Source organism: Taudactylus pleione, unplaced genomic scaffold (assembly GCF_031769625.1).
Source record: "Taudactylus pleione unplaced genomic scaffold, aTauple2 ptg000397bl, whole genome shotgun sequence".
In the NCBI taxonomy this organism is placed as follows: domain Eukaryota; kingdom Metazoa; phylum Chordata; class Amphibia; order Anura; family Myobatrachidae; genus Taudactylus; species Taudactylus pleione.
In genome coordinates this window covers 2738237-2810325 of record NW_028284799.1, presented here as the reverse complement: position 1 = coordinate 2810325, position 72089 = coordinate 2738237, and the positions used below count along the sequence as shown (strand labels likewise).

Sequence of the window (72089 nt, the reverse complement as noted above, 5' to 3'; positions counted from 1 at the left end):
GTGCAATTAAACTAGTCTCTCATGAGACCACATCAACCCCTTAAGCCTTAAAACCATGGAACAAGTTATTTCTGAGATGCCAAATGCAGAGATCTTCACAGCCATGGATGCCAAGTTTATGCAAATCCAAGATACCAATAAATTGGAGTACAGGCGCTGAATTGTTCTATTTTTCCAAGCAGCCACTAAAAACAGGGTTAGTCAGACCCTTCAAAACATATAAATAATAAAATATAGTGGCGCTGAAGATGACACAATTTAAAATAAAGAATAAATATTCCACTTTAATAAAAATATTACATACCTATAAAATAACATAAATGAGCAGTTTGCCTCACCCTAGTGATTGTCCATTTATAATATTGCCTGTCCCTGTACATACTTCCGGCTTTGGTAGAACTGGGTATGGAGATTGATATCCGTATGGAAATAGGACTGTCCAAATTAATGGATGTTAATCAAGGTTTTCACCGGTAGAGGGATGGTCCTTTAACATGTAGTCTTCATGTAATGCAGCTTGGAGCCCTCAAATGTCCACGGTGTACAATCCTGGTTCATTCCAGTGAACGGTATATATTGTCCAAAGTTATAGCAACACTTGTGATGTCCGGTAAGTTGGTTCAGGCTTTAGATGAACAGTAGGTCACTTAGTGGGTGATGGCAGGAGTTTGGCTTCTGTCAAATTACCCTTTATAAAGAGTCATCTATGCTAACAACATTCATGACACCTATTTCCAGGTATGCGTTCCTCAGGCTGCCACGTGGCATATGCCCTAGCATAAAGGTCTTTCAGCAGTGCATAGGGCATCTCTTCGAAGGGTACCTTTGCAAAATCAACATGAATGGTATACTGATTTTGGGTTGCCCTATGAAGGAACATGTTCAATACCTAAATGGAGTGCTACATGAATCCAGTCGCTGAACATGAGACTGAATACTGACAAGTGCCATTTTTGAGTCATCCCTAACATTCTCCTGAAATTTAAAGTCATCCAGGTCCATCAAGAGCACTCTGGGTGTAAAGCAACTAAGCATAGGGCTAAGGAAGCTCTCTCCTGGTCTTCCATGTCTGCTGACATTTATTGTGCTGTGGCTGCTTGTGTTTCTTGCAATGCACTATGGGCTTATCACTTCGAGGAACCTCTCTGCATGTTAAGTCTGACCTTCCCTGGTCTGTTGTTCCTGTGGACATTATTGATTGGAGGGGGTAAGAGCACCTGCTAGTGGTGGATTCGTTCTCTGGCTAGTTTAGAATGGACTATGTAACCAACATCACCAGCACCGTGCCAATTAACAAGCTTAAGAAGCACTTCTTAATGCATGTCATACTGCAACAGCTCCTCACAAACAATGCCATACACTTCATGAGCACTGAGTTTCAGACCTTCACCAAACAATAGGGCATTACTCACACCACCAACTGCGTTGATACACACATTCAATCGGGCTTGCTGAGAGAGCCCTTTGCTCTTCTAAACAGTTGCTTGAAAATTGCTCCAGAGATGGTTCTGATCTATTCATGGCACTTCCAAATCTGAGAAATACCGCAAGTGATGGGCTTCCCTCACTGGCACAGAGGCTTCTCTCAAGGCACATTCATACTGTTATGGCTATGTCCAAATTATAGCACACTCCTGTGAGATTTATAAATTGGGCACAGTGCAGAGTTGCTGTAACAGGTCAAACAGTTATGTCATCGAAGCTGAAAATGCCCAATATGAAGCACAACAGTTGCCACCTGTAAGGGGTGTCAAAATCATCTAGTCTACCCAATTCACTATCAATTGTACATGCAGGTGCACCTATTGCTGTGGATAGAGACTCTCATAAAGATCCACCCACAGTGGCTCAGTACACCCAAGCATCCATGTCAGATAGTGATGCATCATGAGAGAGACTTGCCCCTTTCTTCATTACCATGTCTGTCAGAATCTCCAGACCCAATTCTAGATGCCCTATGAATTCTGTGACATCAGGATCAGGACTGTAACTAGAGGTGTGCAAACGATACCGTCTCCTAGGGCCTGATTTAGAGCCAGACGCTCTGAAAGAGCGCTCGCTCAGATTCAGGGTGGTTTTTTTTGTGTGGCTTCCTGGCCGCTCGCTCAGCTGTGGGTGACCACCCACAGCTGTTGCGAGTGGCCAGGTGATGATCGCGACCAGCGGGACTGTCCCAGAAAAATGTGGCTTTCCTGCTAGATGCGGGACAGTTGGGAGGTATATATATATATATATATATATATATATATATATGAGGAAGGACAGTACACACATAGAAACTGTGAAGGAGGACTTTATATACACAGGGGGACAGGGAGGGAGAGCTGTATTTTATATACACAGGGGAACAGGGAGGGAGAACTGAGGACTGTATATACATAGGGGGACAGGGAGGAAGGACTGTATATACACAGGGGGACAGTGAGGGGAGATAGTGCAGCCATAGGGACAAGGAGAAGGGGATAGTATGTGCACAGTTAAAGATAGGCCTGGAATATACATATATATGTCACCTTTTTCCTCCTCCTGCTGTGACTGCTCCATCCACCGGCTGCCCTCCTCGGGGTCCTGGTCGAAGTCTTTGTGCTGCTCTAGGCGGGTCCAGTTCTGGGACATGGAGAGCGGCTGCATATAGGTCTGATCTGTCCAGTCCCACCTCCTGCTTCTCTGCACAGGACATGATGCTGAACTCACAAATGACCTTTGGACTGGCTGAGCCGCTGGCGCTGTGGGCGCTGCTGCTCAGCTGTCTCTGCCCGGCTGGGTCCAGAATTAGCTGAAGGGGAGCAGGGCTCAACCGGCAGGCATTGCACCCCATGTGGGCACTGGCAGCAAGCGATGTCACGCATCACAATGAGGGGGAGGAGCTGTAGGGGCAGAGATAAAATCACAGTGACACACCAAATGGCTCCTATCTCTGTGCCAAGCTCTGCTGTTGCAATCAAATGTTGGGAGGGGCGGGGCTTAATCGCGGGCCCCGGCAAGGGGCTCTGTTCATAGAAAACAAAAAGGTTGATCAGGGTGATGTGGCCAGGGCCCTGTTGCCCCGCCTATAATCCGGCCCTGCCTACCCTGTTCTACCTTGCGGGTTACCTGGAGAAGCACCCCATTGCAAAGAAAGCTGCAGAAGCACCTTGCAGCCACATTCCTGCTCCTCTTCTGCTCTCTCTGCACTTGCTGTGTGACCCCATGATGTCACATGCGCCAAGGATGGAGGGTGCAGGACCAAGGGCCCTGCTATATGGTAAAGAAGCTGGTCCAGGGGGCATTAGTGCCCCACTACGGCATTGAATATGATCACTAACCATAATACAGGGCTGATTCAGAGATGTATGCAATGCAAATGTTTACGCAGTTGAGCGATTAACGGTAATCTATGCATGCATTTGAGTTAGAGATGAGCTGGTCCGGTTCTCCAAGAACCAAACCCACCCAAACTTGCAGATCCGAGATGAAATCCAAGTCCAGCTCGAGTTTTCCCGCCTGACTCGGATCTCAAACCGAGGCAAAACGTCATCATCCCGCTGTGTCGGATTCTTGTGGGTTTTGGATCGTATAAAAGTCCCTCCCCCACGTTGATCGTGCCATTTGCTTGCTGAGTCCCGGGCTGTCAGGGCTGCTTTATCCAAGAGGGGCTGCTGTGTCCATTCAGGGGTTGCTGTGTCCAGGGGCTTCTGTGTCTATCCAGGGTCTGCTGTGTACATCTCTGCTGTGTCCATCCAGGGGTTGCTGTTACTGTGTCCATCCAGGGGCAGTGGCTGCTGTGTACATCCAGGGGCTGCTGTATCCATCTAGGGGTTGCTGTGTCCATCTAGAGCAGGGGCTACTGTGTCTATCCAGGGTCTGCTGTGACCATCTCTGCTGTGTCCATCCAGGGGTTGCTGTTGCTGTGTCCATCCAGGGGCAGGGGTGCTGTGTCCATCCAGGGGTTGTTGTGTCCATCCAGAGGCAGGGGCTGCCATGGTGTATTTGTAAAAAATATTGACACTGTAAGTTGAAAACGCAGTGTATTCGTAAAAAATATTGTGACACTGTAAGTGGTAGCGCAGTGTTATTCTTTTCTTATTCGTAAAAAATCTTGTGACACTGCAAATAGAAACTTCACAAATTTACAATTTAATAACACAAAGTTTCCTCAATCATGAATAAATGATTAGTCCACATGCCGACTACAAGACCACAACAAAGTGCTAAATAACATGCATAATATATTAAACATAATGACATCACAAACGCCTCAGCTGAGATTCACATAAACATATTTTCAAAAGGTGAAAATAGAGGATATGGTTTAAAAAATGGAATAAAGCAGGTAAAACTGCGTTCTCTGATTATAGTGTCCCTACTCCCTACCCATGGCCCCTCTACCTGAATTTCACCGAGTCAGAGGGGCAACTCCATGCAACTGTATTCCAGAGCGCAGCTGCTCCTCCTGTAGCCCAGGTCAGAAGACGTGTAGGGGGTTTGGTGATATGGACTAAAATGGAGCTCACATCCACTAAAGTGGACAATGAATCCCCAATCTAACAGGGAGCGCAGCTGTAATTTATACACAACACAGGATGGGATGATGATATAGACTTGGGTGACAGTATAATCTGGGGTGATGTATACATCATCTTCTTCACACAATATTAATTTGTCCCCGCTGGAATCCACCATTACAGGTGTCTCTGTAATTTTTGCATGTAATTGACGGTAAAGATCTTTCTCGTAGAATTTGTAGTTCATTTTGATGGATATCATCTTTTCCACATTTTGGGGAAGTAGTCTCATAGGCCGATCACTGACAAGATTCCCGGCTGTGATGAAAACTCTTTCTAAGTACACACTGGAGGGTGGCTGTCAGGAGTCGGGGTGCCGGATCACAGCTGAGGGTTCGGACAGCTGCGCTCCGTCTGACCGAGCTCTGGCACACTCTGCTGTGTACCCGCTCGCCCCACAGCTGTAAGCGGCATCCGCTGCACGGGACTTCCTAATGCTGCTGGAGGGATTGCCGTTAGCCCCGCTGCCTCTCTTTACTCCACTTACCTAAGGATGTCTTCAATACTTGGCACTGTTCCTCTGCATCCACACTGACTTCTCCTGTTCATGGGTGCAGCCATCTTGGATTGGTCACCTGATTCAGCATCTGCCAATCCTGTTCAACTCCGAGGTCAGCTGTGAGTAAATTGTCCAACCAGCAACAGACACTGAGTATTTAAACCCTTCCTGGACTCTCAGTCAGTGTCTGTGCAACGTCTCCTAAAGGTTTCCTTTTGGCTCCTGCTGGATCCATGTTTGTTCCTGACCCAGTATACCTTGTTGTCTATTTACTGAACCCAGTTCAGTACTCCTTAATCAGCTTTCAAGTCATCATTTTACTGAGCATTGCTCAGCACAATTGCTCTAAGAGCTTTGTTATCTTTAAACTAAGTCTGTCTCAGTAAGGACTCTGCCTTTTACCAGGGCTCAACCCAGTGTTCCAGTAAACAGTATTCAGTCTCTGGTACCATCCACAGATCCAAGGTCCCCAGCATCTTTCTTGTGGAATACTCCCAGTACTGCTACCACAGATCCCTGCTGATCTTGCCTGAGTATCACTCTATACCAGGACTGGTACTCCACCTTTACCACTTTGTCCAGTATTTGCAATCGTCCTGAGCATCTCGTGTCAAGTTCCATACAGCCTGCTTTTGCCTATTGTCCCTATAACCAGCTCTCCTAGGCCTGTGCTTTCCTATGTGGAAAACATATCTCAGATCTCCTCAGTTTGTGCTACTGGTATCTCAGTTAGCGAAGCCTGTCCCGTCATGAGAGGCAAATTTCCCTAGAGTCGTGGCAGCTCAAGTAAAGCAAAGCCAGTTTGTGCAAGGGCCTCCAAATGACCTTTTTTTCCTGCCAGTAGTCAAATGGACTGTCTGACATGCCTATTTGGATGCTATCATTAAAATTTTTTAAATAGTCCTCAACCATGCTTGAATGGTGACCGTATCAGATGGAGTCATGGTAGAGGTGTCATTAATTGTAGACAATTCTGACCCAACCAGATGTCAAAACTTGGTTGTGTTGACTCAACTGCATCACTAATGGGTGTTTTGAAAGTTTTGTCTCAGCAGATGCACTTGCTGGAGAAACTGAAGGAGAAGACATCGCAGCATCACGTGCCACTTGAGCTGACAATTTGCTTATCAACAGCTCTTTACATCTCTGCAGATCTGTGTCCATTGGGAAGAAGAAACAATGTCTTCATCCCTTCTGGGATGAAAATAAACTCCCAGCAGCAAACATGGCGCTCAAGGATTCTCAAGAAAGACACAACGTAAAAGTTAAACCTTAATTCTGAAATCTTGCATTTGCTCTGTTCCACTTGTCCATCTGTGCTGGTTAAGTCAATTGTTTTGGAACGCACTCTTCCTGGAACCCTTCTGGGATGAAAATCCAATCCTAGCAGCAAAAGCAGGATTCTCAAGAAAGACACAATATAAGACCTTAAATCTGAAATATTGTATTTGCTCTGTACCGCTTGTCCATCTGTGCTAGTTTAAGTGGACAGTGGGTACAACAGCAGTTTGGAAGCCATTGACTACCTATGTTTTTTAATGTTCCTGTACAGATTGGGAAATGCTTTTCAAGTGGAATCTTTGCAAAGGATTATTTAACAGTCAATTGTTTTGGAAAGCACTACTAAAACTGTTCCTGGTCCCCTTCTGGGATTAAAATCCACTCCGAGCAGCAGCAGGCATGGCGCTCAAGGAGTATTCTGGGGCAAGGACTGATGTGAATGAGTATAATAGTTTTGTAAATGCCTCCCCTCCTTCCCTCCCCTTCTCCCTCATAAACTTACTTCAGAATCAAAAAATGTAATTAAATTTACTACCAATCAACCCTTCCGGTCTCAGCGTTCAACTACAGTACATACATACTCTAACTCCCTCAGGCCTCTTGAATAATAAAAACATTTGTTTCCTTATGTGCCATGTTGGAAGTTGAACTGCCACGTGTTTGTGCCGCCCACTGCTGTCGCTTTGTTTAGTCAACCAGCTAGCTTGGTGCAACTTTTGGGTCTAAACTGGATGAAAACAATATTGTGAGCTGTGAGGTGGTCAGGCCCAAATTATGTGATTTTAGCTGTTTTTATGATTTTTTTTAAAAAAAACTACGGATCCAAAACAAATAACAAAACATGCAAGGGCAGTTTTGGCAAAACCAATCCATATCCAAAACAAGAGGTCATACAGATCCAAAACCAAAACATGGGGGTCGGCGCACATCTCGTTAGAGTCACACTACGCATGCATCAAGTTTCATTACCATTGTTGCTTACAGTGAGAATTTATTTGCAAAGTGATTGACAGGCAGGGACCATTTGTGGGTGGCAATAGGGGGGGTGGCAACTCAAACGCAGACGTGTCGCGACCATTTTTGGGGCATGTCTCAGCTTGCAACTGTGTTCCGTGAAGCAGTAAAAATGGCTCCAGTATCTACGTTCCCGCAACCATTCTGCAAAACAATAGGATTACTCAGGAGGCCAATTATCGACTGATCTGCATCCTTTGTTGCGTCTTTGTATGCAGTCGTTTGGAACTGCATAGCCACTGGAGGGCGTCTTAATACAAATCCAGCTGGCTCTGACATTTGCATATTCTCGCATAGGTGCTGCGTACAGAATCACAGTTGCAATGGCATTTGCGTCCATCTTTGAATCAAGCCTACAATCTCTGTTTGTGAGAGTCGGGTGCAACGTCTTGCAGAAGTGGTGGAACTCACCGCCCCACGTTGGTGCTTTTTCAATAAAGTGACAAAACAATGGGGCATGGTCACACAAAGTATTTCCAATTCAAATTATGCCCCACAGTAGCACAATCTTGATTCACATTACACCACATAGTAATGTCCCTTATTCATGTATGACACACAGCAGTGCCCCTTTTACACAATGCCCAAATATGTGCCACTTATACACAATGCCCACAGTAGTACTGCCCCTTATACAATGCCCACAGCAGTAGTGCCCCTCATGCAGTGGCCCCAGTAGTGGTAGTGCCCCTTATGCAGAGCCCACAAAAGTGGTAGTGCTCCTTATGCAGTGCCCCCAGGAGTGGTGCCCCTTATGCAGTGCCCCCAGTAGTGGTAGTACCCCTTATGCAGTGCCCACAGTGGTAGTGCCCCTTATGCAGAGCCCACAGTAGTGGTAGTGCTCCTTTTGCAGTGCCCCCAGGAGTGGTGCCTGTTATGCAGTGCCCCCATTAGTAATCCCCCTGTAATAGTGCCCCCAATAGTAGTGCCCCTTATGCAGAGCCCACAGTAGTGGTGCCCCTTATGCAGAACCCCCCTAATGCAGAGCCCCCAGGAGTGGTGCTGCTTATGCAGTGCCCCCTATGCAATGCCCCATTAGTAATCCTCCTGTAGTAGTGCCAGTAGTGGCTCCCAATAGTAGTGCTACCTGAGTAATGCCCCCCAGGAGTAGTGCCCCTTGAATAATGCCCCCAATAGTAATGTCCCCTGAGTAATGCCCCCAATAGTAATGCCCCAGTAGAAGTGCTCCCTGAGTAATGCCCCCTGAGTAATGTGCACAGTAGTACTGGCCCCTGAGTAGTGCCCCCAGTAGTAGTGCCCCCAATTGTAATGCTCACATTAGTAGTGCCCCTTGAGTAATACACCCAGTAGTAGTGTCCCCTGAGTAATGTCCCCTGATTAATGACCCCAGTAGTAGTGCCCCCAGTAGTAATACCCCTATAGTGAAGCCGCTTAAACAAACAAAAAAAAACCTAATACTTACCTTAAGCCCCGCTCCCACGTCCGCTGCCATCTGGTCCGCCTGGCTGCTCCTCTGAGCTATGGGATAGTGTACTGTGCGAAAGAAAACGGAGCTCAGGAGTGAGATCCAGCCTCCAGCTGCTGCTGGTGCTGCGGGGAGGGAGCCGGGTGCCCACTGGTAACAAAATCTCAGCGGGCACATGGCAAATGGAGCTTCCCTGCAGTGCGGGGCAAAGGTGGGTCGGAGGAGGTGGAACTGGTTCCGTCCCCAATTAGAAGTGACAGAACGCAGTTCTGCCCCGTTCCGGCCCACTTTAACCCCTGGTTGTGTATCACTAATAGACTATTCAAAATGATATCAATAATTACAATATTTGGAAAATATATCTTGCTGCATCAATAAATGCATCCAAGCACATTCTGATCAGATTGACTAGAACTATATTGATAAAGGTACAGACTATTTAAACAACAGACATTATTTACTGGTGTCATGTTTGCATATCTCCTTTTGATATGATTATCAGTTCTATGAGAGAGGCCAGCAATCCATTCCCCCTCTCCAGCCCTGGCACAAGTAGTAGCAGTGTGCTCTGTGGCGATTATGAATAATCCCCGTTTGTATGGACCATATGCCTGTTGTCCATCTAAGCACTGTGCAGCCAATGTAAAGTTTATATTTTTTTCTAGGAGTGTTTGGAAGAGATTAAAAGGTGACAGATGAGGGTAGGGGTGTATGGGGATCAGCAGTTCTAATTATTATTGTGTTTATCTTTGCATCTATCTCACTGATAGATGAAGGAAATGTGTAATGTCATGCTCGGTATCTGTCTTTTATCAACATTTTGACTTCACACTAGTATTACTAAGTAATTTCACCATTAAATATTGCATCATCTAATGGAAGCCCAGATAACTGCGTTTTTATTACTCCATACTCCCTGCATTTCATTAGCTGATATAAATCAGTCCAATATCTCTGTATAGTCAATCTAAGCTGGGTACACACTGAACAGATATATCTGCAGATGATGGTTGTCCATACACACTGTACAACCAGCATCTGTGCAGATACTGTATATTGGGCATCGGCTGTGCAGCACAGCCGACACGATATGTCTGTAAACGACGTTCACTGACATATCGCTGGTACACACTGGCCGACGGGCACCTGATATATTGGCTGATCAATTGATTAGCTAATATATCTGCCAGTGTGTACCCTACAGCTACCCATACCCAAACAATTTGACTGCTAGTCAAAACATAAATAAAATGCATATAACTTGCAGTATGTTATTCAGAAAGTTTAATATGCATTTTATATGCATTTACATGTGCTTACAAGGGTGTTCAATTTGGGTTTTATAAATGCATATCTGTATAAAGCAGGAAGTTATTTATTTCATGCAAATAAACCCCCAAGAAACACTTATTGTGTTTATATTGTAATTCCATAGGATTAAAGGAAGTTTTTAACTGCATTGACACATATCAGGTGTAATGATCGAACCATTATTAAAAAAAAAATACACATGCTGCAATGTAGTATAAGGTATACACATATGACAAAGCAAAACCATACAATGTCCTCTGGTACTATGATTTTTATTTTCACAGCCACTTACATGCGCTTAATGTAACGTGCAGTAGAAACATCTTAGAAGTAGAATTTTAATGGCACTTTCTACTAAATCTAACAAATACAGAATATTGTTTAACCTTTTTTGTTTCCGTTTTATTTTTTTTCAAGGAAACAATGTATACCATTTAATGGACTAATCGTAATGAAAGAGATACAAGTAATAGCATTTACAGTCAGGTGCATAAATATTGGGACATTGACAGAATTTTCATATTTTGGCCTCTATTCACCACCACAATGGCTTTGAAATGAAACAAACAAGATGTGCTTTAACTGCAGACTTTCAGATTTAATTTGAGGGTAATTACATCCAAATCAGGTGAACGGTGTAGGAATTACAACGGTTTCTATATGTGCCTCCCACTTTTTAAGGGGCCAAATGTAATGGGACAAACTAAACAATCCTAAATCTAACTTTCACATTTTAATACTAGGCTATTTCCTTGTTATTTCATTATCAATTAAGCAGGTAAAAGGTCTGGAGTTGATTCTAGGTGTGACATTTGCATTTGGAATCAGTTGCTGTCAACTCTCAATATGAGATCCAAAGAGCTGTCACTATCAGTGAAGCAAGCCATCATTAGGCTGAAAAATCAATATAAACCCATCAGTGAGAAAGCAAAAACATTAGGTGTGGCCAAATCAACTGTTTGGAACATTCTTAAGAAGAAAGAACGCACCGGAGAGCTCAGCAACACCAAAAGACTTGGAAGCCCACGGAAAACAACTGTGGTGGATGACAGAAGAATTATTTCCCTGGTGAAGAAAAACCCCTTCACAACAGTTGGCCAAATCAAGAACACTCTCCAGGAGTTAGGTGTATATGTGTCAAAGTCAACAATCAAGAGAAGACTTCACAAGAGTGAATATAGAGGGTTCACCACAAGATGTGAGCCTCAAAAACAGGAAGACCAGATTAGAGTTTGCCAAATAACATCTAAAAAAGCCATTACAGTTCTGGAACAACATCCTATGGACAGATGAGACAAAGATCAACTTGTACCAGATGATGGGAAGAGAAGAGTATGGAGAAGGAAAGGAACTGCTCATGATCCAAAACATACCACCTCATCAGTGAAGCATGGTGGTGGTAGTGTCATGGCATGGGCATGTATGGCTGCCAATGGAACTGGTTCCCTTGTATTTACTGATGATGTGACTGCTGACAAAAGCAGCAGAATGAATTCTGAAGTGTTTCGGGCAATATTATATGCTCATAATCAGTCAAATGCTTCAGAACTCATTGGACGGCGCTTCACAGTGCAGATGGACAATGACCCGAAGCATACTGCAAAAGCAACCAAAGAGTTTTTTAAGGCTAAAAAGTGGAATGTTATGCAATGGCCAAGTCAATCTCCTGACCTGAATCCGATTGAGCATGCATTTCACTTGATGAAGACAAAACTGAAGGGAAATTGCCCCAAGAACAAGCAGGAACTGAAAGACATTTGCAGTAAAGGCCTGGCAGAGCATCACCAGGGATGAAACCCAGCGTCTGGTGATGTCTATGCGTTCCAGACTTCAGGCTGTAATTGCCTGCAAAGGATTTGCAGCAAAGTATTAAAAAGTGAAAGTTAGATTTAGGATTGTTTAGTTTGTCCCATTACTTTTGGCCCCTTAAAAAGTGGGAGGCACATATAGAAACCGTTGTAATTCCTACACCGTTCACCTGATTTGGATGTAATTACCCTCAATTTAAATCTGAAAGTCTGCAGTTAAAGCACATCTTATTGTTTCATTTCAAAGCCATTGTGGTGGTGAATAGAGGACAAAATATGAAAATTCTGTCAATGTCCCAATATTTATGCACCTCACTGTAGCTTTTAAGTTGATAGTCCCATTACTTTTGGCCCCTTAAAAAGTGGGAGGCACATATAGAAACCGTTGTAATTCCTATACCGTTCACCTGATTTGGATGTAATTACCCTCAAATTAAATCTGAAAGTCTGCAGTTAAAGCACATCTTGTTTGTTTCATTTCAAAGCCATTGTGGTGGTGAATAGAGGACAAAATATGAAAATTCTGTCAATGTCCCAATATTAATGCACCTAACTGTATATTTATTTACACATCAGTTTTACAAACATCTCATTTCTGGCAGTACTGGGGTCTCTGAACATTATATAATTTTGCAATGCTTGTGTTACTTTTCCTTATGCACATTAAAACCACTTTAAAATGTAATAACTTTGTCTGCTATTAGGATTTGTTTGATCTCTTTCCAGACTTTTAGGTAATTTAAATATTTTGGATCTGAGCGCAGCTCGGCCGTAGATGCTCCTGCAGTGCGTGCAAGGGACAAAATGTGAATATGCAGTGGTGTGCAGAGTTGTACATATTGTTGTGAGTGAATCGCACCCAATCTGCACACTTGTTTTGATACCTGTCATCATCACTATCAGTTTGCATTTGCACAGCCTATACTTGGTGCAAATGATGCATAAGAAACAAATGTCCATCTCTGCACACTGTATGCTGCAGTTCCATCAACACGTCGCCACTGATCTCATTTACACGTGGAGCTGAGACTGATCTGCATATGACTCTGGGGCCTATTCAGCAACAATGACGATGTTGCCCAGAATATTAGCGGGCAACATCGTCACGAGTTTATTGAAATTTATGGAAACTATTCAGCAATATTGTGAGCAGGGACAGCGGTTGCGGTAACACGTTGTCCCTGCCCTGTTACAGAAGGAATTGTTATCGGTTTACGAAAACAATCACTACTGTTTCTGCTCCTGCGCATTCTCAGTCATATGCTCGGAACAGTCTCCGTTCCTAGTTTGAGGTGACCGCGGAGGGGTAAGTCCAAATACAGCCTGTCCAAATATATTGACAAGTGTACACAGGCTTTATATTAGCCTATATACATGTATATTTATGTGCTTTTATATTTAACATTTATAACATTTTAAACATAATAGCATATAAATGTATACAGGCTAATATAAAGCCTGTGTACACATCTCAATCATTTTAGGCAGCTTTGACAGGGTCTAGAGTGACTTACATGTCGGCGGTCACCGCAAAGCAGGGACGGAGGCTGGGCGGTGTTACAGGATGCTGCAGGGACTTATGGACTTATGGGAAAATTTCCCTCTGTCCCTGCAGTTTTCGGTGAACTTAATGTATTTTCTTCTTACAACACCATTCTGAGATGGCGTTATAGAAAGTAAAGATTTATCATTTGATTTAACACTTTTTGCTTTGCTGAATAGTAAAAAGCGTTAAAGCACTGTAGAGATCAATTATTATTATTATTATTATTATTATTATTATTACCAGTTATTTATATAGCACACACTCTGTACATCGCAGCGCTTTATAGAGAATATCTTACCAGTCACATCAGTCCCTGCCCCAGTGGAGCTTACACTCTATATTCCCTATCACATACTCTCACACATAAACACTAGGGTTAATTTTATGTTTTGGAGCCAATTAACCTACCAGTATATTTTTGGAGTGTGGGAGGAAACCGGAGTACCCGGAGGAAACCTACTCAAGCACAGGGAGAATATACAAACTTCACACAGTTAGGGCCGTAGTGGGAATCAAACCCATGACCTCAGTGCTGTGAGGCAGTAACGCTAATCATTACACCGCCTGTGCTGCCCATCAATGACTTGCGAGATGGGAATGGAGAAGTTAATTGCGTTATCTTCTCCATCATCCCATTGCTGAATAGGGGATTTACATAAAAAAAATAATTTCCGCATATTTTATGTAAAAAAACATTGCCGAATAGACCCCTACGTATCACTCGTACTCGCTTATGCAGAGCTCCAGAGCATTCACAGAGGCTGATTCCCTCTATGTTAATGCCGAGACCGATTCTGTGATATCTGCATGCGGCAATAACACTGTGTGCGAATCAGATCCACAGTGCTGAAACATGAAAGATATGCTCTATAGACTTACGTGTGCTCAACTCTGCATCAGGAACATAGTTATGATGTTTTCCCTTTTATCTAACAAGACACAACATGCTGATTTACAATACGTAGTTCCCCATGATTTAATATTCGCAACTCCAAATGAATAGGACAAGTTGCTAGGGGTAACTACTTTACCCTATTTGGCATCTAAAAGAAAATATGAGAAGGATATTACACCCTGAGCAAACTGTCGGCCACACGGTTGTCCCTGTTTTTCATTTCAAAAGGATAGAACCCCTACAACTGACATACAGGCACAGAGGACCCGTCACTGCAGTAACAACGTCCATGATTAGTAACTAATGACTCTTTACTTCTTGTATTTCTTCTAATGATAGCACTAACATGCATAGGTTATGTGGAGAACATTCAGGTTACAGTTCTGATTCTCTGCATATTACATTGAGTGCTAAATATGAGCAATCACTGTCATATTGCTTCATCAGAGGTCAGTAGAATACGTCTTTATAGATAAACAGCATTGGTATATACATAACCACATTTATTAAAAGAAAACCTAAAGGCCTCTACACACTAGACAATATTTTAAAAAATATAATAAAATATATATTTTTTTAAACAACACAGAAAAGCCTGGACAAAATAACTGAATTTCCATGTAAGGCTCCTTTACTAAGGTCTGCCATATGAAGGAGTATGGGGTCACAGCATGTTATTTCTCACCTTGGGAATTTCAGTCAGTGCCTCCACCTGAGTCTTGACACATCTCTTCTGGTGAGAGTCCAGAATCATGAACACTTGGGGAAGATTTGGAAAAACCCCTGCCCACTAAATAATGACCACAGACCTGAAATAAGCTTAAGACTAGGGATGGACATCGGAAGCCCATTATAGAATGGTGGGACGTGCTTCCGTCGTCGAATGTTGTGATGCGATGTAGCTAACTATCACATCAAAAGTATCCAATGGTTAATTAATCTCTATGGTTTACGCTTGTGCAGTTATCTGGATTCGTGCATACCGAATACCCTCGCAGTGCGGCCAACCGGAGCAGTGAAAGCAAAGACTCTGGCACTGTGCGCATGCACCATCTTCTCCTGTATGCATGCGTAATCTTCCCAAATATCACTGGGAAGATGGCGCCACGGAGGAGGAACCTGCTTGTCCTCACAAGGTAAGATTCAGGGCTTGGGGGTACCCTGCTGCCTTTTCAGCGGGCACAGATGTGCCATATCTCATGATCGTTGCCCTGTCCGAATTAAAACCTAGAGTGAACACTACTACCTCTTTCTTAAAAATCTAATTTAACTAAGGGTGAAATTCAGGAGCCAGAAGAGGCTCTAGTTAGTAGTCCCTGTTGCCAGCACTAATAGATCCACTGTAACAGTTAAGCAAATGTCCTAGATTTGTGGAGATCTGGCTAGTAGAGGTAGCCCTATTTCAGGTAATCTCTGCCCTTACCTAGCTTGTTGTCACTGATTAAATGTTTACATGTCACAGTTTGATGTCATTGGATTCCCCTCTCAAGAGTCATAGAGATTGGAAGGCATGAATTCTGCAATCATGAAGCCACATAATGAATTAATCCATTCCTGGCCACAAGACACGTCCCCAAGGATGTCATTGACAGCCATGGTGGCATGCTCAGCAGAGCGTGGACACCATCTTTAATGGCCATTTATAAACTGAAGGTGTGAAGTGACCATTCAGAGAACAGGCCATTGGTCAGAAGAGGTTAACTTACTTTTGTTATTTTTATATTAAAATGTTCTTATTTGTGACCATATTATTCACAGATTGGGGAAGTTACATAACTATGTCTTATGATACACTACACCATGTTGTGATTTTCTGTGATTAGTTGACATTTCTAAAATATATATATTAATGTACCTAATATGAAAAATTACAATAATTGAATTAATAAAGCATTGAGGCAAGCCAGAAAGCCAGTGAGCAACAGAATAATTACTCTGGGAATGGAGGAGTTTGGAAAATGACCAGGAATGTTTTATGGTTCTTATCTGCTTTCACTGTTTCTTCTGCACCACAATGGAAAGTGAGTTTCTAATTACAGTGAAAAGACAATAAATTCTTGGAAGAGTGCGCTATTCCTATAGTTGAGAGGCTTATATATGTCAATAAGATTGTGCCTTTGAAGAGCGATCAATCCAAGCAGTGTGGCAGTTTCACTTTTTAGATGATCTTACCGTGGCCTTATAATGTTCAGATTCATAAGATGTTGAATAATCACTTCTCTTATCAGTCAGTGAAGTCAAAGCTAATGAAAACCATACATAAAACTAAAAAAGTTTTAGCGACAGTGTATATAATAATCCCTGGCTTGATGTCCCATTTGGCTCTTTCTCCTTGTTCCAATAGCTGCAGAGAAATGCCAGTGGCTTCTTTATCATTGGTGCTGATAATAGTTACCTTACAACAGTCACATGAACCTTCATCACCAGCAACTACTGTTGTAAGACAGGAACAGCAATATGCAATATGTGCACGAGTGGCTGATGCATTGGGATTCAACGAGGGAGAGATCCAGCAAAACCTCTCCAGCTTCACTGGTCCCACATTGCCGGGTATGGGCATCTCAAGATGGCATTACCTATTTAGATAAAGCATTACTTTTCATTGCTTGTTACACTGAATTAAGTCACTGTCCTGATGTCTATGAGGGTGCTGGAAAGCAGTGATATATCTGTGGCATATCCATCTTGTTTAATAGAACAAAGAAATGATAACCCCGTTCTTCAGCAAAAAGTGAGTTATCACTGTTTGATTATGAGAACACAAACCTCACATTTACAGATCACTAATTTTAGAGGAAATATTGAAATAAATATGTAAACAATGCCAAGGATGTTGATCAATTCCCTGGGGTTTTGACAAAATTGCATAATTTTATGTTTAATATGGCTATATTTTGTATTCTTAAGTTAGAGGCCCACTGGAGGTTTGTATAGGACCCATATAATGTATCAAAGGCTTCCTATTGATTATTAAAATCAAAAGATTATGTTCACCTGCCATTTTTGGATTCAGTTATGTGGTGTTGGACACAGCTGTACATCCATTTGTCCACATTGCTTCTGGTCAGCAGCCACCAGGACACCACCAACTTCAGAAGAAGAGGAGGAAACAGGTAAGGGGTAAAGAGAGTAGAAGAATAATAATAAAATGGGGAACGCGGAACAAGGTGCATGGCAAAAAGAAAAGTGGTTTGCGAGACGCACAAGGGAAAAGTGGGCTTTGGGGCAAATTATAGAAAGATGGGGGACAAACAGATAGGGAAAGATAGGGGCAGGCGCACACAAAGATGAAAAAGATGCTCAGATACACAAAGGGGTGGGTCAGAGGCACACATGGGGAATGTAAGATACACATACAAAATTGAAGACAAGAAAGAGTAAAAAGGGGAAACAGTCAGGGGAGCGATAGAAATACACACAGATGAGGGACAGAATGCAGATACTGTAGTTGAACAATGCAGAAAGCAGGAGAAGGAGAAGTGCTCAAGAGCTGCACACCCAGAGGACCAGGAGTAGAGGTACTGTAGGGGTCCACTTGCACAGCTTTTGTACATACTGAAAAAAACCTTGCGCCCCTCGTGCCCAATTTTGGATTACCGTGGGTATGTGCGCTGCCGATACCCGCGGTATCCAATAAAAAAAAGTGGTCGCAGGGTTTTCCCCTCTATCTTCTCACTGGAGAGGGGGCTGCTGGGAGTCCCAGGAGCTGCTGGGAGGCTCCAGGGGCTGGTGGGGGGAGCAAGGGCTACTGGGAGATGTATTTCTCCCAGCGCCCATTACAGAGGGGGCACACAGACACTGGGGGGGGGGCAGACACACAGGGGCTCACACACACAACACTCATACACACACTCACTCATACACACTTACAAACACTAACAAACACTCACACACTGACATACTTACCCTGCTGCAGAAGACCCGGCTTCCGACGCTGAATGCAGAAGACAGCACTACAGAAGGTAAGTAATGAAAGATTAATTAAGCTAATTAGAAACTTCCAATTGCTTAATTAGTCCTCAGGGGGGGTGCCGCCGGGGTGCCAGAGCAAGTCCCGCTGATTTTCCATAAAATTAATGATATTAGGAAAAATCACACTTGCTGTGGAGGTGCGAGAAAAAAAAGCTCCCGGTACGCAAAAAAAAGGGAAAAAATGTGCACCTACTGGAATAGCAAAAATCCCGCACCTGCAGGAAAAACCTCCCAGGTGTAGGATTTTTGCTTTTCTTGCCCCCAATTGAATATGCCCCAGAGTGTCAGTATTCTGCCAATTGCGGTGGTCCCATTGGCAAATGCTCTGCAGAGAAATACTGGCATAATTTGGGCAGAGAGTGGACTGAAAGATAAAACATTTGCAGGACGTGCCAAAGCAGTGCGGCACTGGGCCCTCTGCTGGCCCAGCCCCCTGAACATGTGGTGCCATGACATCATACTGATGGGGGTGGGACCTGAAAAGTACAGCTGCTCTGGGCATCTCTGGGGCAGCGATACTGGCTGTAAGATGCTGTTCCATACACCCAACAAGTCAAATGCAGGGGCCATGGGGTAGTGACAGTGCCACCCCCAGGGCCCTGAGCAATGCCACTGCTCACACATCCCTAGTTATGGCTGTGCTTGTGGAAGAGAGAAATACATGCAAGAAAAGGACTGAGAGGGAGGAGAGGGACAGAGGGAGGAAGACACATGCAGGAGAGGGCCAGAGGGGAGACACATGCAGGAGAGGCACTGAGAGAGGAAGACACATGCAGGAGAGGGACAGAGGGGAGACACAGGCAGGAGAGGGACTGAGAGGGGCAGACACATGCAGGAGAGGGACAGAGGGGAGACACATGCAGGAGAGGGACAGAGGTGCAGACACATGCATGAGAGGGAATGAGAGAGGAAGACACATGCAGGAGAGGGACTGAGGGAGGAAGACACATGCAGGAGAGGGACTGAGAGAGGAAGACACATGCAGGAGAGGGACAGAGAGGAAGACACATGCAGGAGAGGGACAGAGGGGGAGACACATGCAGGAGAGGGACTGAGAGGGGCAGACACATGCATGAGAGGGAATGAGAGAGGAAGACACATGCAGGAGAGGGACTGAGAGGGGCAGACAGATGCAGGAGAGGGACAGAGGGGAGACACATGCAGGATAGGGACAGAGAGGAAGACACATGCAGGAGAGGGACAGAGGGGGAGACACATGCAGGAGAGGGACTGAGAGGGGCAGACACATGCATGAGAGGGAATGAGAGAGGAAGACATATGCAGGAGAGGGACTGAGAGGGGCAGACAGATGCAGGAGAGGGACAGAGGGGAGACATATGCAGGAGAGGGACAGAGGGGCAGACACATGCAGAAGAGGCACTGAGAGAGGAAGACACATGCAGGAGAGAGACAGAGGGGTAGACACATGCAGGAGAGGGACTGAGAGGGGGAGACACATGCAGGAGAGGAACAGAGCAGGAGACACATGCAGGAGAGGGACAGAGCGGAAGACACATGCAGGAGAGGGACAGAGCGGGAGACACATGCAGGAGAGGGACTGAGAGGGAGAGACAAATGCAGGTGCTGCGCAGGTACACTGGGAGACACATGCAGGAGTTGGCCTGGGATGATACAGGTAGGTGAAGGACTAAGAAGGGGGGCTGCTGCTAAATCCTAGTTGGAGAAAGGACCTATCTCACACTGCAACCACGTGACCTCAGCAGCAGGGACAGAAGGCTCCAGTGTTACCATTCACGTGGGCATAGAGGGGGAATATATTTACGTGGCAAGCGCAGCGAGCCACAGTGCCCAAAATGTGGCAAGCAAAGCGAGCCAGGAGGGGACACTTTTGGCCCCCTGTTCTGATCCTTGCCCCTTCCCCTTTGGTCACACGTGGGAGTGATATCAGAAGTCCTTTGCAGCACCAGATTCTAGACCTAACCCTGATTGGGGGTGACACATGCAGGAGATGAACTGAGAGGAGGAGGGAGACACAGATAGGAGATGGGGCGATACATGCAAGAGCTGTGCAAGGAGGCTGGGAGTCACAGACAGAGATGAACTCAATAGACTGTGAGGAGACCACAGGCAGGAACTAAAGAAGGCACACAGGATACTTACTGGCAGGGACCATGCTCATGCTGAGAGACTGGAGTTGAGTCCTCCTCCTTACAGTTCCAGGGATCAGAGAGTATCTCCACCAATCAGGGACTCTTCCAGTCATCATGTACTGACATCTTTCAATCAGTGCTCAGCACATGTCATTGTTATCCAGGCAGGAGTGAATAACAAGCCGCAATGTGCACTCCTCAAGGTCCCAGCGGAACGTCACAGTTATTTGAAATTGCTACTAATTATCTGATAGTGCTTGTTAATGCATAAGAAAATAGGCTGCATTGTGTTCTAACATTTTAAACTCAGTGTTAAAATTGTAAACAATGATGGTGTGAACAGCACCATTTAATATTCTTTTTTCCTTTTTGTATGCATTTATTAATGCATGAAAAGTGTTTTAAAAGCATATAGGTGTGAATAACCCTTGGGGCCAAATGTAATAGGGTGAGAGTTTAGCAGTAAAACTCTCACATTAAGGGGCATATGTATCAAAGCTTGATGTGAGATAAAATTGTGAGATATATATCACCAACCAATCAGCTTCTAACTTACATTTTGCAGGCTCTGTTTAAGAAATGATAGTTTGTAGCTGATTGGTTGGTGTTATATATTTCACAATTTTATCTCACATCAAGCTTTGATACATATGCCCCTAATACATTGATCAAGTTGTATTTTCAAAACAGGAAACACCTGGATGAGAGTTTCAATCTTGAGAGTATTTTGAGTCTGAAAAACATGCAAGTTTCCATGTTCTGTGACTTTATTACATTGGCTGAGTTTAAAAATTTGACAGTTTTCTCTCACATTTACTCTGACCCTATTACATTTGGTCCTTGGTGTTTTGTGTTGATTGCCTATGGGTTTAGCTGCTGACCAAACTTGCTCAAGGTAAACAATGGCCACAGTGTTAAAAACATAGAAACAAAAAGAAAGTGGAGGAATTCCATAATAAAACAGTAAACATACATGTAGAATGATATTTATATATACATATTTTCAGCAACATAATGCATTGAGAAGGTCATAGTTATAAAATATCCCCAAAGTTCCATTTCCCACCTCATGCTATGCACCTGTGCCTTTATTATAAATTTCATAAAGTTTATTTATAAATATAGTACATAGGGCCTGATTCAGAGCTATAAAGTAATGCCGCCACCACTGCAGTGTCTGTGTTCGCAGCTGCTATGTGAAAATATGCAAATGTAGCAGCCGCCGGGAGATGTATTGAGACGCCCCTGCAGCTTTGCAAATCCAAACATCTGTGTAAAAGTCACAGAATCAGGGTACAATCAGAACCAGCTGCAGATCATTTGATTATCACAATCCTGATTAAGCCTATGGGCCCACAGAATGGCCATGGGAATTGAGACGCTGGAGACATTTTTTGCATATGGGATCACAGTCGTAGGGTGTGACTTGCTCCCAAAATGGTTGCAACATGGCTGCTTTTTTTTTGCTGCCTCTCCCCGTTACCTCTGTCAAACACTCCCTGACTGTCAATAACACTGTAAGTAAATTGTCGCTGCGATCCGTCTATGGCAGCGGTGGCCAACCTGTGGCTCTTGAGCCACATGCGGCTCTTCCATTGTCCTGATGTGGCTCCCATGCCGGCTCCCCTGACTGACACTGACTGCTGGAGTGACACAGAGAGAGGCTACTGTTGTGACACATGAGGGGCTGATGGAGTGACACATGGAGGGGCTGGAGTGACACATGGAGGGGCTGGAGTGACACATGGGGGACAGGATTGTATTATGTGAATGTGTTGGGGAGTTTTTACAATGTGGATCGCTTAGGTCAGTGTATTTTATGTGGATCTGTTTATTTCAGTGTTTTTATATTGTTCTGGCTTTTTCTTTTCCTTTAATAGTTACTTCCATGATGATTGTGAGCATACGCTTTTACATGCTCCTACAAAAAGCAGGCACAAGGCCACACCCCTTTTTGCATGTGCGCCTTTGGCATGCGCATGATCTCGGCTCTTTGACATACCTACAGATAATTTGGGGCTCTTTGACCAAAGTTATGAGAATGACACAAGTATTGATTGTCACAAAGTTTGCTGCTTCAGTGTTTTTAGACCTTTTTGTCAGATGTTACTATGGTATACTGAAGTAAAATTACAAGCATTTCATAAGTGTCAAATGCTTTTAGTAACAATTACATTAAGTTTATGCAAAGAGTCAATATTTGCAGTTTTGACTCTTCTTTTTCAAGACCTCTACAATTCGCCCTGGCATGCTGTCAATCAACTTCTGGGCCACATACTGACTGATGGCCGCCCATTCTTGCCTAATCAATGCTTGGAGTTTGTCAGAATTTGTGGGTTTTTGTTTGTCCATCCGCCTCTTGAGGATTGACCACAAGTTCTCAATGGGATTAAGGTCTGGGGAGTTTCCTGGCCATGGACCCAAATTTTTGAAGTTCTGTTCTCCAAGCCACTTAGTTATCACTTTTGCCTTATGGCAAGGTGCTCCATCATGCTGGAAAAGGCATTGTTCATCACCAAACTGTTCTTAGAAGTTTTGGTACCATTCTTTATTCATGGCTGTGTTCTTAGGCAAAATTGCGAGTGAGCCCACTCCCTTGGCTGAGAAGCAACCCCACACATGAATGTTCTCAGGATGCTTTACTGGGACTGGCAGGAGAACTTGCAGAGCCGGACTGGGACCAGCAGGAATTCTGGCAGAGCCGGACTGGGACCGGCAGGAAAACTGGCAGAGCCAGACTGGGACTGGCAGGAATACTGGCAGAGCCAGACTGGGACCAGCAGGAATACTGGCAGAGCTGGACTGGGACCAGTAGGAGCCTAGAATAGCAACTGGGAGACTACAAAAGCATAAACCAGTGGTTTCCAAACTTTTTTAAATCACAGCACCCTAGAGCATCAGCATTGTTTTCACAGCACCCCTAAGCCAAATGTTTGTTATTGAGAAATTCAGAAAAAAATGTAGTGAAGTAAATTATGCTTACCTGTCATCCTTAGGTTCAGTTATGTGGTGGTGGACAGGTTTGCGCTTCTGTTTGTCCACATATTTAGATTACATTGACTAGAAATAATTTGATTTGGTGCTGGACTACCAACCTGAGGCACCCCTGCAAATGTCCAGAGGCACCCCAGGGTGCCACGGTGCACAGTTTGGGAAGCACTGGCATAACCTGTTACACTGCAGGTAGTAACTAATTTTTCAGGCACTGAATGCTTTCAATGCAGGATACCTACACCCTGGGTCAGACAGGGACTGGCTGATGCAGTCAGGTGGTCTGGTAGCAGTGCTCTGAGTGGTGGAGAAAAGTCAGGTGACTGGATCCAACAAGGCTGCCCCCTTACACAGTCTAGGAAGGAATTCTGGTGGTGCAACATGCTGTGGATGAGTAGAGGGAACAGCATGCACAGAGAGTAATTGTAAGCTCAAAGCCAGCACTACTGTTTGGGCTACACCTGCTATTCCAATCAGGACTTTGCGGAGTTCAAAGACATGAGGAGGCGCAGGTGGATAATCACAGAAAAAAAAAAGGATTCCCTCCAGCACACTGCAGCAATATCAACAAAAAATACTTAAATCCTACATGATAATAGAGATTCAGAGGTATTAGTTACATACATTTGCAAATATATGAATAAGCGCCAGGCCATCGTCAAGGCTCCTCTATACTGGTGTCCCAAACATTAAGGGGTTCACGTCCGAGAAGCAAGGTACCCCAAAAAATTCCAGCCAAGGACCATCCCCAGGGCGTCACATGAAAAGGGGAAAAAAGCTGATAGTGAAGTGTAAAGAATAGATGTGTAAAGATAAATCAATAAGTGTTAATGAAATGAGAAAGAATTAAAATGACATAAATAATAAACAAACAATTAGAAAAGTGATAAAAAATATCTATGTGAATTAAGTGGTGATGCCCTGAAAAAGGTCCAGCCAGAACAAGTCCGGGGGCCCCACGCCCAAACGCTCACCCCAAAATAATTATTGCTACATAATAGTAGCACCCACTCTGGGTCATATAATTACAAATTAGAGTACTGCATAATAGCAGCATATGTATAAACCGAGAGCTGACTCACCTCTGAGGTACCCAAGAAACCTCCACATGGCACTATAAGGACCAGCACATCCTCCCAATGCTGGCTCCCTTCATGCCTCTCAAGACTACAAACAAAATGTATGGTGGTCGCTCATATCAGCTTAATGACATTGCACAGGTGCTTGCAGGTCGATAATCAACTTGGAAGTAATAGCACAGTCTAAATGCACACCCTGGAAGTGTTGCAGCCTGCATGTTTGAGCAGATCTCCCAGGCAATCAGAACATCCAGATCCACGGGTCAGATGGCAGGGGTCAGTCACAAGACAAACAAATGAAACAACTAGTCAGTATCCTGACAAGTTCAATGCAATATACAGCGTGGCTAAGTAGCAATTCATGTATACTTTACTTACCCTTCCGCTAAAGCGATCTGGTATTCAGGTCACCGGCAATCCGGACCTCTCTGGAAAGACAGGAGTCAACAACCAGGTCTGTTCTGTACATTTGCTGGGTCGCAGTTCAGGAGAGGCTGCAGTGGCTGCTGGGATGTCAAAGGGGGGAGCCAGCGGCAGGTGCCGGGCAGAAGACAGGGAAGTAAGCAACTTCCCTGCCTGCTTCATCATGGTGTTCAGACTACGCCACTCTGATGCAATTCAGCCACGGAGCTCGGGAGCCGCTGGAGAAGTAATGAACTTCTCCACGGTAACCGGCTCTGTGAATAGAAACAAGAACAGAAAAGTCCTGTTGTTTACAGCAAAACAGGGCTTTTCTCTGCTCTATGAATAGACCCCAGAGACTGAATAAATGAAAATGTTTTACCCTAATCACACACACACCTCAAACAGTATCAGACTTCCTTTATTTTATCTACAAAAATATATATTTTCATAATAAATAATGTTTGATAATAGAGTTTGTCAATTTCAGATTTTATTAATTGTATTTTACAAACCTTCTGTGTGACTGTAAGAGCTGGAACAACTTGTTAACACACTTCTAAATCATTATGGGGTGAGTATAATACATAAACAAATACAGAAGGCCTTTTGCTGCACGTGAGCTCTGATTGTTTTTCTTATAGGTGATAAGTCACAGAAATTCTTTTCATTTAACAACAGTTTGTGCAGAGTTAACCTATGTAAATATGGAACTATATCTTGCAGTATTAGACTTTACAAGAACAATAAAACGTGTAACTTAGCACTTATAAAAGTCTACAATGCATTTATTTTTGTGAACTGGTTTAAGTCAATAAAGAATAAAGAAAAATAAAGAAAATAAATCACATCACTCCTTTATAAGTCTACACTGAGTCTACAAACACTGGCCTTAATATATATGATTGAGAGATGTTAAAAATATTTTCTGACATTAGCTTCCTAATGGCACCATGAAACATTTAAACCATGCGAATGACCTCTCTTTTTCTTAATAATTTGTCTTTGAACAGACTTTGTGTTGCAACTTTAAAAATAAACGTTTGCGATGATGACACAACATTAGCGCAGCTGCTCCAGTCATTTTCCTACTTAAGACAAAAAAAGAGAAGAAAAAGAAAACAAAATTCAGAGGTCTTATCAAGATTTCTAAAAGAAAAACAGATGTTGCCCCATCATTATCATGGAGGTGAAATGTTTCATTCCAAAAATGTAATAAATCCTAATAAAGAAAATTAATGGGAGTTCTGCCCCCATCTGCACACAGATACCTTAGATAAATCGACTGATAGATACTTCCAGTGCATGTTATTATTATACATTTTAGTGGAAAAAACACAATAGCTTCATCCTGCAAGCCTCGTGTAGCCAGCAACGCATGCTACCATGGCAGTAATTAGCTATGAAACAATTTTTGTGGGCAAAAAATTAAAACTAACACTCAGATTACCATTCAGAATTTTGGAAAAATTGTATGAGGAAAATGTATTTTAAAAATCTTTGTTTGTGTGGATTTAAATGTCTAATTTTATGTAATTCCTTAATTTCCCAGAATAAATTTTTAATATATAGGAAACATACATGATGTAATTTGTGTTGGGCCCCTTAGATATGGCTGCCATTATGAATTGTGAAGACACAGTGTGGAATTTATCCAGAATGGCTAAAGCATTGTTACGTCATTTGCTTCTAATCCCTTAACTAGCCTGTAATGAGTACAATATGTATATTTTCTTTTGGGCTTTAGTGATTTATATGCAGGCTAAGTCTTAAACATAAACTTAAGTCATAAAACAAACTATAAACAATCTAGGTTTGATTTGACATACATAGATTGAAGTAGATTTGTTAAGATTGCGGAGCTAAATGCACTAGCTGTAACGTGAGGCAGCTTTTCAACTACTTATATAAAAGTGCAGTCTAGAATTGTGTGTACTTACAGACATCCATGCAAACACTCCGCAAGTACAGAATGTCAAGTCACACGTTCCTATCAGTCTGGTGAGTATATGGCTCTGTACAGTCACAGTTGTACCTTGCTTTAAATCCAGACCTGGTCACCTTTTGTGGTAGTATGTACATGATGAATAGGTTTAATATTAGTGTAATCATCTCTACCTTATACTTTGTCTTTGAGGACTTTCTTTAAACTAATCAACTTCTATGCAGCAATGGTTATCTGTTTTACCTAGTGCACTAATATTAATAATACTGTTTCATGAAAGTAAAAAAACACTGTCTCTGATATCTGGAACAATACCCCATACTTTCTCCCGCAATGGCCGGTAGGCTCCCAAAAATCTGGTGGTGCTCCCGGCCTCCCTGCAGGAGAGGGCACATCACCCGGACTGAGCCCCCCCGCCAGCTTCCCCCCTCCCCCGCTCTTACCTGACAAAAGTATGCAATCCAGAGGAGTCCGATGACGCGATTTGCACTGAATCGTTCCATCGTATCCCTACAACCTGCTTTACAATGCTGGAAATCTTGATGAGGTGATTGTGCTTCCACATCCCCGCACTGCCCACCATTGCTGCCGCCATGCCACCTGCAGCCCCAACCTGGCTGTCCCTCTCCAGGAGGGAGCGGCCAGTAAGTCGGCAAGCCTGCAATACCCCAGTGTGGTGACAAAATGAGACTGGTGCCTGACGATAATTCAAATAATTAAAATCGATCACTTAATTCTCAGGATTCCGGTAAATGCAGTCATAAAATGACCAATGACGGTCTCTATGTGCTATCAGCTAACACCCGAACTAACAGGCCTCAGTAAAGCCAAAGGAGATCCTACTGATTGGACTTTATCAGAACTCATCCAATTTGGTCACCTATATGAGGCCAAATTGGACACAGAACCTATAAGTTGCCTTGGCCAGATCAGTCTGTGGGATGCTAACATAATAGTAGCTGTAGCTGCTTCTATGTTTCTTAAAAAATTTCAATAAAATAATATCTTCTATTAGATTGCCCAATTAATCTGATTTGTTGGGTTGGCTACTTTGTTTTTCTTTTGGCATTTTAAAACGTTTCACCCAGAAAATGTAGAGGACTATTCCTTCCATAATTTGGAATGTTGCGATGTACAATAGTTATCTGTAGAATTTCATTAAATTATATCTCCATTAAAAAAATATTGCTTAAAACAGTGCCGCCCACCAATGAGGTAGTTAGAAATAAACACAGACTTTTTGAAAAAAAATTCCCCTGTGGTTGAAGTCAATAGTACTTCTAACAGCAGTGTATATTCCTGAACTGCGGGTGTTCCTAGCATGGACCACCACAGTTCTGCTACTTGGGGGAACAGGGCCTGTTGGGTAAAAATGTATTTGTGACTGATCATATCCTTGAAAGCATGGTCCAAACAAGCATAGATTCCCACATGGAATCTAGACAACCATACTCTTCTATGTGAATAGACAGGAGATTATAATACCAATTTCAATATGTCAATTAAAGATCTAAAGACAATGATTAATGACCGTTTCAAAGGAAAATAAAACTTCACAACTGCAAACAATTATGAAAAATAAAGTAGATGTTATCAAACTCAGTCCTAACAGTACAAATGTAAAAAATTCTCTCCCCCCACCTTCCTTGCCTTTTTGTGAATAAAACTAGGTTCTCAGTTTCAATTCTGGCAGAGACATACAATTCCTCAGCCCAAATGTTCCTTTTTTGAAATCTTATACGTAGCAAATTTTGTCAAAGTACAAACTAGGCGTTTTTTTTCTTAATTGATGTTTGAAATATTAAACATTATCTACTGTACAAAGATTAAATGCGTAAGTGTACCTATTTTGAAAACCAAGTCTACATAATAACCTAATAACACAAATCACATTCCATGAATTTTGTAAACATTGTGGTGTTTTTAGCAATAAATTGATGCAAGATGGATTTTATGTCTTATTTATATATCACAGTACCTTCAAGTACAAACTTATGATACAAGCAGAGATGGATCAATTACAGCATAAAGGGCTAACTGGACCAAAAGAAATAGGCAGCTCAGTTACAGTTAGGTTTATAGTCATGCAACCATGACATTCCAGTTATAGTGATGGGGAGTTCTCAGGAGAAAAATAAACAGAGAAAAATACACTACAACAGTTTGAAGTTAGTAGAGCTGGTGTAGTGAAAAATATATATTACTGCAATAATATTTAAACCAGAAAAAATGTAATACAGGCACTTATGGTGCAAATACGTATAATAAGTACAGTACATGGTAATATAATAGAAATCACTCATTTATACTATGACAGTGGCAAATCTGTCGATGAATACAAGAAAATGAGGTCACCTAATGGCTATGTACACACACACACACATATATATATATATATATATATATATATATGTGCGTGGGATAGCAAGACAAAACTCAGCACATCGCCCCCAGTTCAGTTTGTGATGTTGCATAAGTAGTTATTTTCTATTTCCAGAAATACCTAAAAGAGATAGTTAAGGTTTAAAAATTTATTTATAAAACCAGTATACTCAATATATTTTTTTGTGTGTATTGTTGACAGTGATAAAATTATTATTAAATAACAAGGTTTAAATAGATAATTTTGTTAATACTCTATCTGCTCCTAAAGTAACTGAAATATCAGAAAGTTCTAAACACCTGTTACAGTCGCTGTGATGAAATCTGCTACAGAATTTACTGTAGAAGAGCAAAGGAAAATCTTATTTTCTTTTCAAATCTTTTTATTTATTCAAGCAGAGTGATACAATAACATAACAGTAGGAGATCACAGACCTAGAATCACCACAGTAAGCATAGGTCAAATGTAGGCAGTATCATTTCCATAAATCAACCTCTAATGGTTACAATAATAACCTATTCAACATTCAGTAGCTTGATGTGGAGCACACACCTTGCAGATGGATCGGCCAGCCTATTTGATAAGTATGCAGCTGTTCAAACACACTTACCAATCGGCCCACCGATATGTCTGGCCGCAGGAACCAGTTGTGATGTCATTGTCGCTGGTTCCTATGGCCAGCATATCAGTCGGTCGCCCATACACACAGGCAGATGTGCACAATACTTTTGCATGTGCCGTGCAGAATGGCCAAGCCAGATATATCTGTGACCGATGTCATTCACAGATATATTGTGTGTACACACCGACTGACTGTCGGGTCAATATATCGTTCATCGGCAGTATGAATGATATATCGTCCAGTAAGTACCTAGCTATAGACTCTTATAGATGTGGATTAAAAGTCTTGTGAATGACAATGTGCAAAATAAACAGCCAGGGACAGTATTTTGTTACATTTGTATTTTTATTTTGCCTTGCAATTGGTAAAACTTAAAAGATAGCTGGGGCAGGGGAAAACTATTCGAGTTATAATAAAGTTGGGCAATAAATTCACACAGGGCCTTTGGGAGTAGAGGGTTTAGGGAGGAGAGTGTAAGAAAAGAAGGAAGGGGATGAAATGAGGGGGTAGGCAATACTGTTGTAAAATCTACACACAGATAGTGGTTGTACTCAAATGGTGAACTTCAGCCCTGTAAGGCAGCAATGCTAACCACTGAGGGCCTGATACAGCAGAGGGCGCAGTTTATTTTGTCACGCAGATTCCTGATGTTTGGGAATCTGTGCATGCACCGGGCCCGTATTGCACATGTGCAGTACAGGTCTGCGTTGCCGCTCACAGTGTGATAGTCTGCTACCGTTTTGGGGCAGGTAGGGGGCAGCGATGGGCTCCATTTCCCAAAATGGAGGCGTGTGGCTGCTGTTGTGGGGGAGTGACAAGGCCAGGGCGTATTTATAATTTGTGCAGGGTGTGCGGTGCACATGGGTGGGGCCCGTACTGCACACCTTGCACCCATATTATACTTACCTCTCCGGAGTCCCACGTCGGCGCCAGTGTCAGAGCTGTAAAAATGCATGGGAAATGGCCAATGTGGCCATTTTCCCGTCATTTTGTACATGCGCAGTACAATGAAAATGGCCACCGCGGCCATTTGCCCGGTGACCTGTGCATGCGCTATAGACTCTGGGCACACTCTAATGCCCAGAGTCTATCAGTGTGGTGCTGCGCTCAGTGCGCTGTCGGCCACTGGACTGAGAGGAGGGGGCCCGTGACACTCCTCTCTTTAAACGGCCCTGGACGAGGCATATTTTTATCTTCTGTGTCGGCCGGGTTGCGTGATCCTCTAGGTCACTTAGCCGGCTGATGGTCTCGCAGAGGATCCAATGTTGCATTCAGAACACAACTCGGATCAGTAATGCATGCAGGAGGCATGAAGCCTTCTGCTGCATTACCATATTACAGCTATCGCAGCTGCTACCATGTAATCAGCTGCGATAGCTACTGCGTCCTCTGCTGAATCAGGCCCTGAATTACCACAATAGTTAGATAGATAGATAGATAGATAGATAGATAGATAGATAGATAGATAGATAGATAGATAGATAGATAGATAGATAGATAGATAGATAGATAGATAGATAGCAGATCTGTACTCTTGACTAGATTAACTCATTACATTTACATAAATAAGTATAAAATATATTAGAAAAATTATATATTTTAGGGGAAATATACCCTGGTCACAGAAAGGTATTTTGATATTTATCAAGTCTGAACTTCTGTAAAAAAATATACATATATGTGTTTTTTTTTACATAAAGGCAGTAAACTGACCACATCATTGTTTCTGGCTGTATGACACAGGTGGGCGATTTGTCAGCAAATAGGTGACCAAGTTGCACTGATCTGTGTCTAGGTCCTTCTTTGTTTGAAACAGACAGTGGTGTTGTCAACGCCCCTCCCCTGTGTCCTTCCCATTCACATGCATTGGGAAGGTTGCAGCAATAAGACTTTACACACCACTGCCTATATGAAATATAGAATTGATTGTTGGTTAGAGCAGTGGCAGATTATTGGTTGCTTTGAGGAGCTGGTAGATCGGTGGAATGGCACACTTGGGTAAGTAGAACTCCAAATGCTATCTATGCAGTAAATACCAACAATTGCTATATATTAATTTGAGGGTGGCTTCCTATAAATAAAAACATACAAATAAGTTATCAGTATACTAGTCTTAGTATAGTGGATGACACAGTGTTACCTACTTCTGCAGCCAGTTTGGTAACATTGTACAGATTAAGTTATACAGTACATCAAACAGTAAGAGCACAAAGGACCCGAGAACCTCCTACTGGCCAATGATTATGGTAATTGTTGGCAGACACAAAGCAAGTCCAGTTCATTCGGTCAAAAAACGACCATTCAGTTAGTGGCATGCTTCAGGAAAAGCAGGCTGGTGTGTGACGTACACGTAATGCTTTCTGCACTTAGACTCCTCAGTATTCTCACTGAAGAGATGCACATATTCTTATAATTAGCTGGTATATTGAAATACAGCCAGTCTGCATTGCTTCGCTGGCTGTACTTAGGGCCTGATTCAGCAGCAATCGCAATTGCAATTGTGTATGCAGATTGAGCGATTGTTAGCCATTGCGCATGGGTATAAGCCACACTGCACGTGTGGCCATCGCAATGCGATTACGGACGCACAAAGGAATCCATCGCAGAGTAAGTGACAGGCTGTGAGAGTTTGGGGGCGGTGACGGGGGAGTGGCCAAAGAAACTCACTGCGTGCAACGAGACTTGCAGTTTCTGCGGCTGGTAAGACCTGCTGTAAATATGCATGATGGAATGATGTGCGTCGATGGTACCGATGTTTACGCAGAAGTGCGAGGTTGGATGGATGTGAGAAAACAGCAGTAGGCGTCTTTATGCGGGCTAAGCTGTGGCAGCCATTAGCATATTTTCGCAGCTGCATTGCGTGCTATTACGCAGCTGCGATGGCTGCTGAATCAGGCCCTTAGTCCACATCCTGCAGAATAGCACAAGTTAGAGAATGAAGATGTCTAATGTTCTGCAGCTCACAAAACATGTAGGAATCTCTTCGTGGATTCATTACATATACTGTAAATACTACATATATCAGCACAGAAAATAACTTAATTTGAACTTTTCTAAGTTTGAACGAAAAATGTGCATTTCTGGATACTTACATTTATCAGCAGCAACAGGCAAATATAATGAGGAGTTAATGGTTGATCACATTTTCTATCCCTGGAAGACAAATAGTCGATTATGTAATGTTATAAAGCTTTAGTTGATAATATAATATTTACAACATCTACTATTTCTTATTTTTAATAGCTTTTCTATTATTCTAAAGAAAAAGTAGATGCATTAAAACCAAATAAAACATAATTTAGTCAGGCCATTATTTCATAGAAGAAATGGAAGGAAACCATATATTAGACTGGTCAATACATTATTATATTCATAGCATACTGAGTGCTACAAGTGTGATCAGGCAGAATAAGAATATGAATACAGCAACTGTCAATCCAAGTATGCAGCCTTCCCTGAGTATAGGAGTTTATAGCAAAGCCTAAGGGCCCTTTCACGTGTTCCTCAAAGACACATATTTAGACTAAGTTTGGATTTTATACAATGTGTGAGGAACATATGTATGAATGGGTTAACAAGCATATTTACATTCAAATGCACATTTTTAAAATCCAGAATGGCAAGTGCTGAAATCCTACTGTACAGGGATGCCAGTTTTACTGACATCTCTACACTGCATTACATACATTGTCAGGTGCACATTAGTGTATAATGTGAGAATGTTTATCTGTCATAAATCACAGTGTGCATAATTATATAATGTTCACATTTCTATATATGTGCAAGGGCTTTATTTATTTTTTACATTTGCGATATAAACAGTGACAAAATGCATGGCGTTATATTGCTGTAGTAAGTCTTCCTTACACCCCTTTCACGCACGTGAACATGCATCTACCCAGGTTTTTGCCAGGGTCGGGCTGAGACCCAGGAATTTACCTGGTTGATAGACCCGACAATTCCCCGGATCTCAAGTCTGAAAGGGACATTAGTTGTTTAATTACAAGGGGTCCACAGTGCCTTACATACTATTGCACTACTATTGTACATAAACAATAGTAGTGCAAACAACACAAGAATAAAAAATTGAAAAAGACTTACAGTGCAAAATATTGCATAGCTTGGGGATATAAGCTATAAATATATATTACTTTACAAAGTATATACAAATAAAATTAAAAATGTAAAAGGTTATGAAACGATAAATAAGAATTGATGCTATGTAACCTGTCATCTTGTACAATCCCAAATATTTCTAAATAAAAGCTTTCATACCTTGCAGAACTTGAAACACTACATTTAACTTTGCTATGAAGCTACATATTGATTACATTATCGGCCATCACCATCATCAAAGTATATTGATAAGAAGCCATAGATTCTGAGTGCCATAAAGAGTAATACAGATATGACATACAGGAAAACAGCTTAAGCAGTTTTGGATGGATGCAATTATGATCAAATCGCAATTCATACTGCCAAGATCTGTATAGTGACATACATGAATATTGCAGATAAGCAGAATAAAATAAATAGATGCAATTTTAACCAAATCACATGATAGATAGAAGAATTTGGCATAAGAGATACACGACGTGAACATTACAGATATGCAGAATAAAATGAAGGGATGCAATTTTGACCAAATCACACGACAAATAGATAAACTCAGCATGAGATGTGGCAGCACGACAAAGAGGATGGACAGTGGAAGAAATGATACAATGAGAGTAGATGACCCTGTCTGTCAAAGGTTACAATCTATAAAGGGAGGGAAGCAACAATTAGGGGAGGTGCTTGTAATGGAGTCATACAATACTGTAAGTTTAATAGCAAGAACTTTTGTAGATATGTATACAAATATATATGTATATATAATAATATATATATATATATAATGTCTGTCTTGGTGTTATTGTTAGGTCTTTTATTGAGTGATCCTCTGTAAGGGTACTTTACTAGGTGAATTATTTGTTACCTGGTACGTATTAAACTATAGAAAATAATGTGGCTTAGAATATAAGTAACTTTAATATAGTTTACTATGATGAGATAAAATTGTGGCATAGGATGATATAAAGTCAAGCCATTTATTTTTAGATTTGAGCCTTGGGTGTATATTTACTAAAGTGAGAGTTTTAGAAGTGTAATTTTTTCCCATAGCAACCAATCAGATTCTATCTATTATCTTCTAGAAGGTGCTAGATAAATGATAAGTAGAATCTGATTGGTTGGTATGGGCAACAACACCACTTCTAAAAACTCTCACTTTACTAAATATACCCCTTAGAATATATTCTGAAAATTATGTAAGTGGTAGGGACATTCAGATACTAATGAAATGTTGGCAACTGCTTAATAGTGTGAAAAAAAAAAAAAAGTGTATATATCACCTTTTGGTACACAGAGAAATAATTAATGTTAGTAATTATCTTTTGTATCACTTGTAATGCACTATGAATGGCACCCCTTGTTCATTTTTTTTAAAGGGCACTAACCCTAATGGGCCTATGTATCAAAGCTTGATGGGAGATAAAATTGTAAGAGAAATAGTATTAACCAATCAGCGCCTAACTGTCATTTTTCAAACACAGCCTATAAAATATAAGTTAGAAGCTGATTGGTTGGTGATTTATATCTTACAATTTTATCTCTCATCAAGCTTTGATACATAGGCCCCTTTAGCTTACAATTTACAGCTCATGTATCACCACAGTAATAAGGAATAAATCAGATGACAGTCCCCAGTAATGTATTCACACAACAGCGGCAACAATTTCAGACCTATTAGCTATTTTAATCAATTATGTTTTGTAGAATGAAATGGACAAATTTGTGATTTGCTTTTATGTTTATTTTGGATATTTTCAGGACTGTGTTATCTTCTACTTATAGATGTTTCTCTGTATCATTAGACAAAGGAAAGCACAAATTCCTTAGCAGAAAGCAATACTGTCAGTACAGGCGTTACACATAGAATTATATACTAGTATCATACATGATATTGCAATCCCTTTATGTGCAATGTGTCCCCAATTATTGTCTAGATCTGTGCAATAGCTCATCTTTTATTGAGAGCATCTCATACTTATATACTAGGATTAGCCATACAAACAGAATAAATATGACTTCTTTTACCCTTAGACTATTAATTAAAAATTTATAAGTTTAACAGTATGTACAAAATGATGCTCTTTTAACTTTTAAAATGTGTCTCATCTTTTCCTTACACACATATGATGTCAATGGCATTTGCTGCTTTAGTCATTCATTATATAAACGGTTTTAAAAAGGTGCTGATAATCAGTATTAGCCTATTACCTTTGCTTAATTTTGTTGCAATGTACAAAAGACACCTATTTGTGCAAATAAACCAAAGTACCTAAAAACTACAAATATTACTTTTGACATAAAATGAGAACAGCCTCAATGTCTCCCAACTTTCATGTATAAATTCAAATATATTGGGAGCAGAAAGTAAAAGTTCCAAACAATGAGCAGAATCTCAGTGGTAGTTGCAGCAACACCAATCCCATTCATTAGCAGGTGCTCTCCCAAAATCCTCTGTTCCCAGAATGGAGAGCAGAAAAATACAAGAGACATTAGGCAGACAGACAGGAATATGCAAAATATGCATGGAGAATGTCCTTCTTTATGTCTGGTGCATCTCATGTACCAGCCATAATTACATAAAGTCTCCAGTGCAGGATTTACATATTTTCCTGTCTACCTTTTTTTTCCTCTAATTTTCCCCCACATTTATCTACACAAAAGCATCGTCAATGAAAGAGATTAACTTGAACCTACCATTTTTTTTCACTAGTGATACCACAGCCATGTATTTGGTGGATGCCTGCAGTTATGTCAGATTTGTGCAGTGGAGGTTCCTTGCAGCTCACATGTCCCCATTTTCCTAAAGGGGTGGGGAAACAACAATAAAAATATTTATACTTTTTAAAAATATGTGAAATTTGTAACAATTCTAGCTGATCAAAATAATGTGAATATTTATGTTCTTCTTTCTTGAGCATTTTCTCCCCTAAAATACCCATAAAATAAATGTAGTTATACATTCCAATATTCCAAAGAATGCCATATTTGATCTGAAATTTAAAAAAAAAATCATTTTTGTAGCCCAGGAAATGTAGTAAGTTATTACTGGTGAAATGTACACATGGTAAAAATATAATTATTGATTTGGGTAAAAATGGGGGATATTGTACCAATCAATCTCAGTTCCTGTTGATATTTTTTATATTCCTGCCTGCAATAACCCTCCCTCACTCCTGCAGAACTGTACCTTATTGTGCTGTTATCAATCATTGAATCTTTACAATGTCCTTACTAATCCCTGCTTTCGCTCATTAACAGAGCCTTTGGTTTATAAACTGTCTCCTGGTTCTAAGTAGGAAAATGCAGCAATGTTGATATATCATGTAACCCAGCTGACATATGTATGTAGCAATTCTAATAGGTCAAATGCAATCATGATGCTTTTGTGAAATGTCTTTAAAATGTTAGTTCATATGGTCACCCCCTTTATTTTTTTCTCTCAATAACATATTTTTCTAGATTCTTTTCCCACTGGTAAAATAAAGTTTAAGGTGTAAAATCTGGAAAGCATTGAGCTCAGGAAAATCCTATCAGACAGGAGCTTCCTATAAAAGTGAAGGGTACTATTGGCTGAAAAGCATCATTGTCTAATAGAAAATCTGCACTCTTTCAAAACTTGTCAAAGCCACAAGCTGATTGCTGAGTTCCCCTCTTTGGTTAGGGAAGCCATTTGTTTTAAAGTAAATGCAAGTTGCGAGCAAACCTGAGCATCCCTTAGTTATGCCTCTTGCTTTGTAATGTCCCCACATGGGAAGAAAGAATATGCTGGATTTGAGCTGAGGACACCTGTAATCCTTAGCCCTGGAATGTGTGTGATGATTGCTTTGAGAACATTTACATTCCAGGTTTAGGACAACGCAGGATGCATGATTCACAACCCATTGACATAATAAGCACACGGGGAAAGGAGTGCTGGGGATTTATAAACCCTTCTGCATATTATCACAAATGATGGTGGAAGCCCCGCCCAGAATCTAAGCAGAAGCAGACACATTTCATAGATTATACCCAGCTCCCTTCTAACGAAGGAAAGATTAGCGCTCAGCGCGTGTGCTTTGGTGTAATCTATTTCCTTGTAGCAGATAAAGAAAATTGGCAAAATAAAATAGTTTCGTATAATTTAATAGTCAAATCTTAAATTGGATATATCATTATTTTACCTGGTACCACATTGCTAAATCTCGAGTAACTAATTAGCGCTGAATATAATAGTGCCATATAATAATTAATAAAAGAAAAAGAAAAATTATATAGAAATGTTGACAGATCTGCAGAGGCCCAACAGCATAGCCTATGATCAGAAGTAGTGCAATGCTCAGCATGTACAATATTGTAGTACATATATTAATAGCCGAATACCGAATACATTTGTAGTTGCTGAACTATAGGCAGTGTAATTACCAAGTATAATTAGCAGTAAACTTCGTTGTATGTTTAAAATAACGTGGCAATAACACACTATATATATAATTTATTTATTATTTTTATTTATTTTAACCAAATCATAACTTTGATCAAAGTTCCAAATAGTTTCAGGAATTTATACGAGGGTATATAAAACAATATATAAATGTAAGTATATTAGGCATCGATCAAGATGATATACTAGTACTTTTTATATGCGACTGTTACTATATCGTCTGCATATGTTGTTTCAAAGAATGATGTAAGTGTATAATGCCTATATTTTATTGCTTTTTATGAATTAACATTACAGGATGGCACGAAATGTGCATCTTTCATCACATACAGGTCCCCTGAGTATTCTTACAGTGTATCCAGCTTGTCTGCAGTTTCCAATTGATACATGTGCCAATGTCTAGTGACATCGGATATCAGCGCCTATCACGTGACCATTACTCTACATGCATTACAGCCAGCATTATACGATCTCTATTTTTAATAAACTGGTTATGTTCCTAATTAAGTGCTCAGTCAATCGTGAATTAGTATATAACTTTTTTATCCTAAAAATTATACTTTAAATTATGATTGCCTCTAAAAAAAACTGTTTGAATATAATCACTGATACAAATGTTAGCCTTTTTATAAAGTAGATACCTATACCTGTTAATAAATGCTGGCACATAGTATTATAACGCCAGAAAGGTTCGGGCTATATGGGGTTACTATACCTGAGCCGATTACACCTGACACCTCAGTTCTAGCAGCAGAGGCCCCAGTACCCCAGTTAGTATTCATTCGGGGTTACACATTTTTTAATTCTGTTGTTTGGATCAGTGTATCTCTAGGAAACAAAAATCTTTGGCTCTCCGGCTGTTGCTGAACTACAAATTCCAGCATTATATATGTCACTTGTAATTTCAGAACAGCAGGAGAGCCAGCGGTTGCTTACTATTGGTCAGGGGAGAAATATATTACACTGAAACATCGGTAGAATAGCAATTGTTGCTAACAAGGTATGGACTATATCCATCGTCAGGGGGGACAGGTGGCAATGATATGGCAGGTCCTATACCTGTGATATCCTGTCCTCTGTATGTGTGACAGACAGCTACACACTATTATTATGGGAATGAATTGTATTAGACAGAGAGACACACGTTACCCTCAGCACTTTATTTGCGACCAGTGGCCCGAATCTGGCTAATAGAAGCCATCAGTGCGGTGCACCTGTCCCCCCAGCTGCAGGAAGCAGCTCCCAGTGGCCGGGGGCTACAGGCTCCTCTGCCATCAGTGAGGAAATTGCAGGTTCTCCCGGTGATACATACAGGACAGTGGCCAGGACGGACGTGATCACTACAGTCAGGCTTCATGGGAGCTGCCCTCACCTTCTCTGGGTACCTCTGGCAGCCTTAATTAGGGAAACATGGCCACAGACACCATAGTCCGCACTCATATATGTTACAGAAATACACATCATTACCAGATAACTTACCAAAAAGGGAAATTCATTTGGAACAGTAGACTTTTGTTTAAATATATAATTATTTCACGTATTCCAGTGTAACACCATAGGTAACACAGACGCAGTTTTTAATTCAAGTGAAATAAACTTTATACTGGCTATTCTTACATACCAGCGCTGTTTCACATGTTACCCCGATTGAGTAGTTAGGATAAAGCTATAAAGGAAAAGTCCCATTTCACTTAGATGCGGGAATTATGTTCAGGGAAGTTCCATCTGTATCTCATTTCCCCCACTGATCGGATGAGATACATGGCCTATGTTACCAGCCGACATGCTGCTAGATCCCCGGGCACATATAATGATATGGTAATAAAACGCAGCGGATGGGATCTATCTATCTATCTATCTATCTATCTATCTATCTATCTACAGTATCTATCTTTCTAGATAAATGGGGGGTTTTCATTAACATGAAGGAACATTAACATTAACATGAAGGAACATTACTTGCAGGAACATGCAAGTTATGATGGGAGTTGTAGTTCTAATGGAGTTGGCAGTCGCATATTGCTGTGCTTACACTGGAATTTAGAGTAGACGGATAACGCAGAAAGCCGGTAATCAAAAAGGAAGGAAATGGAAAGTGATTTAAAATAAACCTGAAGGTGACCTCTCGGCGAAACCTTACACCTGTATCTGTTTTACCTGATTGTTTTTTCTAGTTAAATCAGATTGGCAGCCTCCCCATCTGGAACTGCTTTCATCTCGTGTTTTTTCCGGGCTGCTGGGAAACAAAGAGTTAAATTCATCAACTTCATATTTTACTGATTATAAGGAACTCTGCAAAGGAAAAAAGCAAGAATATAATCCGGGCTATTTGTTACTTTTTCTGGGAAGTAACGTGGGATCCATCAGTCCCCTCTGGTTATTGCTCTGCGGTGACCATAGACCCTGCAGGATAGTTACAGGGGACTGACCATATTAACCAGGCACTGGCGGTGGGTTACAGGTAAGCAGCAATAATATTCCCTAATCAGTGTTGCCCTCGGTCAGGACATATCAGTGTATTTGTGCTGTGTAATACTATCAGGAGGGACAAGAAATAATCATGGCACGAAACTGAACCACAAAAGTGGCAGAGGAGTATATACTATATAAAACCCTCTGTGTTTGCTCAGTGTGATCCCTAGGCGCCCTGCAACCCATCTTCACCACCTTAAACAAACAGGAATGATAGTTACACCTGATCTCAACCCCCCTGTGTGACAATGCTCCCTCTGCAAGACGTAACAGGACTGCTTTTATATCCAAATTTTAATCCCCGCTAAGAGACAGTGACAACGTTATATTTTTAATTAAATATTAGCTTTACTTAATCCTTTTTATTTAAAGGATGATGTTGCAGTAAATACAAAGCTTGCTTTAATGCACTTAGAATCTCCCACAGGATTGTAAATACAAGTCTACCAAACCCTAAAAAAGCTGATCACAAGTAGTACATGTTTGTGTGTGGCCCTCTGTGTTTGATAAATATTGCCTTTCTTTCCACATAGATGCAACGAAGCACATTAATACAGAGGGAAATGTCCATCTTACAGTGCAGACAAGCAGCAGTCTCTTATGTCAGGCCATGGGACATGTACAGTAACAATTTACATTAAACTCTTAATAACTCGTAGTTATCTATTTTATATTAATAGGATATTTTGCAAGCCAATACTAATGTGTAGATTGAAGCATTTGTAACTTACTTCTGTGTAACAATCATTTGTTGGTCCAGCTACGACCAAAATAAATCTACTTTTAAACTATTTATCTCCGGTCTGGGTCTGTTGCAGAAAACACATGACTCTCTATCTGCATTACGTGGAATTTAGATGGTATGAATAATGGCTTTCATTAGAACAGTCTGTAAATGGGTCCTTACTCATGTGCATATTGTAGTTAATATTTTTTCTATTGGATTTTGTGCGGGCATTAAAAAATATTTGCTTTCAGAAAGTTGATGGTCCAGTCTGAATTATTGTTCTGCATTACGGTTTATAATAAATAGCTTATCGGGATGGAAGGAGTTATGTCTTTACTGGATGCCCGGGGGAGGTGAATTGATGGCCCACAACTCCATCAACAGGCTGGACATGCACAAATAGCAGAACACACAGAAAAGGGGTTAATTTAGTCCCAACTCAGTGAAGACTTTGTAATTGAAAATCAATCAACCTGCTGGACTGTTGAGAACAAGGTCAGAGCTCAATGATCAAAGAAGTGAAGGGAGAGTTGGGAAAGAGTGGGGGTAATGTGTATTCAGAGGAGTGTGGAAAATAACGATTTTATACTGCCTGCTAGATGTGGTGCCAGAAAAAATATTACCAGAAAATGCATTTCTATTTCAGGACAGCTCTGATCATTTAGAAGTTATCATCAGGGATCTCGGTCATTTTGTATCATATATTATGATGCCGACCTGAAGTTCATATATTAACCCTTCGTATATCTACAATTCTGAGAGTGATCCTGGAGTTAGAGTCACACTAGTGAGATGGGGAGCTTGGACTTATCTGACAGGTCAACTACTGATATTAGATTCGGTAACAAATAAATTTCTCATAGTGGACATTAAACTTTTTCCTGTCTGTCATTTCCAGTGTAACTTGATTTACCAGTTGGTACCCATCAGTCTATCTGTGATTCCATCTAGCTGTGCTGAGCGCTAGCTCTGGTGACGCCACCTCAGATAGCGCCCTGGGTTTATTGACAGGCTGCCATTGTTTCCTGTAAGGGCAGGGCTGGCCCTTGTCTGATGAGCTGCCAATTTCCTGTCATTTACATGGAGTATTCAATTGAATGGTTATTTCTCCTGACTGATTGGAAATTGCTATACTTCTCCTTATCGATGCCATATGGAAATAGAGCAGACGAATCTTGCTGGAAGGGACTGGTAGTGTTTTATTGACCTCTGCAGGTATTCATTCTCATGTCATATCATAACTACATGCTTTTTACCAGATACATAATATCTAATCTATTGAATTATATGTATCTGTGACAATGGTGGAAAATATGTTAAAAGTTGTGAAACCCTGGAAAACGTTCTGTCTCTATATAAGTGATGTTATTTTACAAGTAGACATGCTGGAAACATTTTCTTAAATATTGTAAACTGCCTAATAAGCTTGTGAGAAGTCGCTTGCAGATAAGGCAGACAGAAATCGCACAGTCCCAGTATAGATCATGGCTGTAACTTGCGTCTTCAGGGTAACGAGCTCATAATGATAGCGATGACATTCCTAATTTAGAGCTTGCTTTGTTATAAGGCCGATCATTGTAAAAAGACCGAAGTTTAATTATTATTTTAGATGTACATATTGCAAATGACATAAGCGGTATATTTTATTGTGATTTATTAAGATTCCCCGCAAAAAAGCTTACTACATGTTTAGTGATGTTTTCGTTTTCTCCCCCCCTCTGCGGTTGTTTTGATAGTTATAAGTACCTATTAAACAGAGATTGGTTTTAGTATTTGCAGAATTGCCCAAGCATAAACCTCACATTTTAGGAATATTACAGTAGACGTATTCCTGAAACCAAGCTTCAGTATCCTTTGTGAAAGAGTGTCCAGGATAACCACATGAACTGGGCACTGAATGTCTTTACGTGCTGGCTCATTGTCGCTTGTTAGCGCCCCCCTCTGACTAGATAAGCAGAAAGCTAATACCATAGTATACAAGTCTGAGAGGATCTCCCATTAACTGATCCTCCCCGCCTGCTGCCGATTGTAGCTGGCTTTACAGGGTACTGATAATACACCAAAGAAATTCATGCATAAAAATCTGTTCGGGTGATACAGCGATAACCTATTTACATTCACAGAATGCAAATTTAAAACTTACAAAATAACTGTTGCAAGACAATTATTTTTATTCCAAAGTAAATGGAACTATGCTAGTGTAATACAATTACTGAAAATATATGAACAGCAAGATGTACACATAATTAACCTGTGTTATGACACATATAATTCTAAACGCAATTCAAAAGAGTATTGTGTTAAATATAGTAAAAAATATATTATATTAAATATGTCTTACTATATTATATAATATATAATTATATATTATATAAGTGATAATATAATACATATCTATTTATTGTAACCTTTTACCAATTCTTATAGCTACCACAGATTTTTATTATGCTTTTATCTAAATGATATTCCTGAGTCAATAAAAACACCTTTAATTATAAACTGCTTTTAATCAGTTTAAAGAAAACACATACGTTGCTTTCCTTTTAATGTGCTTTGCCGCTTTACAACTCTAATTGCAGAATAGCACAATTTGGTTACTTTCTTAAGAAATTTCATGATAACTGACAAATGTCATGAAAGGTTCTAGTACATAGGTGATGGTGTGATAGGGAATCTGGGCGGCTGATCATACTGATCAGTATTAACTACATTTCAGCGATCTTTCATGGAGAAACTGAACGGTATGCCAGGACACAATTATAAAAAGCTGAAAACTGTTAAACTGTTTAGAATATATGTTATAAATTCATAAGGATATTAATAAGCAGATCAACATATACACAATATGTGGTAATGTGCTGTAGCATATATAGATATATTCAGATGGAAAGCACTCTTACCATAAAAACATAGTCTAACATTCTAAACACTCACGTATTGGCCACGGATATTACATTGGTGAGTAGTAACATGCAATCAGTGTGTGTGTGTGTGTGTGTGTGTGTGTGTAGTTTGAATGATCTATCTATCTATCTATCTATCTATCTATCTATCTATCTATCTATCTATCTATCTATCTATCTATCTACCACTTTACTGTGTGTGTATAGTGATCTATCACACACACACACACACACGATTGTATGTAATATGATAATAGGAATAGCATAGTAACACATATTCATATAGTGCATCCACTAAGTCATGTGCAGGGGCACAGAAGGGCATGATTCACAGGAGTTGGCACCTGTTGCCCACTTCCTCACAAAACTCTTTCTTCACTATGTCCTGAAAGAGCACAAAGATCTATTATGTGACTGTGCTGTTGTCTCTGCCCCACAACAAAACAACACGTACAGGTAACAAACGGAAGACACGCAAACTGAATGTCACCTGTTGCTTCTCCTTCCAAACTTTCCATATAGGAATTTCCTAGCCTTGTAGCCACCCGAGCTAAACTATTACCCATGTGTACTTTATTCCATGCTAGTTAGTCCACACACAAGTCTCCACAGGAGAGACAGAAACACCCTTCAGTCTTGTTACTGCTGTCTGCCTACCTTCTTATCAGTGCTAGATGCTATATCTACATACAGCACAAGCAGAGATAACAGCTGATAACTGACGGCAGGATTCCCTTTTCCTCACATATCTTAACCACTTAAGTGCAGGGTGGGCTAGCAAAGAGTTTACAAATAATTGAATTATAATTTTATATATATTTATATATATATATATATATATATATATGTCCATCTTCAATAATACTTAATATACTCAAAAAGAGATCTGTCAGCTGCGCTATATGGATTAAAAAATTATTATATCCTTTATGAATAAGGTGTATTGTGATATATCCTGTGATAAATTGGGACTAGAAGAACCGCTTGCCTGGCCACACTGATATCATTTCTGATGGCAAGCAGGTCATATGTTTTGGTTTTGCAAAGATGGATGCAGTCTGATTAAATCCAGCCTGGTTCTGCAGTATTTGCAAGAAGCTGGCTGTATTCACCCAGATCTTACTTTATTAAAATGCCAATAAGGATTGAGTCATCTAGGATCCCACATTACTTGTACAAACCCAGGCTTGGGAATTGATCTAAAAAGCAACATGATCCCCAAAAGTGCTCCTTACCAAAAAAACAGGAACTCTGAATGTACTTAACCTATTTTTCTTCCTTTCAATGTTTGTATTTGCTAATCGGGGCTTTATTGGTAAATTTGATACAAGGGGATTATGCAAATACGTTTATTTAAACAAGCAGGGAACATTTGTGACCCTGCCAGTGAGGGCTGAAAGTGTTTGGGTCTGTTATTTGTGAGATTTCCATTCATTTCCTATAGAGTCTATGTAGCCAGGTCCCAAGTTTAGAGAGGGAGGAGAATGCATGTGAGGGTTGGTTCCTTGTGAGAATTGTTATTTTTCATCAATCACTTGCAATTTGTCTAAGTGAACAGGACAGGACACCAGCAGCCCTGCTGACTGAGGTCACAGTGACAACACAGCAATGGAGAAGAGCAAATTGCGTTTGCTCACAAACTCACAGATCCCAATGACTGCCTATGCATGCTAGGGGAGAGAAGGAGGCTCCGGGTGACATGGGGAAATATGAAGGACTTTGACAGGTCTTAAACGGCCTGGCGCCAAGGCCTAAGTCTACAGTCTAAAAATAGTAAACTGATGATGAGAAGAGATGAGTAAAGATGAAAGAAAAAATGAGAGAAAGAGGACATCGGATGGACATCTCCTCTTATACTGCGCTGAAGTTAGGATGTTTTACTAAATGTTCTTTTTATTGGCAGTGCAGCGTCCTTGTCTACCCATAAGCTTAAATGCAGGACTTCAGGGCATAGTTTAGACTTCAAAGTGAGAGAAAGGAGAGGGGAAGGTATTTTTAAGGCTGCAACCTTAAGTCATATGTGAGTGACACTATCATGCTTTTAAATGATTACATATATACATGTATATAGTAAAATGTGTTATATTGATTCACCTCCCCCAACATCCTGAAAAATACTACTATACAGGTACATTTAGGGGGGTATTTATCAAATTTAGCTGAGAGATAAAATTCTGAGACCTAAATTGCCAACCAATCAGAGACTAACTTACATTTTGCAAACTGTGTTTGAAACATAACAGTTAGGAGCTGATTGGTTGGTACTTTATTTCTTACAATTTTATCTCTCTCCAATCTTTGATAAATATGTATGTTAATCTTGGTCGCTTTTACAAGCTCCCTTCGTCTTTGTTATGTAGCCACAGAAACGTACCATTACATATGCCTATAATGGGTATTACAGTCTCCCTATTGCAGCCATTACATAACGCATACGTCCATTGCACTACGCAGCATCTTCCTGAGTTTTACACAAACTGATGTGGACAATTCAATTACAATTATAAATAGAAGTAGTTATGATTCTGGTTCAGAGGTTCAAAACAGAAACCAATGACTCTAATATCATATCTGCAATTCCAGCATTTGCTTGGCCTAACAAGTCACCAATTTGTTCTAGTAGAACATGCAGAAGCATTAGGAATCATAGGTATTTGCTAAGTAAAAACTATTAATTAGCGATCACTTTATTTATAGATAATTGTCACAAGTTGTTAGCATTTTGTTACACATAATGATAATACATTATAATAAAATAAATTCAACCAAAATATGAATACTTTAATTTCACATAATAATAATGATACTAATAATAAATACTTCAGCTACAATAGATGCCGATATATGGTGTCAAGTAGAAAAGCACACTGGTCAGTATTACACATGCATACATTAATCAGTGTGCGTTATTTATATGCTATGTATTTTATTAAACTTTTTTATTATGCTTATATCCAGCTACACATATGTCCATCCGGAAAATATAACACCAGTTGTATTTAAATGGATAAATGTGGTGCAGGTATTGGTGCCATTGTGTCACATTCTATAATGTTTATTATTACAATATTTTATCCCAGGTGTGTATACCGCATAATCACTTATATACACTTGAACTACTTCAGTAGTAGAATTGTGTGTGTTGGTATATTGTGTGTATTTCGTGTTGAGAGCACAGTTTTGGATAATGACCTCCAGGATGTCCTACACTATTGTGTGTGTGTGTGAATGACTAGAGGAATCGTAGTGACCAGGCCAGGTACAATAATTCACTACTATATATTACACGTGTACAGGGCTTTGGTGTCTGGTGCCGGCCAGGGAAGGGTAAGGACAGGCCCGGGAGGAGACATAGGATGACACCTTGTCTGGAAGAGCTGATGCCTATCTCTCTCCTGACACTCTCCCCATATGTTGTCCCTAAATGTCTGAGAGTGCCAGACACAGACCCTGCCTTATCTGCCTCCGACGTGACAGGAGGGCAGATTTACATGATCAAATCATTCATTTACAGGAGAAAAGGAGAAGATGTAAGTAGTGCTCAATCACAGCGACAGTATGCTGTCATGTTAGCTAGATTATGCTATCCCTGGATGCTACAGGACAGATGGTCGCTAGCACCCAGCCCTCGGAGATTTCACTCCACTGACCGCACACACATCTAGCCGAATCTAATGTATTATCGCACACTCACACATTAACCCCTGACGTGTTGGAGAGTGCCTAGAACATGATCTTGCCACACATTAACCTGCAGTACCATCAATCTAATGATGCACAGCAAGCGACCAGCACAGGTTATAACTTATTATTAATATATTAATGTAATTTTATTTTAGCCATGGCAGCTGTCCCCAGGGTAATTTCAATGTATACACATACTCATGTTATTACAGCACTACAAGTACAGTACTGCATTACACTCTTCATCAGCTGCTTAGGACTGGTGCACTGTACATAAGGCACCTGGTATTGTACACTGTAATATGCCCAGGACAGATCACACAGGACAGGGCTGTGATCACTGCAGAGACCGGCTGACAGGCGGCCCCCTGACCTGGAGCAGGGAGTGCAGCGTTTGGAGGGTGCTGTTTGAAGATTTTTTGGGTAAATATGAAGTGACAAGAGACGGTTCTTATTGTAAGACGTCAGCAGACTGGCGCCAAGCGGCTCTTTAACAAACTGAGCCCCAGTTAATCAGAACAGATCTATAAATGGACCTCTTAAAGGGACAAGACACCATTACGTGTGGAACATGGCAATTTACAATAGAGAGAACAAACAGAAATAGAAATAAAAATAATTACAATGAAACAAGTGTGTGTGTGTGTGCGTGTGTGTGGAGCGAAATACATTTGTCACTCCCATCACACAATTATACATTATGAACATAATTCACTTATATTTATTAATGAAAATCTCATGTGGTCCCTGTGCAGATAGACGTACACACAAGGCTTCCTTTGTTGAGCTAAATAGGAACTTGTAATTATTCCCCCTAAAGTGTGTCACTCAGCCTTCTGCTAAGACATCTTTGTGCTGTGAACTTGCACGAAACTCTTCCCAGGCTTCAGGAGCGAAGAAACCTCTTAGTTGCCGGGGAAGCTGGAAGCGGTGTCCTTTTCACCCTCATCTGGAAAATAGACACTCTCCAGACATATGCTATGAGTGATGGGGTCTTCTATTACATGCACATAATAAAAGGAATATTCTTCCATGGCACTGTACTGCGTATGTGTAAATTATAGAATCCAATAGACTTGTAGTAACAGCTTTGTCATATGCAAAATATATATCTATACATATGTGACATGGCTTTAATAGCCATCACTCACCCAAGTTTTGGCTTATTATTCTGGAAATCCATTCACTTGTGCCTGCTTCCCATCTGAAGAATGCTGCTCTCCTATCTCAACTGTGCAAATGACCTCGGGGCTTACATTTAAAGCGGCGATGCCCCAAAGCGTACAAAACAGTCCTCCCGCAATCCCCCCTATACACAGCAGAGAGGTGTACCCATACCAAACAAAATTAGGGGAAAAAAACTGTCATACAACAATAGCACTGCCAGCTAGTTTTTTGGCTTCAGATTTCTTCCGCTATGTGCCAGTCAGTTGAGTTTTCATACAAGCATACGTTGTACTTTGTGTACGGTGGGCCCCACCTCTATCCAGTGTCTATGCATCCCGCACCTAAAGCTGCAGGCTCAGCTCTGTCACTGCAGTCCCCAGGGTGTTACAGCTTGTACATGCACTCGGGGAGAGCTATCGTCCTGATATGTTTGTGTGGCTGTAGTACAGAAATTAGATGTCGTGTGCAAAAAAAGGAATATATGTAGTATACATAGGCGTATGCATAATATATTTGCATATATTATATATTTGTATATATTATATACACGCTTATGTATAATACATATAATTATTTTTTTGCACATTACATATAATACCAATTGAACAGACATATAAATGCATATATACTGAACACTCTGGACACCTTGGTGTGTGTCGATGTGATTTCGTGTGTGTGTGTGTGTGTGTGTATATATATGTGTATATATATATATATTTATTTCTAAACGACTTTGTTGGATGCCTGGAAAGTGGATGGGTTTGGACGTGGCTTTTCTTAGGTTTCTGCATTCTGTCTGTGTTTGTGTCACTTGCACCCAAGGGTCTCCATGCAGCTATGCCCCGCTGGAGGAGCCCAGCCGGCCAGGGAAGCTGTGTGAGCCCGATGTGCAGCACTGAGCTGTTCCAGGGGGTGGGGATTTCTACCCTTTTCCCTCTGTCATTGGTTAATATTTTATTCTGTTGACATGTTTTCTTACTGCTGATGCTTCCGACACCTTCTCTTTCTCCCTCTCCCCCCTCTCTCATCCAGATCTTGGCCTGAGCTGTCAAAACCACGCCTATGGAGATCCACAATTGGTCCAAAAAGCGTAAAATCAGCAATCAAGGGGGCTTGGCTCATTAGCAAGGGGATCAGTGCAGGAAGGACATGTGAGATAGTCACAGTTTTACAGAGATCACGACAAGATCTAACCATTCCCACTCAGATCCTACACCATGACCGGCCGGGCTCACACTTACTGTGCATAAGTTGTGTTTCTCCTTCCCCATCCAGCAGGAACAGAGGGGAGGCAGCATACAGCACAGCAGCACAGTATACAGCACATCACAGCCTAGAGCAGCACAGCACAGTTCCTGGGGAGAGGCTGACAAAGTGAAAGAAGTGAGCGGAGAGTGAGTGGGGAGTGGGGACTCCGGCACCAGGACTGTTACATCTTACACTGAGACCTCAGCACTGGGAGGCTCCTGACTGACTGCCGCTGCTGCTACCTCGGAAGCTCCTCTTTCTCTCCTGGATATTTGGATGCACCGATGAGAGATCCAGCCTTCCCGGGGACTGCCATGGCTTACCACCCTTTCCACGCTCCCAGACCAGCCGATTTCCCCATGTCTGCTTTCCTAGCAGCCACCCAGCCCTCTTTCTTCCCGGCTCTGGCGCTGCCCCCCTCCGCTCTAGGAAAGCCCCTTACGGACCCCAGCCTGGTCGGAGCCGCTGAAGCCGGCCTGCACGTCTCGGCCCTCGGACATCACCACCAAGCGGCCCATCTGCGCTCACTGAAGAGCCTGGAGCCAGAGGAGGAGGTGGAGGACGACCCCAAAGTCACCCTGGAAGCCAAAGAACTGTGGGACCAGTTCCACAAACTGGGGACTGAGATGGTGATCACCAAGTCTGGAAGGTCAGCCTATATCACCCCTTATGTGTTCCACAAGTAATAACTATGTTACACCATGACACCGTTATATTGTATATCACATTCACTGCTCATTTTAAAAACACAAATTCTTTGTTTCATTTTGTCACATGGTTAGAGTATTACGTATGGGAATATAATGATCTCCTTCTCAATTGTAACAATACAAATGGGGAGAAACTCAGCAGGAACACCATTTTAGTTGAATGTGTTTTGCAACATGTAATATTACTTGATCATAATGGAATTGAGTAGTTTGGATCAGCCAGGCGACTCGTATGCAATTAAATAATGTATCAAATAGGTATGTGTAATATTTAGCGACACATGAACACACACATAAAGTTATAACATACAGCACAAATACATACTGCAATCCTGGGCAGACAGATATGTCTGTACCCTGCAGCTTACTCAGTCCTGTAATTGCTGGCTCAGAATAGTAACGTGCACCCATTTTCTAAATTCACTGCAATTAGGTAATAATAATAAAAATCACAATATTTCCTTACGTGTAACATTGCTGTAGATTATGTAGATTAGAGAAACAGGTACTGATGTACATTTGCATATGTATATACTTACTATACTGTAAGTGATGTATACCAAATACTGACATATTCTCTGCAAATTCTCCTTACACATCACTGATGAGTTTTACATTTCTGTTGGTTCAATTTTATTTCAGAAGAAACACTCTTATACAAATTACACAGTCGTATTAAATGTTTAACAGATTGTAACAATGTATCTATGCCATAACCCGAAGTGTGCGGTCTGTCAGATACTTAGACAGTGGATAGGCCAAAACTGTGTGTATACATAATACGGCATAGTCTAAACGGGGAGTTCTCCTACTATAATAATATTATCACATTAGAGAATAAAAAATTCTGAATTCTCTTGATCTAGAGCTTGAAGTTTTGTGAATAATAATAATAATAATAATAATAATAATAATAATAATAATAATAGTTATTTCATACTTTTGTGTTTCAGGAGAATGTTTCCCCCCTTTAAAGTGAGAGTGAGTGGCTTGGACAAGAAGGCCAAGTACATACTGTTAATGGATATAGTGGCAGCCGATGACTGTCGGTATAAATTCCATAACTCCCGCTGGATGGTGGCTGGCAAGGCTGACCCCGAGATGCCCAAGCGCATGTACATCCACCCGGATAGCCCGGCCACCGGGGAGCAGTGGATGGCCAAACCTGTTGCTTTCCACAAACTCAAACTCACCAACAATATCTCAGACAAACATGGCTTTGTAAGTATCTCCCTTAACACACTGCTGTCAGGTTTACACTTGGCACCATACATAACTAATACAAGTATATGTGATATGTAATGAGTTTACCAGAACCATAGCAGTATAAATAAGCAGACTGTACAGCTGTAAAGTGTTTTTTTTTTTCTGGAACCCCCATATGTACTGTAGTTGTGCTCCTTCCAGTAAGCTGACTGACACCTGAATGATCTCCATAGATGTGCAGGATAATTCCAGATATTATATCACTTATTCCCAAACAGTCAGCATTTATTGCCCTGTTTATTTTATGTTAGCTAAGTAATTCAGAGCAAAACATAGCTACCTAGCTGCGTAATATTAACACTTATTCCACATTTAAATAATTTTTTTGCTTTTCAATAAACAAAATATTTGGCATTAAACTGAATACATATGTTACAAAAAAATTACAAATATTTAAAATATTGTTATGGTCATCACTTATTAATATATGTAACAAATGTAGTTCTGTACCTGGCTAGACTATTTTCTAACTCATGCAAATGGTACTGTGACATATTATCAATGCAAAATATATTATTCTCCGCAGACAGAGTACATTAGTGCTATTCGTGCATTAATGCATAATGTTGACAAATAATATATAACAAATACAGGTCTGGGCAAGAGGCTGATTAAATGTATTATTTATTATGTCCCAAGTAGCCAGGCCTGATTTGTATTTTATCATTATATAGCAAACGTGTACTTTGTCTTTGCCATTGGCAGAAACAAATTAGGAAGAATGCATAAAAAAATATGAATCTATTTTTAAAATAGTAGTATCATCCTAGAGATCATTAAATTTTGCCTTTTGCGTATGTATATTTTGTAAATAATGTAGGTATTTTGTTTTGTGTGCGTGTGTGTATATATATATTTATATGCAATTTATTTGCAGTGTCATTTTCAGTGATGATGCTCAATTGCTTAGGTGCCAAAATTGGTAAAATGAAAGCATGCTAGGTAATTTTCTCATAAAAAAAAGTCACCAGACTGATTGCCTTTAAATCTGTAAAATGTGCAGGACTAAACAAAGCTGCAGAAATGAGGTCAGAGACAGGACTGTTTGAATGGGGTTCAGTATAATTGGTAAGTCCTGTACTCCAGTCTTTGCAGTCTACATAGATCACTTATGAGAAGACGGACTATCAGTTGTGAAATTGGGGTAATTTGTGTCAGGCCTTAAGTACATTGGTCAATATCTGCTAAGTGTAATGTAAAGATGGGGTTAGGGCAGACTGCGAGTAATGACTACAGGTGCATTGCACTCTGAAGCCCCTCGGGCTTGTTTATCGGGCTTATATTAGTTATAGTACTAAAATATACAGTCATTTTCATGCAGTATAGTTTAGTCCTAAAACACAAATCATGTAAACTATAATAAACTAAATATTCCATTTGCTTAAGGAAAACAAACAAACAAAAAACCTTGATTCCCTTCTGATATGAAATCCATATTCCAGGTTTGCAGAAGAGACTTGCCCTGGTACCTGTAACAACAGGACTGTATAGTTATTGTTATAGACAGATCAGAGGTTTCCTCCGTCTCCCAGTTAGGGATCTGTGTGCTGCTCATACTAAACAACCACTATCTCTGCCTGTTTAAGGAGATATAAAAAAAACTGCCCATTACTTTTTTGTTGATATGGTAATGACCAGGATTTGCAGACACTCAGGCAATCAGTCCGCCAGGCAGCCGGGTACATAGGACTTATCAGTCGGGTGCAAACTCCTCTCAATGGGGGGTGGCAGCATAGCCCCTTCCTGCACCACTCGATGTATTTTGCAGAGGTCAGGTTTAACCCATCAGTGCTCGCATTGTTTGGGCTATGGAAGAGGTAATAAAGACGCCTTTCTCCTGTAATATCGGGGGTATAATACCTGACAGTGCCATCACATACTACAACCGATAAAAGGTGCCCAGTGTGACCCATACCACTGCCAATCGCAGTATCTGTGTCACCCAGAGCAGCCTGTTCAGGGGCAGATGGAGCAATATGTTTCTGCCACCTGTGCCCCAGCTCTGCCCCCACTTCATCTCCTAAGCATCCTGCTGCTCTTGCCATAGGAAATAATTCTGGACGTATATGATAATGTATATTCGTACTATAAAACTTGGTTAGATCTCACTCTTCAGCACACCCTGACTTGGAAATCACTGAGGCTGAGCCATCGCTTTCTGGCCTATATTATACTCTCTGTTCTATCTGCTGTGTCCGATGTACACGTGATAGTCCCCTCTAAAACTTTACACTGATATACCAGTATTTTTCTCAGACAAAGCCATTTTTTTCCTAGCGGATCCTTTTTTAAACATTAGCAGGCTATCAGTTTCAGATGCATCCATCACATGTAAATCCTGTATACATTTCCCTAATGACAATGTTTCTAGATTTTGCTTGAAATCCAAGCATCAGTGGTGGCATTATCACGGATTAGTAAACTTTAAAAGCTTTTCCAAACGACTTCTTCTTCGAGGTGAGTGGGGAGGAATTCTAAACAAGTCGAAACTTCTGCTTTATAATATATTTCAGCGTATCAGTGAGTTCTTTATCCTAACATAATCAGTTATTGGGGCCTGTATGTCAACGCTCAGCCTCTTGTACATAAATGGAAAATCATAGCATATATTAGTATATTTTTATAAACAGAAAAAGCACGGTAAAAGCCAGTCTGCTTGGTTAAAAACTATATTATTTTCTTTTGTTGTAAGCAAGACTATTACAATTGCAGTAGAATAAGTGGAACTGTGTGACGTTTTATCACTGCCAATCTGTGGACTGATAGTGCCACCCAGCACTGATAGTGCCACCCAGCACAATAGATCATTGCACTGGAGATTTGCACGCTTGGTTAGGAAGTGTATGTAATACGTTTGTTTTTCTGCATTATCGTTGATAGAACATTAATCAGATCGATTCGTTTTATGGCACTTTGAGCATATTTATTCCACCCGGTTATTTTAATTGTACATGCAAGAAGAAATTTGTTTTATACCACGAATTTTATTCCAATGCTTTTAATACGTTTAATTAAATAAGTTGTTTCTGATGTAATCATTTTTAAGAGAGTGTTGTTGCAATTAGAAATTACTAATTAGTAGAGTATATTATTTAAATGTTATGTACGTTAATTATTTTAAAATAGAATTCACCTTTAATTAATAAAAATGATCAAACTCTTCAAACATGGGTTAATTGTTAATACAATTGTTCGGCGAGAAAACAAATAAAATCTGCATTCTACATAAATAAAATCTACATAAAGAAAATCTGCAATCTACATAAATAAAATCTGCAATCTACATAAATAAAATCTGAAAGTCAATCACCGTTTTATTTTTTATTGAGGAATATCTTAATAGCTGTACCTAATTATTAGGATAACATTTACTCTGGAGATGTGATGTCCATGTATACAATAATGAAGAAGTCTCTCTCATGTGTATGTCTACTATGTTTTATTGCAGACTATCCTGAACTCTATGCATAAGTATCAACCCAGGTTTCATATTGTGAGAGCCAATGATATTCTGAAACTCCCTTATAGTACTTTCAGGACATATGTGTTCCCAGAGACTGACTTCATTGCAGTTACTGCTTATCAGAACGATAAGGTAAGAGCGATGTAGGGTTTGTACAGCAACACGTGGCTACAGTGCACCTGCTCAGCGTAATTGCGCTCTATATTCTTTAAAACTCGTTTTTTGTTTTATTTAAAAGTATGTCTGACTGGGCACTAAAATGTATAAAGAACCTTAATATGAATTTGCAGGCGGTGGTAGCATGATTTTATGAATTGTGAATTCATGCAGTACATATTTTTATGGTATGTTGGAATGGGATTATTGGCCTAATGAATACGTTGTGGTTACGTTTTATGTGGCTTTCGCGCTTTGTGTGCTGGTTTGCTGTAATATCACGCATCAAGATTTCTGTCCTCTCAGTTGTAGCATAAAGCCGGACCTGTGCATGTTTAATTAGCTTTAACTGTTTAGTTTGGCTTTTCTCTTTATGTTCCTGTGGATAACATTGCATTAAAAGACTGATCTGATCATAAGGCAGCCACACACATGTACACATGCACCATGTCCAAAAGCCAGGACACGCCTTCACCCCTTGCTGCTGATGCTAATTGACAGATCTGTCGGAGGGTCCTGGTGGGCTTGTTCCAATCGTAAACTTTATGGCACAGTCACGATCGATTAAAGAACACTTAGGCTGCAGCTCAGCCACAAGCTGGCCAAAGCTGATAGGCAGTGAGCATCTTGTAGGAGACTGGGCTTAATTATTAAGATCTTCTTGCTGTCTCAATCCCCTTAACATATATAATACCTGGAGACTTATTTAGTATTTACAAATGCAAGGGTTAAAATAATGTATCTGAAATTTAGATTGTCCACAAATAAACACACACACCTCTTTTATTCACTATCAATTAAACCTTGTATTTTTAATATTCATAATATTAATATTATTATTAATAATAATAATAATAATAAGATGCATAGGTATGAAAACAAATGTTTATGTAAATATGCTTGCTAATGATGCAAAGTACCATGCTGTTAGAAGCATAAAGATCCTTTTAAGCAGAAATAAGAGCAAATATTGTCTTTTCAATCGATGTAATCTCTGTCATTTTTGCAATGTCTCAGATGCTTGCATCAGGGCTGCAGATATTGTTAGTGGAAATATCTAATATTCAAAAAATTAAATCAATTTATTTGAGCACATATACCATAAACACGATCAGACATGCATTTTTAAAGATCGCATCTGAGGGGGACATATTTCAAAAGTATGAATTATTTATTGACCTAATGTCGCCTGTACTAGTCAGTCTTATGTGAGAGATAAGAATAGCTTTTAACCAACGCTGCAATGTTTAGTCGCCATCTTTCCTCCAGGGGGCTCTGAAAAATAACTTGCTATCATTAAAACTCTATTAATAATTCAAGCCAAACCTCAGCATCATTTTTAATAAAGCATGCGGTGTGTTAAACCAGGGAGGCTGTGTTCTGTAACTGTACGGAAGGGAACCTGCACTAGGTAGGGAACTGGTCACTGTGTGACTGTATGGAAGGGAACCTGCACTAGGTATGGCATTGGTCAGTGTGTAACTGTATGGAAAGGAACCTGCACTAGGTAGGACACTGGTCACTGTGTGACTGTATGGAAGGGAATCTGAACTAGGTAGGATACTGGTCACTGTGTGACTGTATGAAAGGGAACCTGCACTAGGTAGGGAACTGGTCACTTCGTGACTGTATGGAAGGGAACCTGCACTAGGTAGGACACTGGTCACTGTGTAACTGTATGGAAGGGAACCTGCACTAGGTAGGGAACTGGTCACTGTGTGACTGTATGGAAGGGAATCTGCACTAGGTAGGGCACTGGTCACTGTGTGACTGTATGGAAGGGAACCTGCACTAGGTAGGACACTGGTCACTTTGTAACTGTATGGAAGGGAACCTGCACTAGGTAGGGCACTGGTCACTATGTAACTGTATGGAAGGGAAGCTGCACTAGGTAGGGCACTGGTCACTGTGTGACTGTATGGAAGGGACCCTGCACTAGGTAGGACACTGGTCACTGTGTAACTGTATGGAAGGGAACCTGCACTAGGTAGAGAACAGGTCACTGTGTGACTGTATGGAGATGGACATGCACTAGGTAGGGCACTGGCCAGTGTGTAAATGTTTGGCAGAGAACCTGCACTGCTAGGTAGGCTACTGGTCACTGTGTAACTTTATGAACGTGGCCATAACTGGTCATTGTGTAACAGTATGGGGGGAGATGGACCTGCACTAAGTAGGGCAGAGGTCACAGTGTAACTGTATGGAGAGGGTCCTGCACTAGGTGGGCACTGGTCATTGTGTAACTGTGTGGTGGGGGACATGCTCTAGGTTAGGCCACTGGTTACTGTGTGATTGTATGGAGGAGACCTGTACTAGGTAGGGCACTGGTCACTCCGCAACTATAGGGCTGAGAACCTGCACTACTGTAGGTAGGACACAGATCACTGTATAAGGAAGGGATATCCCAGGAAACCTGCACTTGCACTAGGTAGGGCACAGATCACTCTGTATATGGAAGGGAACCAGCACTAGGTTGGAAACACATCACTCTGTATATCCCAGAGGACCTGCACTAGGTAGGGCACTGGCCACTCTGCAACTATTGGGCTGAGAACCTGCTCTAGGTAGGACACAGATCACTGTATAAGGAAGTGATATCCCAGGGAACCTGCACTTGCACGAGGTAGTGCACAGATCACTCTGTATATGGCAGGAAACCTGCACTGGGTAGGACACAGATCAGTGTGTATATGAAAGGGGACCGACACTAGGTAGGACACAGATCAGTGTGTATATGGAAGGGAACCTGCACTAGGTAGGGCACAGATCACTCTGTATATGGAAGGGAACCTGCACTAGGTAGGGCACAGATCACTCTGTATATGGCAGGGAACCGGCACTAGGTAGGGCACAGATCACTCTGTATATGGCAGGGAACCTGCACTAGGTAGGACACAGATCAGTGTGTATATGAAAGGGGACCGGCACTAGGTAGGACACAGATCAGTGTGTATATGGAAAGGAACCTGCACTAGGTAGGGCACAGATCACTCTGTATATGGCAGGGAACCTGCACTAGGTAGGGCACAGATCACTCTGTATACGGAAGGGGATTAATGCTGGAATACTTTCATTTACAGAAAAAATGTTTGGAATGCAAAACGTATATTAACCCTGTCAGTGACACCACTAAGCCAACTAAAACGTGTAACTTTGTATATATTAGAATATTAACAAGGGCAATATTAACCCTTTGTTTAAGATTAGAAAACGTTTGGCTGTCTAGCTGTTGTGGAACTACACAAACCTGGTATTTGGTAGGGCATGCTGGGTTTTGTAGTTCATTGTATCCTGGCTAGCAACATGTTACCGACCTCTGAGCCCTCCCTGTACTACCATTAGGCACGAGGCTTCGAATTTTTTTTTATATCGGCACTTCATCCTGTACAGATCACTTTATATCGAGATAGAAGTTGCTATAATATATATTTATCAATATTTTTTTCCATTTTTTAACAATTAAATTTCGATTTTTCTTTACAGATTACACAACTTAAAATTGATAACAATCCGTTTGCTAAAGGATTTAGAGATACGGGTAATGGAAGACGAGAAAAAAGGTAAATACAATGTAGCAATAATAACATGTAGATACAATAACTACTATGTAGCTGTGATAACATGTAGATACAGTAAATACAATGTGGCTGTAATAACAGGTAGATACAGTAAATACAATATAGAAAAGAGTGAGCTGAGCTGAAAATCTATGAGATGTAACGTGGCCAGTTATATAGTTATATGTGATTACTGATCATGCGGGGACTAATTGTTTGTTTCGTGCATTGTTTTTCTAATCAGGAAACAGCTGACTCTCCCGTCCCTACGGATGTATGAGGAGCAGTGCAAGCCAGACAGGGATGGGGCAGAATCGGACGCCTCCTCCTGCGATCCTGCCCCGGGCAGGGAGAGTATGCACTCCCCCCTGGGTACTGAGCCCAGTCCACTGAGACTCAGCCGCAGTAATAGAGGTAATTTTCCTCTGGCACATTAGTAACACCGCATGGCTAGCCTGCACCCTAACAAGTTACTGCATACCTCATTATTACACCACAGCAAATTAAATTATTAATATAGCTCTTATTGTCCTGGCACTTAGTCTTGCTGTTTTTTGTAGCTATCATTATTTATTACTTAAAATACGGATAGCAATACAGGGAGGCTGGCTTTACTCTGATGGACTGTGGAGATGGGTTATGCTTGGAACATTAACATTGCATTCGGTATGTTGCTGTATAGTAACACTCACATGAATAAATCATTCTCACTGATCACTAAGCTAGCATTCTTGCCACACACATCACCTTTATGGCCATATACATAGTGGCTCTCACAGACATCCTGTTGTGTAAACTTGAAAAGCTTTAGGTTAAATAGTTTGTAACAGATGATATGAGCACCTGCCTTCATTTATAATTATCTAAACATGTGTCTTACGATATAAATGACATTGAACCAAATATCTGATTTAAGGACCTTATTGTAAAATGTATGCAGTGATATAGAATTACATTTACATTACAGTAATATTGGTTGGATGCAACGATTTTATGTATACACCCAACATGGTGATTCTATAGCTAGTATATTATAATCCAATAATATATATTTATGTCTGCACCTTTTGTTGCTTGCACTGATTCAAGCACATAGACAACACCCACTGCATATATATATATATATATATATATATTTTTATTGGCATATTAAGGTATTTGCTATTATTACTGGCATATAAAGCTATATAGAGGCTGTTTGTATGTGGTATTTCTATAGTGAGAAAGGGGTTAAGTGGTATATTTTTTTAACTTAATCAAAACATTTAACCCGCCCTTACAGTTTAAAGAGTGGACCTTGAAATGGTACTGACCTCTGTCTCTATCTAGTCTAATGTAAGAGATCAATTCACTGTTGTAGTATTGGAGGAAGTCGTATTGATATTTATTTACACGCATCAGCTCTTCTTATTATTCTCTGTAGTGTTGCCTTATTTGTACACTGTGGTTAGAATATTGCCCTAATATCTGTGTAGTTTGACAAATCAGGAATCTACGTGGAACCACAAAAACAGTTGACACTTATTATACGCTTAGTAGTAAGCAGCCCTACATGGAGGGAGAGGCAGAACATACATATATAACAACACCTGAGATCCCGAGTCTCCGATCTGCTCTTTATAGATCCTATCTGCTCTGTATAGATCCAATCTGCTCTGTTGAAGACGAAATCGTGGATGAAGGAATTGTCATTGAATTCTGCATACATTATGGTACCAGCTTGTTTAGGAACTTATGTTCGATCAGTGAATTTACCCGGTTACTGCTTGTGAGGACCTCGCTGTAGTTACTAATCTTCAGGCACTTAAGTGTACATGGGGAAGAAAGTGTAGAGGGGAATGGAATTAATGCAAATATAATATGTCTCTATAAAACTAGCTGACATAATGTGCTTTTATTGCTGCTAGATGTTCTATGTAAGTGCAATATGTTATATGTAGATAGGTAATGTCATTATTGCTGTGTATATACAGATGAGAAGTATGGAGCAGACAGCGACCAGGAGTTGGAGAGACGGGATGTGAGGACTGCCAGGGGTCACAGCAGTCCCGGGGGGACACTCTCCACTCCCAGCAGCCCCAGGCTGGAGGAGAGGAGCAAGGAGAAGGCCACTCCAGACAAGAAGACGGAGTCAACCGAGGTCCGCAAGGACACTGACAGCATATTCAGTGTCAGGAGCTTGGAGAAGGACAAGTTAGACAGCAGGAGGAAGGAGGAGGCCAAAAATGACCAAGAATGTGGAGGTTTGAGTAAAGAGACCTTTTCCCCACTCATGGTACAGACTGACAGTCCGCCGCACTTGAGTGCAAGCCACCTGCAGAGCTTAGCGCTGTCTGGCCTCCACGGACAACAGTTTTTTAACCCCTTGAATGCTGGACAACCCTTGTTCATCCACCCAGGACAATTTACAATGGCACCTGGAGCTTTCTCGGCCATGGGCATGGGACATTTATTAGCCTCTATGACAGGAGCAAGCGCCCTGGAGAACGGTCTGTCTGTACAAGGAGCAGGAGGGGCAGCCACACCTTTCCCCTTTCACCTTACTCAGCACATGCTAGCCTCTCAGGTAAGTCCATGTCTCCTTTATATGTGTAATCATTCGTGTGGAATAAATTGGGGTATTGTGAACCCTACAAAACCAGCACATACATATATTTTTTTTTATAAGAGCTTTATTCTTGGGAAATTGCTACTGTCATAAATGATGCGAATACTGTGTGTCACTCCGCACCCATCTGCACTAGATATAGGGCTCTGTTAGTCTTTGGTAACCTTCTGGTCTCCTGCTTGTGTGGATGTGATTGGGAGTTTTCAGCTACCTTTCAGCATTGTTGCTGCTTATTAGAAATGGACCTGGCTGTCCCATTGTTATAAGATCCAATTTCTTTTCATCCGATGTGAGCTGCTCTGAAGCCCCCAGCCCCAGTGAGACAGAGCTGTGACACCAGACCCTGGGTGGTACTATCGCTGCCTGTTACTCCTCGCAGCTGACATACTTACTCATGCTGCTGTATAGAGAATGCTGCTGTATAGAGAATGCTGCTGTACAGAGAATGCTGCTGCATAGAGCATGCTGCTGCATAGAGACTTCTGCTGCATAGAGACTGCTGCTGCATAGAGCATGCTGCTGCATAGAGCATGCTGCTGTACAGAGAATGCTGCTGTATAGAGAATGCTGCTGTACACAGAATGCTGCTGTACAGAGCATGCTGCTGTATAGAGCATGCTGCTGTATACTGTCCATTCCTGAACTGTCCTCATTTTGTTTTAAATACAATTTAATAATTGCATAAACGTTTGTGGTGTCAGTGATTGGGGTTTGAGATTATGGGAGGTTCCATTTGTTTGTTTTTTTTACGTTTTGCACCTTAGAAAAATATACTTCATAATAAATTGCAAATTGTATCCGTTCTTATACAATAGACCTGTCTATGTGATTGTTTATATAAAGTAATATGTAAACGGATACTGTTCTCCTTGCTGTTGTCTGCATTGTACTTTACTGAGAACTGTTTTACATATATATTATCCGGACTTGTAAGCGAAAGGACTACAATTTATTGGTGTAATCGATATGTAAGGACTCAATACAGACAGAAATGTATATGATAAGTCTGTGATATTTGGAAGCATGTACGTGTACATTGGAAATTCATAGCCATTAACCCTTTGTGACACATAGATACTTTGTTGCCCTGTGTAGTAGATGTAGTGCTCGTGTACTAAGTGCTGTCTTCTCTCTTACAGGGAATCCCAATGCCCACATTTGGAGGGCTGTTCCCGTACCCTTACACCTACATGGCAGCTGCTGCAGCGGCGGCATCTGCTATGCCAGCCACGAGTGTTGCCAACACCATGCAAAGGAACCCTTTCCTCAGCAGCTCTCGGCCTCGCCTACGCTTTAACCCCTACCAGATGCCTGTGGGCATCCCCCCCAGCACTAACCTCCTGACCACCGGATTGCCAGCCAGCCTAAATCCAGGATCTGAGAGCTCCAAACCTGGCAGCAGCCGAGAATCCAGCCCCATCCCAGACACTCCTGTCCACAAGAGGTCCCACTCCAGCTCCCTCTCCCCAAAGACCTCCATGAAGGATTCCATAAACGAGCTACAGAACATCCAGAGACTGGTCAGTGGCCTGGAGAGCCAGAGAGAGGTTTCCTCCTCAGGCCGGCAGACACCAAAGTGACTGGCAGCTTATGCCAATCACCTGAGCCACAAGGGCTGAAAAGCACTGGGATTTTGTACAGCACATTATAACTATTTATTAAAAAGGGTCAGCGATCAAAAAAACGAGTACTTATATAACACACTGAGAAACCCCACCAGTAATGAAGGTTGAGAAGAATATTTCAAATACGATCTGTATAAATATATATATATATATATATATATATATTCATGCAATACAGAGGATACAACTTCAAACGTGCACCTATGGGGACATCAAGAGCTCATGTAATAATAGCGCCATTGTGGAGAAACTCCTCTTTAATATACAATTCTTGGAATGGCCCAAGAATGCAGAGACTCAATGAAATTGATGACGGACAAGGGGGAACAAGAAATTCCTTAGATTTCTCCATGAAAGAGAGTGGGGGGCTGGGAGGTATTTGTTTGGAATTGACTATTGGAAGCACTGGTCAAATATTAAGTATGTCTACTTTGATTATCAAGACAGAGTAACTAAAAAAACAAATAAAACACAAATACAATAAAAAGAAGCAATGACACAACAAATACTAGCGTAAATTAAGATGCCACCCTCAGTTGAAGTAGACTGCATTCTTCACCAAATCACCGGTCTGGTACAATACTGGGTGTGTATCTAACCTGTGTGCCAGAGATATTTATGAAAAATAGTAATTTGTGTAAATAATCTATACGAATCCCAAAATATGCAAATTGGTATTAATTTATTCAGAGTTGTACATGGTGTGTACATAATATTTAGAGAATAATTCATTGCATTTAATTTTTTTCAATTTACATTATATATATTGTAAATGAAACTTATCTAGCTCTTTGTGATTGAAGGAAATATAATATGGTTTTTTTTACTGTGTTTTATTATTTTCCCGCCTGCTGTTAAGGACAATCATGTGCCATCCTTGCATTCAGTAAAAGCTTGGTTTAGAAAGATTTTTATGGTAAAAACTAAATTAATGACATAATATACAGAGCGGGGTATAAAATGCAGGAATAAACCTCAGGTTTTTGTTCTCACTCCAGTTCAATAAAAAAATAATTATCACAAACTGTGCTATATTTGTTTTAAAAAATACATGATTTGAAACGTGCTGGTTACTCGGGTATCTATCTGTTCATTTTTTTTTGTTTTGTTTTCAAAAAATCCTCACCTCTTTCAATAAAAAACGTTTAAATAAAAACTGGTTTCAATCCTTACAGATCTCTGAGGTGTTGCTCCCCAGTCATATGCAAACTGTGCATACAGTTTTTCGTTGTTGTAGGAAAGTAACTCGTTTTACAACTATTTTCACTTCAATCTGAAATTTAATGTTTACTAAAATCTATCGTTAGCTATTTATTTATCTATTGATTTATCTATTGGTTTCATGTTCACAAACCAGGTATTTTATATACAAACAATATAATATATAACTACGTAACAAAATACAAAATAATTTAAAAATAGTTGTAAATAATAAAAATGCATACTACCAAAAATAAAGATAATAATAATAATAATAAATACCTGTAGTGACTTATTTTTATTATGTTGAATTTGCTTATTTTAAAAGGCCATTCGAATAATAAACATAGGGATGTCATAATGGACTAGGCAAGATCAATATGCATAATTACTTTAATTGTGATGTGGTAGTAACTGATTGAAAGCTATAAATCGATATACTGAGCCGTTTTAGAAGCTTTGCTATACTTCTATCCCAGAATCGGTCAGAGGATTAAGCGCTGACCAGAGTTGTGTATGTTAGTTATTATTTTCAATTAGGGGATATGTAGGGAATCTGTTATAAATCACTGATGCCTGTATTTAATTTCGATCAGGAAAGATTAAAATGTTTCCATGCATATTAACATCCGCTTCAGATTATTGGTATGTAAACTGTAGTAACACTATTATATATAGAAACAGTGGATTTAGTTTCCGATTTACTAAACTACTTCCAAAGACTTCATAGTTGATTATACTATGAAATAGTCTTCAGTGTGAGACAATACGGACATTTGCTAAGCAGAATGTGCTCTTTGACACGGGGCAATATAATTTCCAGTGTTTTCTATATTCTATATTTTGGGAATGGAAGAAAAACATACCTTGTTCTGAGAGCATACCAAAGCAATCTCACGTTGTGCCCTGTGGGAGCATGCCTTATTATTATTATTATTACTACCTTATTGTGATCACTCGGGCAGAAGCAGGATCACAATAAGGACATTCTATACCGGAAATTTTTATCATTTGCTTGATCCACACAAGTAAAAAATAAATTCATCATCATACCCTCTTAACATAAATAAAAATAAAGGTTTTGTTTAACGCCACACGGGGGCACAATTTGCCTTCGCTGCAGAACAGGATGTATAAAATATTAACATTCATGTATAAACAAAGTATGCAAGTTACTGATGCACTATTGCCGGAGCCCGGAGTAATATAAATGAAATATTATACAAATATTGGAAAAACCAAAACCAGGTTAAATAGATCTACCGTATATCTTCAGTGTTAAACGACAAATAGGGCTGACATTGATAGGATATGAACAGTCCATATAATGGGAAAAAAAAGGCTTGCACACTTCACTTATACCGGGGGTAATGCAACCTTAGCGAGCATGTAGCTTACGTCTGACTACATGCATCCAGTGTATATATCTGATTACAATACGCTCTAAGGTTACTTAGCAGAGTCGTTTTACAGACAGCTCTGTAATCATTGGGCTTAAGCAACACAACATTTTCAAGCGATCTATTTCCTTAAACTTATATCTCAGGAGGAAGGTCCATTTTTCCCGTTCCAAGTACAACTTCACGGCTTTATGGTAAAGCAATAAATGATTAAATAAACAACCCCTTTCCTCACCAATTACTTTTTTCTCATTCACGGAGAGATTTATTAGCTACAGCTAAACAGAAACAACAAAAAAAAAAAACGAAAAAAGAAAAAAAGTCACTTACTCGATTCAACAGGGGAAAAAATAAATAAAAGTAAGGTTACAGCGCCCCCTGCTGGCGGCATGAACACAATTCCTTAAACACTCGATATTGTTCCCAAACCTATGCAAGTTGTTCCTATTTAAGATTTCCCAAACAATTTCTTTGCTATGCAAGCTAATATCTGTACATTAATTCCTCTAAAATTAAATACCATTTTTGCGCATTTAGCATTTTAGTTGGTAATGCTGCAAATTTATATATGATAGTTTTATATACTGATATTTAAAGTCAAATACCACTTGAATATGTATGGAATTATCTTGCATATTACTAGGCTGCACATGTCACAGGTCTGCCAGTATTCGATTAGATGTTACACACACTGGAAAATAACATACTTATTATATGGCTGCTGCAGGGGAAGCTCAAAGAGAAGCAAACATATTATTAGTTATTTAAGTATTACATAGAAATTTATTTATATATATACTGCAAATAGTTCTACACATTTTTAGTAATATATCTAATAATATACTTTTGACACTAATGATTACTTATTTTAAAAAGTAAACAAATGCATAAGTATTCTTTCATTTATTCACATAATTATTATTATTATTATTATTATTTATTAATAATAATATCATTACACTATGGGCCTGATTCAGAGATGTACAATAATCCTGTCGCAACTGCATTATTTTTACACAGATACTGTGGATAATATGTCACAGCCGCCAGGAGATGTAGTGAGACGCCCATCTGCAGCTTTGCAAATCCGAGCATCTGCATAAAAAGTTGCAGCGTCTGTGTACAAAGAGGCAGCATTGGTCGCAGATCAGAAGATCATCACTTTTCTGAGTAACCCTATATACTCAGAATGACTGACGGAACTAAGCTGCTGGCACCAGTGAAAATGTGTACAATGAAGCTGTGGCTGGATCCAACATGCCTATAAACGGTAGTGACACATCCACGTATTTCTAACCACCCCTCCATTACCACCCCCAAACGGCCCCTTAATGTCAATAACTATGCATCTAAATCCTCTCGGCAAGCGTCATCGAAGAGGCGTCAGACACATGCGCTGTGCTAAACACATCGGCCAACTGTGTAAATATCAGCATAGCGTTCAACTCTGAATCAGGCCCTATAACAATAATTCTATTTCCGAATGTGAAATGGGGTCTAATCATTCGCAGGTACAACTAATTAATGTCTTAGAGAAATCATGGAAGGCATGGTTTTGGATCAATTTACAGTTGCCACATGCTGTAATCTTTGTATGTACAGTGTGAGAGTGCAATATTCATAAATAATAATAAATAACATATTGACTCTTGCTTATCTTCTGTGCAGCAACACACTAATGTATGTAACAAGATGCAGAGCTATCACAGAACCCACCAGAATGGAGCAATGTGGGAGCATAGATAAGTCAGTTATTTTACTTATCTGACCTAAATGATCTTTTATTAGACAATGACTGTATCAAATACTTGGAGGGTGAAGTTTGGACCAGAGATGGCAGCGAATATTTGCAAGAAGTCTCAGCTGGCCAATCAATATGTATTGTATGAGAAGCATAGTAATGATTGTGGGGCCACGGGTGCAGTGCACCCCCTCTTCCATGTTGCAGCACTTCCCTAAACCTCCTGCAAGTTGCACCATCTTACCAGCTATGCTTTTGGTAAGTGGGCTCATGCATAGAAGATAGCAGGCACCATCTTTTCAAAGGTATCACCTGAGCTGCAGGTATTGGGGAGGAGTGGGGTGCAGCTGCCTGGCACACAGTGGAGTATGTTTTGTGTGCAGGATGTGTGATGCTTACATAGGTTCACTGCACATGATATCAGGTTTTGCCTGGATGAATTTGCATGTCACCATGTGCATTAGGGGGAAAGTAGCAAAGACCAGTCAAAACACATTGTAGCTCCTGATTGTCCCATGCTCCTTATTAGACTGGACATTTCAATTTTCTCTACTAGATATCAATATTTAAAAGGTTATGGGCCCCATTTATTAAGGATCGCATTTTGCAATGCGATCAGGGCATGCAGTACCGCCCATGATCGCATTGCAAAATGCGATCATACCGGCCGAATGTATGACCCGGCACATGCTGGAAGACGGGCTCCGAAAAGAGCCCATCCCTGCAATGTGGCCGGAGCGCATTCCGGGCTACTGCGCATGCGCAGTCCCGAGGACTGCACATGAGCGGCGCCCATTGCCGGCGGAGGGATCTGGAAGATCCCTCCGCCGGCTGAAATGCGGTAAGTGCCCATAGGACACAGCGGCTAACGCTATCTTCAGATAGCGTTAGCTGCTGGGGTCAATATCGGGAATGCTTCGCATTCCCGATATTGATCTATTTGGCAGCATCGCATCCCCCATAGAAACCTATGGGGGAGGCGGCTGCCGGCGGCAATGGAGGGATCGCAGCAGGTATCGGAGATACCTGCTGCGGTCCCTCCTTCATACATTCGGGGGATACTTAGTATTTGAGGTAAACCCCCGAAACCAGGTGTTTTCGGGGAATTTACCTCAAATGCACTTTGATAAATGGGCCCCTAGATATCTTGGGGAAGAAACAGACAACTGTCTTTCGTTCATTTATATTTGGCAGATACATGACAGCTTTTTCAAAATGAGAAATATTATTTGTTCCTGTTTGTGCCTCTTTTGTGTCCTTGTAGAATCACAAAATTGTGTTTTACAAATTCTGGTCAGTGCTTCCCTTCATACAAGTATTAAATAGAGACCTTTTACACCCTAAATAGTCTTTATGCACTTTATGCATAACAGTGGGCACATTCCTGCCAGTGTTATTACTTAATTGTGCCCATAATCCAGAGCAATTCTTTGTGCTCTCACAAAATCCACACTATAACTACAAGTAAAACATGTAATTCTCTTTGCTTGTATGCCGCCATTTATTGATGGTTCAATCCATTTGGTTATATTTACAATATACAGTTTCTTTTTAATTCTTATTAATTTTTTCCCGCAATGAATGTTTTGGACAATATCTGTGGGAAATGTCAAACAATGAAATGCTATTAAATTGTTGTCTAAGATACAAAAGCTACGTATACACAATATCTATTTTTGAATCTATATTTTATTGTTCCTATATCAGTTGTTTTACTATAATGTTTCCTGAGATTAGTTTTTTTATACTGCAAAAAAAATAAAAAAGGCAAGGGATCAAGCGATATCAATGTTTTCACCTTACTATGAACAATGATATATTACATTAATCTCTGAGATGAAAATAGCATTCTAGACATTTCTGTAAAGAGTAACTAAAACCATATTTTTTAACATCTGATTAAAGAATATTTTATTGATTTCTACAGTCTCTCATAACTGAACAATGCCCACAGCAATAGTGCATGTACAGTATATGGCATATAGTCCACATTGCCCATCTGCTTTAGCTGATTTCTGTTCAACTGCCACTGAACGAAACAAAATGCAACATCATAAAGGGATCATTAATTCCTATGATAAGAATCATATTGACACTGTATTTTGCTGTCTATTCTCCCTCAATGATTCCCTCTGAGCTACACTGTTATGAGTCCAACAGCTGTTGAATGGCAAGCATTTGAAGTGAGGTGTAAAGTGGATTATATACCAGTGTCTTGTGCGGCAGCCTAGATCTCATTTTAGCTTTCCCTATGTTGTGCCTTAAATTGGACCTGTCACTATAACTGGCCATGGCAAGGTGATATCGAAAATGGATGTATCTACTTTGAATTACATTGATTTGACCATTCAGTCATCAGGTCCAATGACTATCCAGTCTTCAACCCTAGCTGGGATTCCCAGCATTGCCCGGGTTGAAGACTGGACCCTGAAGTACACTTGCAGCCTTTATTTGTTTACATTGTCCTCTCCTATAACACCATTCCACTGAGCCTGAAAAGGACCCCACTGTTTGCTAACATGCATGCAAACAGTGGCAGAACTACTGTGGGTTCATGTGGTGCAGCTGCTATAGTTCCAGTGCTGCCTCTGTGGCCTACCGCTCCCCCTGCACCCAGTCATGTCCACAAGGTGGGCTGGTCCAGTCAGGGCCGTCGAGCGGGGCCCGAGTGTCAACGATGTTGATTTGGTGCCAGCCTGCCAACTGATTACAACTCGTGCACTAGCAAGGAGTCATGGAGAGATAGCGCCACCAGTCGCGAGGCAATCAGAGCTCGAGGATTGGCAGCCAATTAGCAGTGGTGGCTCCTGATTGGCTGCCGGTCCACAAGCTCCTATTGGCTCACAACTGGCGCCAGATTCAAATTGCGCCTGTGCTGTCTGTCCATGTCTGCCGCCACCTGACGGTGCACCAGCTGTAATTAGGTGGCGGCCCTGCCCCATATCCACACCTGCTGGCTGCTGATGGCACACAGGGGGATGCGAGAGGCTGCTGGAGAGGCACTGTGAGGTGAGTTGCTGGAGGGGGCATAATGTGTAAGGAGCACTACTATTGTGTGGAATAATGTGTTATATGGGGCACTAGTACTATGTTGCATAATCTGTAAAGGGCACTAATGTGTAAGTGTTATTACTGTGTAGTGTAAGGGGCATTACTGTGTGGCATAATGTATAAGGGGCACTACTACTGCATGGCATAATGTGTATAAGGAGTACTACTGTGTGGCATAACCTAAATGGGCTTTGTGTGGCATAGCCTGAATGGGATATGTGTGGCATCACATGAATGGGCTCTGTGTGGGGGTAAATGTGGTTTTTATTTACCTCGGGAGGAGAGGGGGGCTTTCGAGAGTATGCTATGTGGCCACAAAGTTCTACATACACCCTTGCATGCAAACACAGAGACTCTGGATTTAATATGAACTTGCATGAGTCATCAAGTTTGCTCAGACTGAGGTTAAAAGGATATTTTTGTAGCTTTCTCACAGGTTTTTGGCAGATTGCCAATTTCCACTGGAGTCAGCACTGGAACCTGTGTAATTTAAGAGTGTGCCCATTTTTAGGGATTGTGTGACAGTGTGTGGCCCTGACGAAGTTCAAACCTTGGCAAAAACCTAATCCTGGTCAAACTACACTACCATACTAAATTTCGTGGAGCTAGGTCAAAAACTGTGGCCATGCATAAAGGACAAACAGACAGACAGCAAACATGTGTCTTGCTTATTATCTATCTATCTATCTATCTATCTATCTATCTATCTATCTATCTATCTATCTATCTATATATAATTCAATAAATCT

General features: G+C 40.7%; 1 protein-coding gene and 1 long non-coding RNA gene across 5 annotated transcripts; one reads left to right on the top strand and one right to left on the bottom strand.

Moving 5' to 3' along the window:
• Nucleotides 1–27253: 27253 nt before the first annotated feature.
• LOC148506719 (uncharacterized) lies at nucleotides 27254–49536 on the bottom strand. 3 transcript variants are annotated; one of them, XR_015869747.1, is made up of 5 exons: nucleotides 49300–49536; nucleotides 40520–40595; nucleotides 36637–36742; nucleotides 32922–32982; nucleotides 27254–29327 (listed from the first exon to the last, which is right to left on the bottom strand). It is a non-coding gene; the product is annotated as an uncharacterized LOC148506719 (long non-coding RNA). The 3 variants fall into 3 exon arrangements; XR_015869748.1 differs by lacking the exon at nucleotides 27254–29327 and adding an exon at nucleotides 29403–31900 and having other exon boundaries at nucleotides 40520–40598; XR_015869746.1 differs by lacking the exon at nucleotides 27254–29327 and adding an exon at nucleotides 29403–31900.
• TBX2 (T-box transcription factor 2) lies at nucleotides 40581–65347 on the top strand. 2 transcript variants are annotated; one of them, XM_088446349.1, is made up of 8 exons: nucleotides 40581–40823; nucleotides 50348–51212; nucleotides 52227–52494; nucleotides 55988–56134; nucleotides 59642–59718; nucleotides 59960–60129; nucleotides 61689–62281; nucleotides 63463–65347. In XM_088446349.1, the coding sequence occupies exons 2-8, from the start codon at nucleotides 50848–50850 to the stop codon at nucleotides 63901–63903; spliced, it is 2061 nt and encodes a 686-aa protein (XP_088302475.1). In that variant the 5' UTR covers nucleotides 40581–40823; nucleotides 50348–50847; the 3' UTR covers nucleotides 63904–65347. The 2 variants fall into 2 exon arrangements, with proteins under 2 accessions (XP_088302475.1, XP_088302476.1); XM_088446350.1 differs by lacking the exon at nucleotides 40581–40823 and adding an exon at nucleotides 42666–42776.
• Nucleotides 65348–72089: the final 6742 nt, after the last annotated feature.

Bases quoted from the DNA above. Each gene is read 5' to 3' on its own strand.
- TBX2 (XM_088446349.1), top strand. From the start codon at position 50,848: ATGAGAGATCCAGCCTTCCCGGGGACTGCCATGGCTTACCACCCTTTC. The intron at 59,719-59,959 runs GTAAATACAATG...TTTTCTAATCAG, and splicing joins AATGGAAGACGAGAAAAAAG to GAAACAGCTGACTCTCCCGT. The intron at 62,282-63,462 runs GTAAGTCCATGT...TCTCTCTTACAG, and splicing joins AGCACATGCTAGCCTCTCAG to GGAATCCCAATGCCCACATT.